Source organism: Ipomoea nil, unplaced genomic scaffold (genome assembly GCF_001879475.1).
Source record: "Ipomoea nil cultivar Tokyo-kokei standard unplaced genomic scaffold, Asagao_1.1 scaffold2845, whole genome shotgun sequence".
Taxonomy (NCBI): Eukaryota; Viridiplantae; Streptophyta; class Magnoliopsida; order Solanales; family Convolvulaceae; genus Ipomoea; species Ipomoea nil.
This window is the reverse complement of record NW_017619273.1, coordinates 281,983-354,071: the sequence shown is the minus strand read 5'-3', so window position 1 is coordinate 354,071 and position 72,089 is coordinate 281,983. Positions and strand designations below refer to the sequence as shown.

At 34.5% G+C, this 72,089-nt stretch overlaps 2 protein-coding genes and 1 long non-coding RNA gene across 3 annotated transcripts; 2 read left to right on the top strand and 1 right to left on the bottom strand.

Annotated features, from left to right (window-relative positions):
• The first annotated feature begins 35,439 nt into the window (after positions 1-35,439).
• Positions 35,440-36,699, top strand: LOC109159778 (protein FAR1-RELATED SEQUENCE 5-like). The gene has a single exon (XM_019307891.1). The coding sequence runs from the start codon at positions 35,440-35,442 to the stop codon at positions 36,697-36,699; it is 1,260 nt and encodes a 419-aa protein (XP_019163436.1).
• A 562-nt stretch (positions 36,700-37,261) lies between these two features.
• On the bottom strand, positions 37,262-38,802 carry LOC109160045. Its single transcript, XR_002050679.1, has 3 exons — positions 38,754-38,802; positions 38,642-38,674; positions 37,262-37,388 (listed from the first exon to the last, which is right to left on the bottom strand). It is a non-coding gene; the product is annotated as an uncharacterized LOC109160045 (long non-coding RNA).
• A 29,740-nt stretch (positions 38,803-68,542) lies between these two features.
• On the top strand, positions 68,543-71,661 carry LOC109159777. The gene is made up of 4 exons (XM_019307890.1): positions 68,543-68,976; positions 69,104-70,144; positions 70,343-70,541; positions 71,062-71,661. Exons 1-4 carry the CDS (start codon positions 68,543-68,545, stop codon positions 71,659-71,661), a joined length of 2,274 nt encoding a protein of 757 aa, XP_019163435.1.
• The last annotated feature ends 428 nt before the right edge of the window (positions 71,662-72,089 follow it).

Genomic DNA, 72,089 nt, shown 5'->3' with positions numbered 1-72,089 from the left:
ATGGAAGTTGAGTTTTAAATTACAGCAACTTCCATGTAACAATGTTTAATGATTGTAAGTTGGAAATAATTTCAATGTCATGCATGGAATTATTGATTATTTGAAGCACACGGATGATTTTTATCCTTGTGAAAGCTTTTGAAATATTATGTTATTAATATTTCTGATAAAGTCATAAATGCCTTTGAAATACTCTATTATATTTCTTATGAAGGGATGCATAAAGTTTTATGCATGAGATATGCATAATGAAATTCATAATATTTATGAATGCCTTTAACACAGTTTAATTTCTCATATTGAGAATGTGTTAAAATTCTGAAAGCCAAAAAGTTTACTAGTTTAATTATCTAGTATGGCTGGCAGTTAGCAGTGAAAAGAAAGTTCAAATTTAAATCATGGATTATGATTTAAGTTGGTATGATTCTTCATTTTAGAAGAAACATGAAAAGTTAAAAGCTTAAAATCAAAATGGTTTATTCTCCAAAGTTGAAGTTCTCCGAATGGAGGATGTTTATTCTCCAAAGTTGATGATGTCTCAAATGGAGGAGGTTAAATTTTTATTTTAAGAAGTCCTCACTGCTAATAAGTTCAACATGATGATTGAAATTCTTGGTTGTAGAATTTGCAGGATATAAATATTGATTGATTAGGACCTATTAAATGGGTTCCAGTTATAATCAATTAAATATTTTATTTCACCAGTTCATTAATAGGATATTAAAATTCTATCTATCATCATGTTGAGTTCGCTAAGTGGATGAGATTAAAAGGAATTTTGATATGCTTGAATATAACCATTAATTATGGTTTGGTATATTTAATAGATATTTTCATCCTGGAAAGATATTCTAATGCCAGTTGAATGTCTAATCATGAAGCTTGTTCCTCAATTAGTAGATGGATATTTCTGCTTGGGGGAGGTGTTGTTTTATGGGTTTCTAAAACCAAAGTTGTTTTTGTCGACCACGGCATATGAATTTCTTACGTTGGCTTTGACATGCAAGAAGTTTATTGGCTAAGGAATTTGATTATATATTTAGATTCCGGTTTGGCTAAAACCAATGTCACCAGTTTAGTACATTATGACAATGCTACTACACTAGCCATATCATATAAACAAGTGTTTATAATGGCAAGTGAAGGCACATGGGCTTGAGATTTAGCTATGTGGAAAATCCTAGGTAATAGTGTTGTAGCACTGGACTTGATACAGTCCCGATTTTAACGGATCCGTTTGCAAGAGTCCTTGCAAGGGACATGGTTCATTGGAAAGGATACGGAAAGCCTAAATTAAAATTGCAAGTGAAGGAAAGCTCAACTCACGTCTAAGTTATTACGTTAGACCTTGAGTTCAATGTAGATGAGTACTTCATTTTGTGATTTGCAAGCATCAAAAGTTTAATTAAAATTGTATCCAAAGAAAATGTGATGCTTGGTTCTGCATTGTTGTAGGGATGAGTTTTTACTCTTAACTGATCTTTTGAAAAAATGCAAGATGCAGTGCATGAGATAAAAGACTAGCCTCTGTGAGCATGAAGTGTGGCTGTTTCAAACAAGTTTGGCCTTTACTTGGTATGTGCTCATTAATGGATACGGACACATGGCCATAATAGTGTCAAGTTACAGTGAGTTGTAATGACTGTAAAACTTGTGTGTGTTATATCTACGTTTCTTCAAAGTGACTGCGTGATTCAAGGTTCGTCCATCACTGCAATCCGAATTAATGTAACGCATATAATACTATGTGAAAGTTCAATCTCTAAGACACTTTCATTTATGCATGAGTTTTGGATTTATCTTGGTAAAGTATTAATCTTTACTATATAAATGGAGGAGGAATGTTGGAAATTTATATAGTAATGGAGATTAATGTTTCAGATGAACTACCATGAAAGCTTAAATAATATTTGGAGTTGTAAATATCATTTTAGTTTGGTAGAAAGTTAATTAAAATACTGGGAGAAATTTGTATAGCTATATGCTTGTGATATATAGCTATATGCTTGAGAGTTATAGCTAATATGCTTGAGAGTATTAATATGCTTGTGAGTATATAGCTAATATGCTTGAGAGTTATAAATAATATGCTTGAGAGTATTCATGCATGTTTGGATATTTTCATGCGTAAGGTTTTATGCATTTTGAAGCTATATGCTTCAAAGTTACACTTAACATGCTTGTTATATGTAGCTGGATGCTTGAGATTATTGAACTACATATATGTATATTAGTTATATTTATCCTTTGCATGGTTTCATGCGTAAGAAATATATAAATATATATATATGTATATAATTTTGCATACAGTTACTGACTCAAAATAAATTTAATAATTTCTCCAGTAATAGATATATCATTCAGGATATATCTTGTCTTATGGAAGTTGAGTTTTAAATTACAGCAACTTCCATGTAACTTCTCCAAACATGTAGATTTTACATCTATAAATATTTTGGAGACATCGGAAAGAAACAGAGACATCGGAAAGAGGACATCGGAAAGAAACATGTAGATTTTACATCTATAAATATTTTGGAGAGACATCGATTACACGCCGCCTAAAGATATCAAATGAAATGTATTACCGATTACAAGCATTTTTTCCAACAACTATACTTTTTTTTCTTTGAGTTTTTTTTTGTATAATTTTACTTTTTTTCCTTTGATTTGTTTTATATAATTTTCTTAATTAATGGTTTTTTAGAGACTCGATCCCTGGTCATTTTTCCAAAATTTCACCTCTATGACCAATTGAGCTACTCATGCTTGTGAAATTTGTTTATCATGTACATATTGGATGGAGTGATGAATAATAAAGGATTGATGTTTTTCGATGTATCTTGTCATCTCTTTATTTTGTTGTACACTATTATTTGTATTACTTTCGACCATTGTGATACATATGATTTTAAAATAGTGAAGAATTAATTGAACTACTATATTGTTTTGATTTTTTGTTTTGAGGTCAATTGAACTACTATCTCTATCTCTATATATATTAAAGCAAAATGATTAGTCTCTAACTCTATCTCTATCTCTATCTCTATCTCTATCTCTATCTCTATATATATTAAAGCAAAATAATTAGGGAAAGCATGATGACTGTGACCTATGGTAAGTTCCGACGATTTTGGAATATGAAATAAGGGAAGATACAAGAAAGGAGGAGTAGTAGGAAAGCATGATGACTGCGACATATGGTATTTTTTGGTAAGTTCTGACTATTTTGGAATATGAAATAAGGGAAGATACAAGAAAGGGGGAGTAGTAGGAAAGCATGATGACTGCGACATATGGTATTTTTTTTTAGTATGGCTTGTCTACTACTCTATTATGCTACACTTTTTTTGTAATCTCTGACTATTATATATCTCTTCAGTTTATGGCTATCAGTTACTGGTTATTATTATCTAAATAGTGAACTTATTGTTATTGGATGATCAACTTTTATTTAGCTAATCTATCTATTGGTGATCAGTTATTCTATATTAATATTGAGGTTTCTTAGGGTTCAGAAACAGCACACATATTCTCTGAAAATTAATACTGTGAGTTCATGGATAGAACATGGTCTACAAGAGCTTTTGGTAATTTTATTTTTTTTTACCTTAGGTTATTGTATGCACTTATACTAAGGGCTTTTCTAATAAAATTATTCAATTTTTTGTTTGCCCCAAGTATTAAGATGCTACTATATTTGCCAAATAAATTGTCAAATGGGGAGATTGTAAGTGTACATATTTTGTACACATTAAAAAATCTATGTTGGCTAATTTATTTTTATAATAACTAGATTTAGGTTAGCCAAAGCTCTTGGACCATTTTATCTATCATATGGTAATTAATTGAGTGGCTTACATTTTTTAGCTATATGAAGAGGAAGTCAATTATCATATTATGGTTCAAGCTAAGTGTATGGGTTTGTTTTAACAACGAGTGGCAGAGAATGATTTGCTATGTTGGAAAGCTATTTATGTGCCTTGAGTAATTGGAAACTTTATCACTATAAAAGGAAAGGAAGATCATTGTGGAAAGCTGCCTATTTTGAGATTATATTATTTGAGAAGGGAAATTCTTATTACTGTCAACATATTGAATCCAATATATATTAATATATTATTATTATTCTGCTAAGCTACGGTCTGCGCCTGAGTCAGTTGAAGTACTGTTCGAAGTTTATCAAGGCATGCATGTCACGGTCCATGTTGGATGTTAGGAAGGTTGTTTGTAGTATGGTAGCTAAGACTGTGATAATCTAATGTATTGATCTATTGTAAAACTTCTCGATGAACATCTATAGTGGATTGGGCAGACATGGGTTGTCCCGCAGATGTAGGAGAAGCGCTCTGAACTGCGTAACAAATCACTGTGTACTTGATTTAATTACTATTTTTATTTATTGTTATTTACTATCACTAAATAACAAAAATTAATCAGTCAAAATTTAATACAAGTTTAAAAATCAAGAAGAAGTTTTTAGGTTCGGTTAGTTTAAGGTTCACGGCATTATTTCGGTAATCACTCATTTTCATACATCAATTCATTTTGAATTCATTATCTTTGTGTTTCAATTCTATCACGTAGACTTATATATATTTTTTCCTTTTTCTAATCTCCTGTAAGAGATTAATATATATATATATATATATATATATATATATATATATATTAATCTCTAAAATTAGCAATTGCCTTATTCTAACGTTGGTTTTAATAAATCGACCTCAAAACATTAAATAAATTTGTAATTTTGTAAATAAATGTTATAACGTCGGATTTTAAAATTAAAAAAAAAAAATTGACGTCATTAATAATTACATTTTTTAAGTTTAACCTTTCAAAAAAACATTTTTTAAGTTTAAAATTAATACAATAATGTGGGCATTTTACAAAATCGTTGTAATTATATGAGTTTTTTTATTTTTTTAATGAATATACGATATCGATTTTCTTAAAAACCGACATCGTTTCATCAAAGTTTTTAAATTTGTTTTAAATAAAGATACGACGTCGGTTTTTTAAAATAACCAACGTCGTATCTTTTAAAATAAACAAATAAAAAAAATTTTACGACATCGATTTTCTGAATATAATCACGTCATATATTTACATGTTTAATTTTTTTTATAAAAGGTACCGATGACAATTTTTATTTAAACTGAGATCGTTTCTTTTTCTAAACCAACTTTTTTAAAAAATTCATATGACTGAAAATCGATTTCATATGTGACCATAGATGATGATTAACTTGAACCACGGATGGTAACAATTTAAAAGTCGAAGGATCATGTATGGTCAATTTAAAAGTTTAAGTCGGACTGAATGTGGCAAAACTACTATACTTGGAAGATCTTAGATGATATTAACTCAAAAAATTATATAAAGAATAAAAGATGTTTGCGAAATATAAAAATAACGATATAACGTCAGTTCTTTGAAGAACCGATGTTATATATGATATTTTGAATGAAAAAATTGTATTCGCATGATATAACGCCAGTTTTGCAAAAACCCAACGTTATATCTATCTTATAATAAAAATTAAAAGAAAATCACATTGATATAAATCTTATATCAAATATTTTCTATATTCACATTGAGATTTCTATTAGACAGATTATTTTATTTAGTGACATTTAATTCTTTTTTTCATATAAAAAGAGTATATATGTCAGTTTTATGTATAAAATAATTAGGATACAACGTTGGTTATATGTTCTAACTGAGGTCGTATCTATTTTTAATTCAATTTTTTTAATTTAATCATGATACAATGTTGGTTCTCTCTCTTAACCGACATCGATATCGTATTTTTTTTTATTTTTTAATAAAGAGATACGACATTGATCTTATTATATTAGATAGAACGTGTAGGCTTTGAAGATTGTTATCTTACATTGTGACATTTACTTGAATCAATTTTGAATATTTAAGTCCTAAAGACCAACAACTATACTCCTTTTTCCTTTGATTGTGTTTTGATATAATTTTCTTAATTAAATACTTTTTAACGAGCCAGCTAATGCTACACATGAATACACATATATCATATATGTACTCTTTTCCTCACTGGGTTTTTTCCATTTAGTATGATATAGTAATGTCCAAGAGAGAGTGTTGTAAATAAATATATGTGGACATTACTAGAGGATTTATGTTATGATAATATGCCTCTTCATCCTTTATAAACTTGTAGTTATACTGAAACTTGAATATCATGTATAAATTGTATTGTATTAATAAAGGATGGGAAATAAAGGGTCAAATAGACCCTTAAACTTTAACTTAAAAGTCAATTAGACTCCTAAACTTTTTAAAGGTGTAATTACACCCATCAACAATTCATTTAGGTGCAATGAAGAACAAAATCAAGTTAATGACCTGCTATCACAGGTCATTAGGGTTCAGGTCACCTTCCGACGAATTTTTCGACAAAAAAATGACATTCTCCATGACCGGCAACTGTTTGTGATCCCAATTAGTTATATTGAAATTTGTTTATCATGTACATATTGGATGGAGTGATGAATAATAAAGGATTGATGTTTTTCGATGTATCTCATCATCTCTTTAATTTGTTGTACACTATTATTTGTATTACTTTCCAACAATTGGGATACATATGATTTTACAATAATGAAGAATTAATTGAACAACTATATTGTTTTTTTTAGGTCAATTGAACTACTTTATTGTTTTTTAAAAAAATTAACTACTATATTCAAAAGAAAATTAATTAGGAAATATTTTAATATACTATTGACTCCATTGCAACGTATTATCTGTTCTATACTTTCTCTATCTATTGCAGCCCCAAAAGTCAAGACCCCACCACCAGGGTTTGATCCTATGACCTTCCATCAAGGAGAGCCACAGAGGTGCCATCTGAACACAGGTGCTTATATATATTTTATATACGCTACTTGTGTTTTAAAAAATTACCAAATTCTTGTATATAATATTTTAAAATTTTAAAATCCTAAAAATTATAGCATTTCTTAATTAATTCTTCTACTAATATGGTGATCTAATTACTCCTTGTCCTGCCAAGCACCTTGTGCTCAGATGGCATGTAGTGACTTCTCCTATGTGAGTGGTCATGAGATCAAGCCCTTTGGAGGCGTTGTTGACTCTTTGTGCTTCATTAGGTTGAGAATCCTAATTAATTAGTAATCCCAGATAAAAAGATCATTTGAATAAATAAGTGACATAATATAGTGTACAAAATCGTTTCACTTATTGTTTAATTTATTTCCATTTAATGGATTCGAACAACATTAATTATTTAACTACATCTAATGATTTTTTTTTTTTGTTTTTACATTTTCATTCAAGGACATAAATTTTATATTTATCTATCATGAAAGTTAAATGCCAATTTAATTTTATGTAATGAATTTTTTCAATCTTCCATTTATATATACATTCATAAACATTTGATTATAACACGATATCCCCTAAAATTGTATTTTGAAATTTTGGTACCACATAAATTGTGTCTTTAAGAATGTTTAGCACATCTGTGGGAAGTGGTCCACTTGAACAATGGAATGTGACATATTTAGCACTTAATTAGTGAGACCCACTCAGACCACATTCTATCAGGGACCTACTCAAATTATTGTATTTTGTATTGGGTTTATTAAAATCGTGACATGTAGTGGGATTCTTGAAACCATGTTTTATAGTTGTGTGCCTCACTCAACCCGTATTTTGTCGTATTGAGATTCTTAATATCATGCTTGGTATTGGTGAGCCATACTCAAACAGCGATTTCCCAAAGGACGGACCACTCAAATTGTATTTTTTTTATTAGGATTCTTGAAGTCGTCACTTGTAGTAGGTTTTTCAAACTGTGTTTAGTCAATGTGGGACCCACTCAACCTATGTTTTGCCAAGAGATCCAATTAAATCATGTTTTGTATTGAGTTTCTTAAAATCTTGCTTTGCAGTGGTGGGCACCAATCAAACGGGATTTTGCTACGGGATGCACTCAAGTCATGTTTTGTATTAAGATTCTTAAAATCGTGACTTGTATCGGGGTCCTTCAAACCGTGTTTTGTAGTTGTGGGCCCCACTTAACCGGTGATTTGCCAAGAGATCCACTAAAATCATGTTTTGTATTGAGATTCTTGAAATTATGCTTTGTAGTGGTGGGCCCCACTCCAACGACATTTTGCCAAGGGACCCACTCAAATTATGTTTTATATTGGGCTTCTTAAAAATTAAAATCACGCTTTGGTGCTAGTGTGCCCCACTCAAACAACATTTTGCCATGGGACCCACTAAAAATTATGACTTGTAATGGGGTCCTTCAAACCGTGTTTTGCTGTTGTGGCCCCTACTCAACCCACGTTTTGTCTGGAGATCCACAAAAATCTTATTTCGTATTGAGATTCTTAAAATGGTGTTTCGTAGTGGTGGACCCACTCAAAAGGTGTTTTGCTAGGAGATCCACTCAAATTGTATCTTGTTTTGGGATTCTTAAAGTCGTGCTCCGTAGGAATAAGCCCTACTCAAACAGCGTTTTACCAAGGGACCTACTCAAATCGTGTTTTGTATTAGCATTTTAAAAATTGTGCTTCGTAGAGGTGGGCCCACTCAAACAGCGTTTTACATGGGACCCACTCAATTTTTATTTTTTTTGTATTGGAATTCTTAAAGTCATGCTCCATAGTGGTGGGGCCCACTCAAACCGCGTTTTGTCTAGGGACCCACTCAAATCATGTTTTATATTGGTATTCTTAGAAACGTGCTCGGTAGTGGTAGTCTCCACCATGCCATCAACGCACTATAAAATGTTGTTGCCTATGAGTTCCTTTTTCCATCATCAAGCTTCATCTGTATGAATTACGTAAGAGACACAACATGAGATTATTATACAAAATGTTCACTCTAGTGATAAGCATGAATATTGTACCATATATCTTATCTACACTTATTTTGAGACAAAGTTTAATTTTATTATATTAGAACGTGTAGGCTTTGAAGATTGTTATCTTCAGGGGAAGTGACATTTACTTGAATCATCCTGAAGATTGGGCTCTGAAGACCAGCAACTATACTCTTTTTCCTTTGATTTTTTTTATATAATTTACTTAATTAAATATTTTTTAACGAGGCACCTGCCAATGCAACACATGAATACACATACATCATGTCATCTTTCCCTCAGCAGGTTTTTTTTTTTTTTTTTCACAAGGTTTTTCTAGTGAGTTTCTTAACGAGATATGTGTATGATATAGTAATGTCCAAGAGAAAGTGTTGTAAATAAATATATGTAGACATTACTAGAGAAATTATATATGTATTGACTTATGGTAATGCCTCTTCATCCTTTATAGACTTGTAGTTATATTGAAATTTGAGCACTAATATAGCATTTCTTAATTATTCTTCTACTAATATTATGATCTAATTACTTCTTACCCTAATTAATTAGTAATCCCAGTTAAAAAGATCATTTGAATGCATAAGCGATATAATATAGTGTAAAAAATCGTTTCACTTATTGTTTAATTTAATTTCACTTATTGTTTAATTTATTTCCATTAAATGGTTTCCAACAACATTAATTATTTAACTACATCTAATGATTTTTTATTTATTTTTTACATTTTCATTCAAGGACATAAATTTATATTTATCTATCATGAAAGTTAAATGCCAATTTAATTTCATGTAATGAATTTTTCCAATCTTCCATTTATATATATATATATATATATATATATATATATATATATATATATATATATATATATACATTCATAAACAATTAAATATAACATGATATCCCCTAAAATCGTATTTCGAAATTTTGGTACCACATAAATTGTGTTTTTAAGAATGTTTAGCATGTCTGTGGGAAGTGGGTGCACTTGAACAATGGCATGTGACATATTTAGCACTTAATTAGTGAGACCCACTCAGGCCACATTCTATCTGGGACCTACTCAAATTATTGTGTTTTGTATTGGGATTATTAAAATCATGACATATAGTGGGGTTCTTGAAACAATGTTTTATAGTTGTGTGCCTCACTCAACACGTATTTTGCCAGGAGATCCACTCAAATCGTGTTTTGTATTGAGATTCTTAAAATCATGCTTTGTAGTGGTGAGCCATACTCAAACAGCGATTTGCCAATGGACCACTCAAATTGTATTTGTTTTATTGGGATTCTTGAAGTCGTGACTTGTAGTAGGTTTTTCAAACTGTGTTTTGTCGCTGTGGGCCCACTCAACCTATGTTTTGCCAAGAGATCCAATTAAATCATGTTTTGTATTGAGTTTCTTAAAATCATGATTTACAATGGTGGGCCCTTCTGAAAATCGTGACTTGTTGTGGGGTCCTTCAAACCGTGTTTTGTAGTTGTGGACCCCACTTAACCGATGGTTTGCCAAGAGATCCACTCTAATCGTGTTTTGTATTGTGATTCTTAAAATTATGCTTTATAGTGGTGGGCCCCACTCCAACGGTGTTTTGCCAAGTGACCTACTCAAATCATGTTTTTTATTGAGATTCTTAATTCCATGCTTTGTAGTTGTGGGCCCCACTAGAATGACATTTTTCCAGGGGACCCACTCAAATCGTGTTTTGTATTGGTATTTTTAAAATCGTGCTTTGTAGCGATGGGCCTCACTATAGCTCAAATAATGTTTCGCCAGGGGACCCACACAAAACATGTTTTGTATTGAGATTCTTAAAGTCGTACCCCGTAGTAGTGGGCCCCACTCCATACGCGTTTTGCCTCGGAACCCACTCAAATATATACCCTTATATCGCGTTTTGTGAAATGTATTTTTCTTTTTTCTAAATCTCTAAACGGCGACCTTCCGAAAAAAGAAAGACTGAGACATAGAAAGAGACGAGATGAGAAAGAGCTGATCATGGAGTGAGAGAAAAACCAGAGAAGAGAAGAATTGAAGTGTTTGTGGATTTATTTGAGAGAGAAAAAGTTGCTGGTGAAATGAAGGGTTGCACGAGAAATGAAGATTTAATCGCAATAAAAAAAAATCTAGAAAACCCTCCACGACCCTTCCTTAAAAGAAGAGTTTCAGAAAATTTTTATTTTTATATTTAAATTCACTCTCCATAACACTTTCTCCAAGTTCAATTTTTAATTTTATAAATTCAGTTTTTTTTTTTTTTATTTAAGAAACCGCATCACATTTTTTCAAAAAAAAAGGGTCGCGGTTTCTTGTTCATTTATTTACGATTATGTCACGGCACATTTTTTATAACAATACACCACCCTTCTTTAAATAAGGGAAACCTAAAGTCACATTTCTTTGCTCTTTTTGTACTAGTGTCAAATGGTGTTTTTCGTGGGACCGAATCAAGCCTTGTCATGGTGGGACCACTAAAACTATGTTCTGTCCACCCGTAAAAATATGTTCTGCCCACCAGTAAAACCACGATCTGCCCACCGCGTACTAAAACCATGTTTTATAGTGGTGGGACCACTAAAACCTTGTTTTGAACCATTATCCACTATAAATAGGGCTCCATTTACACCGGTTTTTATCATCTAATGTGTATATCTATCTCCTTCTCCCACATGAATTATGCACAGAGATCTGTGGCTATAAATCTTGAATGGTATGTGGTTTTTTTTTTTTTCTTGTGAGGCATACAATTGACAAAGCTTTCTCTTTTATTTGCTTTATGTTTCCTTTTTTTTTTTTAATTATTAAATGTAATTATATTGCTTTTCATGTTACACAGGTGGCTATACCATTTGCAATGAAACAATTAAGACCGTTGTTTGGATCATATTATATGCTGAAGAAACTTAGTGCAGGCGTGCGATGTTTGGGCATGAAAGAGATTAGTATATGTAAGAGCCTTCCTACGTACTCAAGAATAATGTCCTTTCAAATTTTCTTTGTGATTATTCACTCCAAACTTCAATTTTGTTATAAATAGTAATGATTGTGGACATTATTGTGTAACGGTTTCCTTTATATCTCCATTATTGTATTCCATTACACTTGTTATTATATATATGTCATTCTAATGTAATGATCATAGGTGTGGTATAAAGGAATAAGAAACCCTCTATTTTGTCTCTACTCTTCTTCTTGTTCTTACTGTTCTTCACGAGCTAAAGGCCTGCAAACAAACTTGCAATACAACACGTTATCAGCACGCTCAATCCAGGTGAACGGTAACTTTTATGAGTTTTTTATGCCTTATTATTTTCCGGATGCCTCAAAATCATGTGTTTATGCTTTATGCATTTTTGAATTTATGAAAACTTGATCATATGATTATATATTTTTGATAATATACTTCTGCATCCGTAAGTATATACTTACTGTGAATATGTATATCATGAATGAATAAGTTTACTGGGCAAATACATATATTTCGTAGCAATGAACCAAAAATATTGATGTTGATGAATATTTGATGAGGAACCAAAATTTTTTGGCCTATGCTTATATGTGACTTCATATCAAATATGCGTACAATTTTTCTTGCAATATCTAAAATTCTAGTTGCTAGATGTACTAAGTCTGGAATTTTGCATATGATATATATTTTTTTCCGGAAAAATTGTATTGCTTTCAATATATACACTATTTTTTACATACTGGCATGAAAAATATGATTGATTAATTATTTTTGGTATGATAATTCGTTTAGTACAATGAGAAATTGTTTAGAATGAGTTTTTTTTCATACCTTTCTTCCCCACTAATGTGTCTCCAACTATCAGCTTAGGCTTTTAGTTGAGATGGAGCACATGCTTCAATTCCCTCCATCGCCGTCGCGCCTGTCATCTGAGCCACGTCGGAGGTGTTGCAGCGGCGGCATGGGGCGGCTATTTTTTTGCGGCGGCTGTCCAGCAGTCCAGCCCCTGTTTTTAGAAGTGATCGGAGAGGGACAAAAATAGATCCCGTTTTTTTTTCGGCCGATCGTCCCCCATTTTTTTCTGATCTGCACCATCATCGCATGGTGGGCTGTGAGGATGGCCCTATGGGTGGCCGCGGTAGAGGCGAGCGGCGGCTATTACGAAGATCGTGGCCGCGTTACTGACGACCGGTGGTGGTCTGCGGCAAGGGCGGCGATCAATAATGGCGGTTGGCGGAGGTCTCTTCGTTTTATCGAAACCGTTTGCGTAAATACAAGCCCCATAACGCCAGAAGCGTTATTAATTTCGCGTTGTTTACGGATGATTTTTGCTTTTATTCCCCCAAAAAAAAAAAAAAAAAAAAAAAAAAACAACGCCAGAAGCGTTAATTCCTACTTAGGATTTGGATTGGACCACCTTTAAAATAAATGGACCATCTTTATTTTTGAACCATTCTTACATAAAAATCCTAAGTCCCATATTTTTTTTTATAAAATATGTTTTTTCCTTGGTCCTCATTAAAACTATTTCCGGTAGAAAATAGTTGCTCTTGAAAAAAGAGAATTCACTGAGCTCGCACTCAATGGAAGAAATTTCTTTATTTGGGTGTTTGATGTCGGAATATATCTTGCATCTATAAAACTGCCAAACACCATCAAAGAGGCATCTACGAGTATTGAGGCCCAGAAGGCAATACCGCTCATTTTTCTTCGTCACCACCTTAACCATGACCTCATACAATGAATATTCAATCTCTATTCCATGCCTTCGAGCATGCTTCTGCTTGAACGATTCTTTCATATCTGAATGCAAATATACCATATAGTGGATCGTTCTTAAGCATTATCTTGATACCCATTTTTTCTCTCAATTATATTGTGGACTGTTTTTGGAATAATAAAATATTCCTAATAATTCTTGTAGCTTATGCCATATGCTTTTGCATCCCGTCGATGCGCATGCATAGAATTAGAGAGATTAATTAAAATACATAATATTGTGACACTTTCTTGATGTGACCACCAAATACATTGTATGGTCGGTGCACTTGTTGTCAAGTGTCAAATTTTTGTTGTGTCACAAATTGCTATCTCATGCCTTACAGGGATGTGAGTCATCACAAAAGAGCATTTACTGATTTGCTCTTGATGGTAGCAATTGTTTGCTATACGCCATATATTTTAAGATTTATTATAAATCTTACTAGAAGCTTTGCCCGGATGGCAAATCAAAGCCACGGTTTATTATGGGACAATCCCTGAAGGATCGTTTTAATCAACAAGTGGTCATAGCTAGTCTGAATTCTAAATATAGTTTTGCCTAGAAGGTAAATCAAGAGCACTATTTTTATTTGTCACCTGTTATCTTGCCCCAACCCTCGATTATAGATATTTGATCTAAAAGGATTTATAGATCCTAAGTCAATCCCTGAAGGATATTTGGTGTATGCGGGTCTTATTGTCAATGGTCGTATTGTACTCCAGTAGTAGTACATGACAAAATTATGCTAAGTGTTTGGTCATTGGGCTATTTTTTTAATAAGGTCTGGAAGACCCTGAATGTGGATTGATCTTTAAGGTGACTAATGACTCATGAATGAAGTCTGCAACTTCTATTTCTAATGGTATGCTACTCTCCAAAAGTCAATATTGACTCACATCATGTTGGTTTGCCTGAAGCAAACAAGTTGTGATTTTTTTTACACATAGTAATCACTGCCTGAAAATTCTGACCGGCGCAGTTTGAAAATTAAATTCGCGAAAAATACTTGTTGAACTCCTTTTGGCATGAAATTTTTTTCTGGAGAACCTAGACTCGTGATATTTGATGTCTGTAAAAATATTTTGTTAAAAATATGCTTTGGTTATTCCAGAAAAATTTGTAAAGTTTTGGCAGTTTGCTGCCAATTATTTTTCTGCCTGGAGCAATGTTGTGAAAAATTTCAGAAAAAATACTTTCACACCTTGGATTGACATGAAAATTTTTATGTACGTTCTAGACTTACTGAACTGCATATCTGCCAAATTTTGTGTCAAAATGTGTTACCTTTTTCCCCCAGAAAATTCTGCAATCCAGGTCAAAATTCTGAAAATTTTCTGCCGTTTTCAGCTTGTATATCTTGCTATTTTGTGATGTTTTCATGCTGAGATATGAAACTATGAAATAAAATGAGAGTTTGCTTGGAAAAGTGCTGTTTTTGACGCCCCGAAATAGGAATGAATGGGCCCGGCAGCAAACATGTGCTCATTATTATTCGGCGAACGGTACTTCTCTCATTTTTCTAATTTATGAATTAATAAACAATATCTCTTGTCATGTCATGCCTTGTGTGTACCAAACATGATATTCTTTATTTAATGGATGTGCATGACTCAATTGAGTGTTTGGTGTCCAAGACATAAGGGACAATTATATCACATGTTGCATGTGCTTCTCTTTAATTGACAACATTTAGCATATAATCTCTTGATTATGTTCACATAAGAGATTTTGTTATTTATCTTGTTGGCAATTTATGATTTGCTATAGGCCATAGCTATTGAGATTTATCACCCAACTTATAAGTGGGAAAATAGCATGAATTCTCAATATGGTTAGGTTGCACCTGTCGTTCGTTGCTAAACCTTAGCTTGCATGTGATAATAGTTAAAGGCTATGACATTTTTACAGTGCTAGTTTCTGCTATAGAAACTTTTTGACATGAGATTTGGGCATATGATATTTAAATTTATAGCCCTCATTATTTTGTATATTTATTTGCCCAGAAGGTAGATTAAGGATTTTAATTCTCTAAGTCATCCTTTTAGGATGAATCTTGACAATGAATTCTTGACCAAAAATGGTCAACTTATCCCATCAATCCCGAAGGATTGTTTGACGTTACTATGAGTCAAATTCTTTTTATCCAAGTCTAACTCAATGCATATCACAAATCAATCCCTCAAGGATTGCTATACCCCCTTTTTCACCTAGTACGTGATTTCAGAAGTAACATTTTCCTATCTGCGTTATTTTATTTGCGCAGTCTATTTTATATCACCACCATAACGTACCTCTAAAAGGGCTATCAAAGAAACCTCCGTCTATTGATTAAATACAGAAAGCCCATGATAGGGGATCAATACATATAATTGGGTACGTTGACTGCATTCCTAATGAAGATTGTTTCTCGGCATTAGGGGGAGATAATATACTACTCCGTAACTTTTTGGAATGCCAAGAAATTTCATAAGGATAAAAACATCTTCATTATTTAAATCCATGTACTAGTTAGATTGAACTGGAAGTTCAAAAGATAATCTATTTGCGATTTTAGCAAATAATCTGCCGAATACATCTATTGATCATAATGATCATAAAAGAAGTGACTAGGTCCTATATCCTTGGACCAAACATATCTATCGATACTCCTTGACACCAGAAGTGTAGGAGACCTATCGGTGAAAGAGATATGAATCATAATACTAGATCTAGTAAAGAAATATTGTCACTCTTGAAATAGTTTGAATAATTATGTCCTGCAGACGTTCGTCCAGATGACGAAAAACCCTGGTAAGACTTATAGGTGCACCAAACAAACGTAATACTAGGGATGCGGAACGACCAGATCAAAATATCTTTGGGAAATGTTTAGAATCTGGTTGTTTTAGAAATTGCCATTACTTTTACAAATATGGGAGTTTTACAAAAAAGTTATAGTTGTCGACAACACAATTGCTATTACAAATTGCTCGTTATATAATCTGGATCCAGAGTTAAGCACCAGAAGTGCCATGACTATTTAATATATAAAGGAGCAATTAAGGCATAGCTCGACTCGCTAAAATGAATAAATTCTCTTTATAACAATACACCATTTGAGTGTTAACCCTGAAGGTTACAAATGAGTGTGTGCATGAAAGAGAAATAAGAATAATGAGGTGATAAAGCGAGTTTGTAGCCTATGGGTTCACGCAGAGACCCTTAATTGATTTTAATCAAATATAATCTCCCACGTTAAATGGCATTAAGTTCCGCTACATAATACAATTGGCAGAATAATAAATTTAGATATGCAGTTAAATTTATCTTGAGAAATCCCTGATGGATTCATAATTCTCATTTTTAAGTATTATTAAGTTCATTATCAACCCTTTATCGAGCACACAATGGTACATATTCCGCTACATAATACAATTGGCAGAATAATAAATTTAGATATGCAGTTAAATTTATCTTGAGAAATCCCTGATGGATTCATAATTCTCATTTTTAAGTATTATTATGTGTCATTATCTACTCTTTAAAGGGTTGCGAATGGAGTTAATATCCTCATTGAAGGAATAATATGTACCATTGTGTGCTCGATAAAGGGTTGATAATGAACTTATTTATTATTTATTATCTCAGTCAAGATTGATGGTGTAAACATCAATGAAAGATATAAAGAGCTTGATGATGTCAGTTCATGTTTAAAGACTGAGACTTTTGAAACAAAAAGCTTGTGAAAGCTATAAGTATCTCGACTTGAAGATCGAGTTTTTCTTTACAGTTTTTTTTATACACCAGTCAGCCTACATCTAAAAATGCTTTTTCATATGTCTATATGCATATAAGTGTCATGTTTTATCAAACTAAAGGTTGCCTAATAATCTCTTGAAGTAGATAAGGAACCTTTTTGGACTCGAAGTCCCTTACTTCATTATCATTGGAGCACCATTATAGAACCAGAAGTTCCATAACCGCAACATATTTGCGATAAAATTGCTAGCAAAATCTAGTGCTCCCCCTACAAATGAAGTACTTGAATAATGATTAACATATCCTCCGGTATCTTCGAGATACAAAGACATGACATTTATGTAAGAAACCATGATACGGTTTTAATAGGCTACTTGGGTACTGGCTGTTTTGTTTGATCCCCGCAATGCCAAGTCCAAACTGGTTATAAAATGAATTTCCCTAAATGTCCAAAATGAGGACAATAACACTTGTGTTGCACAAATGTTATATTAGCTCTAGAAGAGCCATAAGATTATTGTACACTACTCTAAGTGACAATCCAGAAGATTTGTCCAATCCATCTCTTCAAAATTTGAAATATTTGTAGAACTTGAAGATTGTTATCTTCAGGGGGAGACTGGAAGTACATTTACTCGAATCAATCCGGAAGATTGAACATTGAACGTAAAATCCTGAAATCCTGAAGATTAAGTCATAAAAGACTAACAATTGCGCACTATTTGCAACACATAAATACATAAATATCATGTACTCTTTTCCTCACTAGTTTTCTCCCATTGGGTTTTCTAGTGTGGTTTTTAACGAGGCATGAGTATGATATAGTAATGACAATGAGGAAAAGTTGCAAAATAATTGCTTAAATTGACAAACCCCAAAATCCTGAAGATTATGCGGTTTGCGCCCTGAAGGCTTATGGTTGTACTCTTTTTCCCTTAACTAAGTTTTTCCCACAGGGTTTTCTTAAGTTAAGGTTTTTAATGAGGCGACCAAATACAATATATGTTTTTATATATATCATGTACTCTTTTCTTCAACTAGGTTTTTCCCACGTGGTTTTCCTAGTGAAGTTTTTAATGAGGCATGAATATATTTTCTATTGTACTCTTTTCTTGTCTAGGTTTTTCCCATAGGGTTTTCCTAGAAAGTTTTTAACGAGGCTAGATCATCGACAAATAATGTCCAAGGGGGAGTGTTATAAATAGTAATGATTGTGGACATTATTGTGTAACGGTTTCCTTTATGTCTCCATTATTGTATTCCATTACACTTGTTATTATATATATGTCATTCTAATGTAATGATCATAGGTGTGGTATAAAGGAATAAGAAACCCTCTATTTTGTCTCTACTCTTCTTCTTGTTCTTACTGTTCTTCACGAGCTAAAGGCCTGCAAACAAACTTGCAATACAACAAATTTCCTAAAGTTTCTTTCGAATTAACCATTGTTGATAACTTATAAGGGTATAGAATTATAAATTGAACCAATTCAAACCATCAAATGATAAAGGTATAAATTGAACCAAATACATAAAATTGGATTCATTCATATATTCAATTGCACTATATAATGTATTTGATGTTCTAATTTAAATAATTACATATCAATCCAAATATTCTTAATATATTACAACAAATTCATTCCGTGCATGCACCACACGGGCGAAAATACTAATATTTTAAAATTTTAAAATCCTAACAGTTATGTCATTTCTTAATTAATTCTTCTATTAATATGGTGATCTAATTACTTCTTCCCCTAATTAATTAGAAATCCCAGTTAAAAAGATCATTTGAATGCATAAGCGATATAATATAGTGTACAAAGTCATTTCACTTATAATTATTGTTTAATTTATTTCCATTTAATGGATTCGAATAACATTAATTATTTAACTACATCTAATGATTTTATTTTTTTAACATTTTCATTCAAGGACATAAATATAATTTTTATCTATCATGAAAGTTAAATGCCAATTTAATTTCATGTAATGAATTTTTTCGATCTTCCATTTATATATACATTCATAAACATTTGATTATAACACAGTATTCCCTAAAATTGTATTTTGTAATTTTTATACCACATAAATTGTGTCTTTAAGAATGTTTAGCACGTTTGTGGAAAGTGGGTCCACTTGAACAATGACATGTGACATGTTTAGCACTTAATTAGTGAGACCACTCAGAGTCTCAGACCACATTCTATTAGGGACGCACTGAAACTATTGTATTTTGTATTAGGATTATTAAAATCGTGACTTGTAGTGGATGGGTTCTTGAAACCATGTTTTATAGTTATGTGCCTCACTCAACCTGTATTTTGCCCGGATATCCACTAAAATCGTGTTTTGTATTGAGATTCTTAAAATCATGCGTTGCAGTGGTGAGCCATACTAAAACAGCGATTTGCGAAGGAACCACTCAAATCGTATTTTTTTATTGGGATTCTTGAAGTTGTGACTTGTAGTGGGTTTTTCAAACCATATTTTGTTGGTTGTGGGCCCCACTCAACCTATGTTTTGCCAAGAGATCCGATTAAATCATGTTTTGTATTGAGTTTCTTTAAATCATGCTTTGCAGTGGTGAGCCCCACTCAAACAGAATTTTGCCAGGGGACTCACTCAGATCATATTTTGTATTAAGATTCTTAAAATTGTGACTTGTAGTGGGGTCCTTCAAACCGTGTTTTGAAGTTGTAGGCCCCACTTAACCGGTGGTTTGCCTAGAGATCCACTCAAATAGTGCTTTGTATTGAGATTCTTAAAATTATGCTTTGTAGTGGTGGGCCCCACTCCAACAGCGTTTTGCCAAGAACCCACTCAAATCGTGTTTTGTATTGAGATCCTTAAAATCATGCATTGTAGTGGTGGGTCCCACCAGAATGACATTTTTTCAGGGGACCCACTCAAATCGTGTTTTGTATTGACATTTTTTAAATCGAGCTTTGTAACGGTCGGCCCCACTAGCTCAAATGATGTTTTGCCAGGGAACCCACACAATCATGTTTTGTATATATTGAGATTCTTAAAGTAGTGCCAGTTAGTGGTGGTCCCACTCCATCCGCGTTTTGCCTCTGAACCCACTCAAATATATATCTTTATATCGCTTTTTGTGAAATGTGTTTTTCTTTTTTTTCTAAAGCTCTGATCGCCGACCTTCCGAAAAAGAGTGACTGAGAGATAGAAAGAGCGCGCATAGCATGGAGTGAGAGGAAAGCCAGATCAATGCTTATGGCTATAAATCTTGAATGGTATGTTTTTTTTTTTTTTTTTTTCTTTTTTTTTTTTTTTTTTTTTTTTTTTTTTTTTTTTGCTTGTGAGGCATACAATTGACAAAGATTTCTCTATTATTTGCTTTATGCTTTTTTTTTTAATTATTAAATGTAATTATATTGCTTTTCATGTTACACAGGTGGCTATACCATTTGCAATGAAACAATTAAGACCGTTGTTTGGATCATATTGTATGATGATCGAAGATGAGCTCCAACCCTTTAAGGTGAAATATAAAGAGGAGGTCAGTTTCGAGGAGTAAAGCCTAAGGGGACGGCCAGGTTATGAGCACCTAAATGATCCCCGGCCTTCATGTTTTGATTGAGGCTGATCAGAGCTACCAATCAATATTGTTGATTCACAGCTGAAACAAGCCAGGGAAATTATTGAAGAACTGCTTAACAGGACCTTCCATGCTTTTAGATGCATGATATCATGACAGTTCCAACAAGTAATCTACCATCCTGAGTGTCGGGCTTTGTCGTGGAAATATGTTCGTCCTCTATATACCAACTGGCCATCACCCCTGTAACTTATTTGATTTGTTTGTTCTTGACCTATAGTTGATAACGGCAAATTATTGTGTGAACCATGTTCCATATAGTGTTGTGTGGACCATAACAAAATTACATTTTTTATATACTAAAAGTACATTATTCGTGTACTGAATGTACATTATATAAAATAATGTATTTTCAGTGTTCAAATAATGTACTTTTTCTGAATATAATGTACATTTTTAATATACTAAATGTACATTACTCCCTCTGTCCCATTTTAACTGTCCTACTTACTATTTATTGGGTCAAACCAACTCTTTTTTTTTTCTTTAGTACTTTTTACTTATTTTTAAATTTAAATTTTTGTGTTTAATAGTACTTTTAGTGTAGTTTCTAAATATATAAATTTTGTATACAAATATTAAACTTACTATTATGAAAAATTAGATTAATAATAACTTCAGTCAAGCCTCGTTAACCGAACCAAGACACATAAAATGGGACGGAGGTAGTATTTGATAGTATGGTCCACACAGTTGCGTGGACCATAGTCCACACAATAATGATCCGTTGATAACTATGGTTGGTTTGCTATTTTTTTTTCTTTTCTTTTTAAGTGTAATTTATTCTGTCATATGTCAAAAATAAGTTGGATGTTATGAAGCTTATAGTGAAGGTTTTACTCATAAGGTTGGTGGTGGATGCTTTATGTCATAAACTCTTCTCTTGTACAATAATGATCCGTTGATAACTATGGTTGGTTTGCTATTCTTTCTTTTTTTTTCTTTTTTTTTTTTTTATAAGTGTAATTTATTCTGTCATGTCAAAAATAAGTTAGATGTTATGAAGTTTATGGTGAAGGTTTTACTCATAAGGTTGGTGGTGCTTTATGTCATTAACTCCTCTCTTGTACAAACTTTCATACAATTATACATAGTGCATCCACTCTTATGTAAATTATATATCACATAGGCTTTATATGTTATGTTATCCATCTCTACTAATTACAAGTCACTTTCACTAAGGTTGGTGGTGCTTTATGTCATAAACTCCTCTCTTGTATTCACATGATATAATGTCAGTTCTGCAAAAACCTAACGTTATATCGATCTTATATTATTAAAAAAAAAATCACATTGATATAAATCATATATCTCATATTTTCTATATTCACATTGAGATTTCTATTAGACAGATTATTTTATTTAGTGATATTTAATTCTTTTTTTTTCATATAAACAGAGTATATATGTCAGTTTTATGTATAAAATAATTAGGATTTAACGTGGGTTATATGTTCTAACTGAGGTCCTGTCTATTTTTAACCATTTTTTTAATTTAATTAAGATACAATGTTGGTTCCCTCTCTTAACCGGCATCGATATCGCATCTTTTTTTTATTTTTTTAACAAAGAGATACGACATTGGTCTTATTATATTAGCTAGAACGTGTAGGCTTTGAAGCTAAGATTGTTATCTTTAGACGTAGTAACATTTACTTAATCAATTTTGAATATTTAGGTCCTAAAGATCAACAACTATACTCCTTTTTCTTTTCATTGAGTTTTGATATAATTTTTTTATTTAAATATTTTTAACGAGACAGCTAGTGCAACACATGAATACACATATATTATATATGTACTCTTTTCCTCATTGGATTCTTTTCCATTTAGTATGATATAGTAATGTCTAAGAAGAGTGTTGTAAATAAATATATGTAGACATTACTAGAGGATTTATGTTATGATTATCTGCCTCTTCATCCTTTATAAAATTGTAATTATACTGAAACTTGGATATCATGTATAAATTGTATTGTATTAATAAAGGATTGATATTACTTTCTGTTTCTCATTTTCTCTATACTTTACTGTAAACTATTATATTATTCACATTACTTTCCTGCAATTAGAATACATATGATTTTACAATATTGAAGAATTAATTGAATTACTATATTTGAAAGAGAAATAATTAAGAAATATTTTAATATTTCGAAATACTATATATAGGCCTCCTGTATTTTAAAAAATTACCAGATGCCTGTATATAGTATTTTAAAATTTTAAAATCCTAACAGTTATAGAATTTCCTAATTTAAAAAAAAAAAAGAATTTCCTAATTAATTCTTCTACTAATATGGTGATCTAATCACTTCTCCCCTAATTAGTAATCCCGATTAAAAAAATAAATAAATAATTTATTTTCATTTAATAGATTCCAACAACATTAATTATTTAACTACATCTAGTGATTTTATTTTTTTTTAACATTTTCATTCAAGGACATATATTTTATATCTATCATGAATGTTAAATGTCAATTTAATTACATGCATGTAATTAATGAATTTTTTTAAATCTTCCATCATTTATATATACATTCATAAGCATTTGATTTTAACACAGTATCCCCTAAAATCATATTTTGAAATTGTGGTACCAATTAAATGGTGTCTTTAAGAATTTTTACAACGTTTATCAGAAGTGGGATCCACTTCAACAATGTTCCGTGACATGTTTATCGCTTAAAATCATGCTTTAATTTTGTGGTGTTGTGCCCCACTCAAAAAGCATTTTGCCATGGAACCCACAAAAAATCGTGAATTGTAGTGGGGTCCTTCAAACCGTGTTTTGCTGTTACGGGCCCTACTCAACACACGTTTTGCCCGGAGATACACAAAAATCTTATTTCGTATTGGGATTCTTAAAATCGTGATTCGTAGTGGTGGACCCCACTCAAAAGGCGTTTTGCTAGGGACCCCCAAAAATTGTATTTTGTTTTGGGATTCTTAAAGTCGTGCTCCGTAGGGATAAGCCCCACTCAAACAGCGTTTTACCACGGGACCTACTCAAATCGTGTTTTGTATTGACATTTTAAAATAAAATTGTGCTCCGTAGAGGTGGGCCCCACTCAAACAGCGTTTTACATGGGACCCACTCAATTTTTATTTTTTTTGTATTGGAATTCTTAAAGTCATGCTCCATAGTGGTGGGGCCCACTCAAATCGCGTTTTGCCTAGGGACCCACTCAAATCATGTTTTATATTGGTATTCTTAGAAACCAGATCGGTAGTGGTAGTCTCCAACATGCCATCAACGCACTATAAAATGTTGTTGCCTATGGGTTCCTTTTTCTATCATCAAGCTTCATCTGTAAGAATTACACACACACATAGAGAGAGATTTAAACATTTTTTTGAGATAAGAATTTACCGTGATAGTACTTATATTATATATGTTTATAATAGGTGGTGTGGTGATTGATGCTTAGAGAATGTAACCAATCATGTCTTAAAAGCATATAGAGATCAACACGAGCACAGACATACGATCAGGTATATACTAAGATAAATCCCTACACAATAACATGTCATATATTCCTACACACAAAAATTAAACTTGCAAACTAATTAACTTAATTGTGTGCTTTGAGTGCCTCCAGTTTGATTGGAGACCCTATGTAGACAACTTTGATGAATATTGGATGATGGAGTCGCCTCTAATAATGTACGAGGTTGTAGAGTGACACTTGCCGGACCAAGTTTTCGATCAGTCCTGATCTGATCCCATGCATCCTGCCAAGTGATGATGATCCGATCCCGGAGCTGATGATGACTAGTGTTACAACTTCAATTTTTGACATCTTGTTTTTGAGATCTTTCATCTTTCCTTCAATAATAACTTTTCTCTTTACTCTTTAATTTCAGTAGACAATAATCTCAGAAGACTCTCGAAATAGATATAATATTGTATAAATTGTACTAGTGCACAAAAATTACACAAAATTTTGTATTCAAACTTATGTATATGTAATTACATATCAATGATCAATCCTATATCTTGTATCTCCCAAGTATATGTATCTTTATTTTTTTTCTCAATATATATATATATATATATATATATATATATATATATATATATATATATATATATATATATAGATTTTGGATCCGGTGCACACCCCCTTGGCAGATGAGCTCGTGAGCACCTTTTATGACCCATAAATATTTTAGATGAATGGTCCAGATGATTTTGGTTTTTTTGCCACGTGCATCATTAATTAAGAGGACATTAGGGACTATTGAGTAATTTCCGCTATTGCTGTAATTATAACGGGTATTCAATTTTTGCCTCGGTAAAAAGCGTATCTTCTGACCCTTCTCACGCCCACTTCGTCTTCTGCGTGAGACTCCATCATCACTCTCCATCTCCATCACTTTCTCCATCAGAACTCTCACTCTCCCTCTCCATCACTTTCTCCATCTCCATCACAACCCTCGGTCTCCCTCTCCATCTGAACTCTCACTCTCCCTCTCCATCACAACTCCGACGTTCAACATGGATGGGTCTACTGTCCGCCGATCGAAGAGGCATCGGATGTCAAACGGTGTTCCCATTGAAGGTAATCTCAATCCCCCTATTTTTGCTACTGTTTTTCCCGGTTCGGTTGTTTTTGGTGTGTGCCTCCGGTTCGGGGGATATTGTGTTTGCTTTCTGTGGTAGTTTGCTGTCTCGACCGCCGGCTCTGGGTGGCGGGAAGGGGGTGGGGAACTGGGGATGCGGGCTGTTAGGGGGAACATACTAGTTACATTTTAGGGTTTGTGTTATTATTTAGTTTTTTTTTTCGGATAATCATATGTTAGTCTAACAAAGGGGGGGTTTTGGGGGTTTTTGGGGGTTTTGTGGTTCTGTAGCCAAGCAATTCTCATTGGAATGTTAGGGGTGTGTTGCATGTGTTAGATGATGGTGATTTTTCGGCGAAATCCTGTTATTGGGAGGCGGGGAATGGGAGAGGGTACTGGGTAGTTGCGTGTTAGGGTTGAGGATTGCATGTGAGTGATGGTGTTGATTTTTCCGGCGGAAAAGTGTTATCCGCCGGCCTTTCATTCTTTTTTTTTTTTTTTTTTGTGCTCTCTGGTAATTGTTATAAATTCTAGCTTTAGGTAGTTTATAATATGGATGTGATTTGAGTGAATGGTAAAACAGGAAAAATGAAACATAAAATTGCCAGTAAAATTTAGTGAATGGTGTTTTCTGCAATTCCATATGTTGTTGATGGTGGAAAAGCACGTAAAATTCTAGCTTTTATCATTTTAAATATGTTAAGTTCTTTTGCTTCTTTTCATTAAATGCATTTTAGGTATATAGTACGTGCGTTCTGGTTAGCATGTGCATATAATATCTATACTTAATCTAGCTTTTATCATTTTAAACATGTTAACTTCTTTTGCTTCTTTTCATTAAACTCTTCCTAGATTATCAGGTATAATGGTTGTCTTAAGTTGGATAGGTATAATGGTTGTAGGTATTAGTATGTGCGTTCTGATTAGTATGTTAGTATGTGCATATAGAGGATCGTGTAGTGCGTTATACATGTTCAAACATGATTGTGTAAATTTTAATTTTTGTGCATATTAATTCTTCAGTGCTCCGTTTAGCAGTTTAATGCAGTGTGTCATACCCCTTATTTTTAAAAGAAAGATAGATAGGGGATGTGACACAATGTGTATGTGCGTAGTAGTGAATATGCGAGTGCATTTCTAGTTAGCCTTAATTAATTTATCAATTAGGGTCATTGGTCGTTCGTTTTAAGGATTGTGCATTTTTGGGAATATATATTATATGCACCAGATATATTATATGTGCATGTCCATGTCTAGTCTGTATTATGTGATTTTAGTGTTCTTTTTGTTGTATTAAGTCTGTGCATATATACGGTTAGGGTATGTGCATTATTATGCTTTCGAGGGGTGCATGTGGTTTATGCTTTTATAGGGTATAGCATATGCGCAGTGCACCTTCAGAGTTGTATTTGTTTTAATTTGGATAGGTATAATGGTGTGTGCCTGGGATGTTAAATGCAGGTTTCAATATGTTTGTAGTGCCTTTATATTGTTTATTTATGGTTGGGTAAACGGTGTTGTTTTTTGATTTATGCAGGTCACGGTGTCCCCCCTCCCCCGTCGTTGGTGTAGCCGATCCGGTTGCACCTTTACAGCATGATCCCCCTGTCGAAGGACACAACCCCGCGCCGTCTTTGGCACCACATGAAGATAACGAAGCGGCCCAAGCCCCCGTCGACCCTGCGCCGGATAGTCAGGCTGACGAGGTTGATGTTAAAATGTTCCCGCAATTGAAGACTAGAGCTTCCATCAGGAATCTCGTTAAGCCTATGAAGCGTTTCAACGCTTGCCAGAAGAAAGCCGTAGTTGAGCTAGGATTGGGGGAGCTTCTGAACCTGGACTTGATGTCCATCCCTAAGTCGTTAGCCAGGTGGTTGCTCACGAACTTTGATCCTGAAACCAAGGTTTTGTGGGTTGAGAATGGTTCTACCATTCCTGTTACGGAGGCTGATGTTAATGCTGTGTTGGGGTTGCCGCATGGAGACGTTGTGATCACTAAACGGAAGAAGGACGACATTAGTGATACTTTAAAGATGTGGCGCTCGAAGTTTGAGAAGACAATCCACGATGTTACTTTGCATATGGTTTCTACCAAGGTACAGGAGAATCTCGAGGGTGACGTGGAGTTCAAGAGGAATTTTGCTGTGTTGGCGATTAGCTCATTGGCTTCACCCATGGCGAATGGTTATGCCAATCAGCGTGTGTTCCACCACTTCGAGGACGTGGATGGGATTAAGAATCTGAATTGGTGCAAATTCGTGATTGATTGTTTGGTTGATAGGCATGAAACGTGGATTAAGGATACAAAACAGCCATTTATTGGACCCTATGTATTCTTACTGGTAAGGATTTCATAATCAGTTTCATAAGCAGTTAGACGTTTTCCATGTGGTAACAAAGCTAATATGTGTCTTGTTATTAGCTTCTTTATGTGGATAGGTTGGTTCATGGTGAGAGGGTTGTGCCTAGGGCTTTTCCAGCTTTACGTGGATGGTCAACGAGATTGTTGAAGGCTAGGGAACTTGAGGAGTTCAGGAGCGGTGGATTTGGCCGTGGTGAGGTAGTTGGTCCATATATTATGGAGGTATGTATGTTCCCTATTTATCCTTTTGTAGGGTATGGGGTGAGGTATGTTGCTCATACTGTTTATGTTATGTTTGTAGGTGCCTAATGCAGTGGGGGATGATCCTGCCAAGGTAGTTTCGTTTTGGACCGCTCCCATTATTGTGTCTCGATTTATATTTTGTAGTTTCGTTTTATAGTAATACATAGGGGTTTTTGCTGCTGTTTTTTTTAGCTGTAACAAGCACGTTGGGTTTTATTCATGGCAATGTAGGTTTATGGTATGTGCATACATATATATTGTGTCTGCATTTTACTATATAGTATGTGCGTATACGAGCTATGTGCAGTAGCATATTAAATAGCATGTGCATTCTCATATTACGATGCGTATATAGTAAAATGCATAATTTTATGTTAGTGCATATTAATGGGTAGGTGCGTATCAGCTCCAATGTTAGTGCATTTGCTAGATAAATGGTTACTTTATCTTATGTTAGTGCATATCAGATATATGTTACTATATTTTTATTGCATCGTTTGTGCGTTTAAATGTTAGTGTCTGTGCGAGTTGCCTTTTACTATATTTTTATTGCATTCTTAGCAAGTGCATAGCATGTGCATTTTCATATTACGGTACCCGGCAGTCCAGATCAATTATGCTCTAGATTAATTCATAGTATATGCGTTTAGATGTAGCGTCTGTGCGCCTTGCCTGTTAGTTAATTTTATTGCATTTACTAGCAAGTGCATAGTCAATCTTATGTTAGTGCATATTACTGGGTAGGTGCGTATCAGATCCAATGTTAGTGCTTTTGTTAGATAAATGGTTACTATATCTTATGTTGGGGCGTATCAGATATATGTTACTATATTTTTATTGCATCGTTTGTGCGTTTAAATGTTAGTGTCTGTGCGAGTTTCCTTGCCTGTTAGTTAATTTGGTTTGCATTTAGATGTAGCATCTGCGCACCTTGCCTGTTAGTTAATTCGGTTTGCATTTATTTGCAAGTGCATAGACAATCTTATGTTAGTGCATAATAATGGGTACGTGCGTATCAGCTCCATTGCGTGTGCATTTGTTAGATAAATGGTTACTTTGGTTTGCATTTACTATATAGTTTGTGCAACTAGAATGTATGTGCAGTAGCATAACTCGCACAGAGTGTCCATGCACCAGATATATAATATGCACCAGATATATGTTAATATATTTTTATTCCATCGTTTGTGCGTTTAAATGTTAGTGTCTGTGCGAGTTGCCTTGTACTATATTTTTATTGCATTCTTAGCAAGTGCATAGACAATGTTATGTTAGTGCATTTTTAAGATAGTTTTTGTTTTGCTGAGTTGTTGCTTAACAAATTTGTAGACTGAGGCAGAGATATACGCTGAAAAGACGGACGCACTAGCTCTAGCTCTTGTGGACATGATGGAGTTCATGGATCAGCATATCGGTCTACCTCGGCCTCCTGAAGCTTTTGATAGGCTTGTATTAGGCGCTCGGAAATTTATGCAGGTGATTGACGGTGTGGGACCCTCCTGCGCAGCAGGTACGGATGATGCGACAGCTGCTGGTGCACTCAGCGGCGACGAGATTTGGGACAACCCGGCAAATTTAGATGCTGTTGACGCGGTTGTTACAGCTGCTCAGCAGGGGTAAGTTGGCGTTGAGGGACTGCAGCCCCCCCCCCCCCCCCCGTGACACAGCAGATTCCTTCGTCTCCCCGTACTGCATGTGCGGGTTCTGACACCGCTCCGTGCGTGGAGACAGGTGGTGATGCTCCCTCGGAGGTTGTGTCTGGAGTTGGTAGGCCCAAAGCCGTAAGTAAGGTAGTACGTCGGCGCAGAAAGGCTAGGCGTTTTTAGCCTGTTGTTTAATTCAGTTATGGTTCTAGAATGTCCTTTTTTTTGTGCCATTTTACCCGTAGGTATCCTGTTGCCCTTTTGAACTGTACCGGGGTATGCACGGTGATGCATGTATGTTTAACTATGTTGGCAGGATGGATGTATTTTTGTGTTAATATTCCTTGTGTGTTTATATTTTGTATGTTAATGATTGAGTATTTTAGTTTGTGACTGGTTTATTGCCGCCCCATAGGCTGACTCAGGATACGTCTCCGGTGGGATTTGGATTGTCTCAAGATCTGCCAACCCAATGTTGGGAGGTGGTGGATGCTATTGTCCGTGAATATGACGTACGTACGCCAAATGTCGTGCCTCGTGGTTGGTCATCCGCCCCATGTGGTTCAGTAAGTACAAACATCGATTTTATTCACACATCGAGTTTACATTGTGGGTATTGCATGGCGTGCGATATAACGTGATTGTGTCAGCGTTTGGGAGGGGGGTGCTGGCAGGTGCGTAATAACATTATACTGGCTGCAATGCATCACCCACATTGGGTATGTGCGTATTAGGGCATTAGCTGGGGGGTTTTTGCGGCACACATATGGAGTATGTGCGGCCCACTGATTTCATTGTGCGTGAGGGACTGGTTGTTTTAATTTCTAAAGCCTGATTTTCCTCTATGTATGTAGGTCCGTGATCACCAAGTATCAGCTATCCGTAAAAATTCACCACTTAGCTTGGGAGTACGTATTGCAGGGGGGTCACAAAAGGTCCCGGCACGATGGTGTTCCTGGGGGGGAGTGCAACGAATGTGACTCCGGTGGAGGTACGTTTTCATTTTAATGGGATGCGTCACCCATATTGGGTATGTGCGCATTAGGCTTTAACGCTGGGGTGGTGCGATACACAAACGTGGTATGTGCGGCGCACAGATTGTCACTGGTGCGTTAGGGACTGGTTGTTTTAATTTCTAAAGCCGTATTTTCCCCTATGTATGTAGGCCTGTGATCACCAAGTATCAGCTGTCCGTAAGCCTTCATCACTTAGCCTGGGAGTACGTATTGGCGGGGGTAACAAAAGGACCTTGCGCGATGGTGTTCCTGGGGAGAGTGCATCTAAGGTGACTCCGATGGAGGTACGTTTTCATTTTGCTGCAGTTTGTGTAAATGTTGTCCGTTCATTTGTAGGAACTGGTTTTATATACCCTGAGGCTTACCTGTATTCTTTTGGTTTCATAGCAACGTATACCAATACTGACCCCGCCTATGGTTGTATGTAACACACCGCGGTGTCTTGCGCCCGTGAAGCAGCCGCGACAAACAACTGGCAACGTACCGGCATTGAGAACGCTTGACTTGAATTCATACGATCACCGGACACGCGCACGTGCCGCGAACGCTCTAAGTGTCAACGCACCCGATGCGCAGGCAATCTATGAGTGGGTTGCTAGATCTAGACTTAGCGACATGTATTACATCCCTTTTTGCAGTCTACCTTCATTTCATCAATTCCCCCCTTTAGTGGGTTCTAACCGCCCGTGGCCTGTTCATGGACAGGGATGAGGAGCTGTTTCTATTTAGTGGCCGATCTGCACGGAGGGAAGAATTTCATTCACTGCTTGAAGGTCAGGAAGTGCTTGTGGGCATAATAAATGCCTGGGCATGTGTGTTGAATTTTAAGGAGATATTGAGGCCTCGTGGGTAACACTCGAGGCTATTGGTGTCGCTTACGACTACAGTGAGTTAACGGACTATTGTTTTTATTTCAGGTTTTGTTATGTTTTGGTTAGTGGTGTTGACTTAGGTTGTATTCGCATGAATCAGTTGTACACAGTTGTCAATGTTTCTGCACCACATAGTCGGCGTCTGCAGTGGTTTACGGATTGCATGGTCGAGGAGTTGAACACGTCTCCATTTAACTCCTGGGGCGACATTGATCTGGTTAGTGTTTATTTTTTGTCCTTGGTTTTAACCACATTCGGTTGTGATTAACTTTCTTGCGTTGCAGTTCATATTTCCAATACTTCAAGCTGGTCACTACTACGTTATTGTAGTGGATTTTAGACGCATGCGTTTCGATGTGTTAGATAACTCCTCTGTTGGTGGTCTCTCACTAGACAAATATCTTCACATACCTGACCTGCTGGTATGCTTGATTAACAATTTGGTTCTAATTGTACATTTAATATACACTTGTCTAGTTCAAACCACCATTGTGTAGACGCATGTATTATTTATTAACACAATGTCATTTGTGTACCATGAGTTTTTTACCGTTTTCCTGGAGGATGTGGAGGCCACAGATCAGTTTTTGAAGGTCACTACGTTCATACCTCGTAGGGTTCGCCTATCATGTCGCGATGCGAAGAACAAAGTAGATTGCAGTGTGTTCGCGATGCGACACATGGAGTCTTATGCTGGACAGCCCTATGCGTCATGGGATTGTGGTCTTTGCGGGGGTGACGCACGTGCATTGCTTGCTTTACGCAAACGCTATATGTCCGACATCCTGCTGTTTCAGAACAACACCCATCGTCGAACGAATTTCAACTCCGCCATGAGATCAATTGTTCCGTCTCGTTGAACACCTCTATTATATACATTGCGTTTATTATTACATCCTGCTTTACACAAACGCTATATGATTTGCGTGGGTTTTGTGCTTAATGTGCGTGAGGTTGTGCTTAATGTGTGTTGGTTTTGTACTTAAAGTGCGTGAGTTTGTGATTAAGATCTAACACTTAAGGTGCACCTTAGCTTATACTTCTTTGTTCCAGGCACGCGTTTTTTTTTTTTAATTTTCATTGATTTGAGCCGTTGATCTAAATTTGATCAACTGCTCAGATTTAACCGCACAACCGCACGGGAAACTATACCCGCACCTGAACCCTTCCCTATATATATATATATATATATATATATATATATATATATATATATATATATATATATATATATATATATATAGGCTTTGGATCTGGTGCACCCCCTCTAATAAATAAGCCCATGAGGCCTAATAATACCCATTGATTAGATTCCCATCTATGGTTGAAATTAAAAGAAATATTTTTAGTTATTATTTATGGTAAGGTTAGATTAGTAATTTGGTTAGCTGATTTAATTAACGAATTAATTTAAAAGGAATATGAATCATCTTTTGATGCTTTTGATGATGGAAATTAAAAGATTTAATCTTGAAAAAGATTAGAAGAATGAAATACCGTTAACAATGGTAGATGTGTGAAGGCAGGAACAACACTTTCGGATTTGCAGCAAATGGATAATAGCAGTACCGGTAAGTGCATATACACGCCTAAGTCTGTGCATTTCCATGATTTCTCGAAATGGTTTACGGCTGAACCAGGGTAGTCGATGGCCGACGATATTTGTGAGCGTTAAGGACGACCTGCCTGTGTGTACGCCGTTAGAACCTAGTAGGCAAGTTAGGCTGAGGTTGTGGGTTGTTCGATACCCGACTATCCAACGGCCTAAGCGCAAAGATACGTTGGCCAGTGCATGCGCCGTACTGCCTAATAGACAGAATAGCCTGTGTCCGAGGTGTTTTTTTTTTTATTTTTTTGGTTTCCACCAGTCCGTGCTTAATTAAACACTGTTATGTCTGTGCATATACACGCCTAAGTCTGTGCATTTCCATGATTTCTCGAAACGGTATACGACTGAACCAGGGTAGTCGATGGCCGACGATATTTGTGAGCGTTAAGGACGACCTGCCTGTGCGTACGCCGTTAGAACCTAGTAGGCAAGTTAGGCTGAAGTTGTGGGTTGTTCGATACCCGACTATCCAACGGCCTAAGCGTAAAGATACGTTGGCCAGTGCATGCGCCGTACTGCCTAATCGACAAAATAGCCTGTGTCCGAGGTGTTTTTTTTTTTTATTTTTTTGGTTTCCACCAGTCCGTGCTTAAACACTGTTATGTCTGTGCATACCTGCTATTGTCGAATGGTTATTACCAGAACGCCGGGGTGGGGTGTCCGATAGTTTAATTGAGGAACATGTGTGTGCATAATGCATTCGTATCTATGATGTGGGGATGGATTTGAGTGCGTCGGTTTTTTAATTACCTTACTTTTGAGTGGCAGGTGCGCCAACTATGGGGGGCGATGTCGACGAAGAACATTGTTATATGAATATATCCCCGAGTGGAACGAAGATTTGGTTGACGGCTTGCGACACATCCATAAAACCATTTGTTGGGCAATTGTTTGCAACATTAGACGAAGGTGTTGAGTTCTATAACAATTACGCCTCTGTCGCAGGCTTTGATGTGCGCCGCAGTTCAGACAAAAAGAACAATTACAACATTATCTTAAGGAAGAAACTGGTTTGTTCACGTGAAGGTTTCAAAGCGGGGAAAAAATCGGATCCACCAGAAACGGTAATTGGAAAAAAGACCAAACGTCGTAGGCCATCTAACCGAGTCGGGTGCATGGCAAAGATTGTGTTCAAAATAGACGGTGCGGGGAGGTATTTAGTCACGACATTCGAAGAGGGGCACGCGCACTGTTTGTGCGATGATAGCTATAAACCGTTCTTGAAAGTAAATAGGAAATTGGATGTTGGTCGCCAACAGTTCATAACAAATTGCGCAAAAGTGAATGTGGGCTCGAGCAAAAGCTTTGAAATATACGCATAGGTTGTGGGTGGAACAGAAAACGTTGGAGCAACACAACAAGATTTCAAAAATTCCCGACGGGAAGTTTTGGCATACATGCACGGAGGAGACTGCCAAATGGTAATATCCAAATACCTGGATATCAAGGCTGACTACCCTGACATGTACTTCGAGTACGATGCAAACCATAACGACCAATTGATACGGATTTTTTGGTCGGATGGTGTGGCGCGGAAACATTACAGTGCGTTTGGAGATGTTGTGTCCTTCGATGCGACGTACAAGACTAACCGGTAAGAAATTCTGAACCTTGTATAACTTTTTCTATATGTGGACACCATAAATATGCGAATTAATGTTACTATGTGTGTGTATATATTTGACCCGCGTATGAAGAAATATTTAGATATTTAATAGCACAGATGATAGCGTACTAAGCACAGAGTGTGTGCGTTTTCGCTGATACCCATTGATATCAGAAATTAATCCAGAAAGCTATATTTTCTTCATGTGCGCCACTGTAAAAATGTGTGTATGTGTGTAGTGTCCGATAGTATAATTATCCGATAGTATAATTAAATGTTCATCAGTGGTGGGTGCATAATGTTGTACAAGTTTGTGCATTCTCCCTAACATGTTTTACAAATACCATGATACTGAGTCACACTAAATTTATTATTGAAATAAACTAACACCGTGATGTCCCAGGTACGGCCTCGTGTTTGTCCCATTTACCGGGATCGACAACCATAAGAAATGCGTGACATTTGGAGCAGCCCTGATTGACCGGGAGGACGTGGACTCGTACATTTGGGTGTTAAAGAACTTCAAAAACGCAATGGGCAGCCCCCCCGCAATCACTGTAACTGATCAAGATCCGGCGATGAAAGTTGCAATTGCACAGGAATTCCCTGAAACGCGTCATCGGTACTGCATGTGGCATATAATGACAAAGGTGGGTGATAAAGTGGGCACTGACTTAGCGAGGAACGAAGAGTTTAGACCGGAGCTAAATACTGTAGTATGGAACGACGCCTCAACGACTGCAAATTTCGAGCATGCATGGAAAGCTGTAATGGAAAAATATGCCATAACTGAAAATTCGTGGCTGAAACATATGTATGATGAGCGTGCGTCATGGGTTCCTGCATGTTTTGAAGGATTTTTTATGGGCGGATTACTACGTACTACATCCCGGTCCGAGGCTGAGAATAGGATTTTCAGAAGCAATACTAACAAGCACCTTTGCCTTACAGAATTCTTCATCCGATTTGAGAGTACAGTGCGAAAGCAACGGATCACGCACGCACATCTTAGTGGTGCCAGCAACGCACAGACCCCCCCTTTCAAAACACCACTGGGAATTGAGCGACATGCATCCGAACTGTACACACTAACAGTTTTTTATGATGTCCAGGAGGAAATTATTGCAAGTTGTTTTGAATGCCGGGTAAGAGCAGTGACAATCGGTGACGGCATCAAGACTTATGAGGTGGATGATAAGCGCGGGACACAGTACGGTTTGACCGTTGAGAATGTGACAATGATTATGCACTGCCCCTGCCGAATGTACACAAGGATTGGTCTATTGTGTCGACACGCTTTTGCAGTGCTAATATACGAGAGGGTTGATAGCATACCGCCGCAACAGATCACCTCGCGATGGACACGCAACGCAATAACAGAATATGAAGATGAACTGAAGAAGTATGGATATGGAGGGGCCATAACGGGTAATGAAGCAGGAGATGTAATAAACACGTTCTACAGGTGTTTGGGGATTGCCAAGGGGGACAGTTTAAAATTGCAACAAATGTGTTATGTTCTATCGGATATGGAGACAACTTGGTGCGGGCACGAAGAAGTCCAAGTGGATGCAGCTAGTGGGAAACAAGCGATCATGGAGTCTTACTGTGGCGTACCCGCACCTGAGACGATTACTGTGCACCAACCACCGGTGACAAGCAACAAAGGGTCGGGTAAACGGATGAGGTCTGCTAAAGAGCTGGCAATGAAGGAGCAAAACAGGAAGAAGCACACGTGCAAAACTTGTGGCATGGCAGCTGGGCATAACAGTAGAAGCTGCCCGCAGAAGTAGAAATGTTATTAGCTATAGCATGCAATTCTGGAAGTTGTTTGTGAGATCGTTTATTCTGAAACTCGTGCACATTTTTTGTATGTTTTTTTCCAGCATTCCCATTTTTTTGAGGAAACTGTTACCAGGGAAGCTTTTATAATATGCATATCTTGTTTGAACAATTCTGTAGGCATTAAGCTTTTTTCCCAGCGTTCCCATTTTATAGTTGGCAGTTCCTTATTTCCCATCTGGATGTACCTGATTAGGACTTAGAAGTTGTGATGTGGTGACTTTTTTTAATGCCTGATTTTTTATGATGTAGTAAAACAAATGTATAACACAAATGTCTGGACTGCCCCGGTACCATATATGCGTTAGTACGCATAGATTGCATGTATAGAATGCGTTGTAGTCGATAGGTACGTGCTTATATGCGTAACGAAAATGTCATGTGCGAAGGAAGTATAAATTGGCTGCGTAATACGGTTATGATTGTTGAGAGCACCGGCAGCCGGCACATCATCCGTACCTGCTGCGCAGGAGGGTCCCACACCGTCAATCACCTGCATGAATTTCCGAGCGCCTAATACAAGCCTATCAAAAGCTTCAGGAGGCCGAGGTAGACCGATATGCTGATCCATGAACTCCATCATGTCCACAAGAGCTAGAGCTAGTGCGTCCGTCTTTTCAGCGTATATCTCTGCCTCAGTCTACAAATTTGTTAAGCAACAACTCAGCAAAACAAAAACTATCTTAAAAATGCACTAACATAACATTGTCTATGCACTTGCTAAGAATGCAATAAAAATATAGTACAAGGCAACTCGCACAGACACTAACATTTAAACGCACAAACGATGGAATAAAAATATAGTAACATATATCTGGTGCATATTATATATCTGGTGCATGGACACTCTGTGCGAATTATGCTACTGCACATACATTCTAGTTGCACAAACTATATAGTAAATGCAAACCAAAGTAACCATTTATCTAACAAATGCACACGCATTGGAGCTGATACGCACGTACCCATTAATATGCACTAACATAAGATTGTCTATGCACTTGCAAATAAATGCAAACCGAATTAACTAACAGGCAAGGCGCATAGATGCTACATCTAAATGCAAACCAAATAAATGCAAACCAAATTAACTAACAGGCAAGGAAACTCGCATAGACACTACCATTTAAACGCACAAACGATGCAATAAAAATATAGTAACATATATCTAATACGCCCCAACATAAGATATAGTAACCATTTATCTAGCAAAAGCACTAACATTGGATCTGAGACGCACCTACCCAATAATATGCACTAACATAAGATTGACTATGCACTTGCTAGTAAATGCAATAAAATTAACTAACAGGCAAGGCGCACAGACGCTACATCTAAACGCATATACTATGAATTAATCTAGAGCATAATTGATCTGGACTGCCGGGTACCGTAATATGAAAATGCACATGCTATGCACTTGCTAAGAATCCAATAAAAATATAGTAAAAGGCAACTCGCACAGACACTAACATTTAAACGCACAAACGATGCAATAAAAATATAGTAACATATATCTGATACGCACTAACATAAGATAAAGTAACCATTTATCTAGCAAATGCACTAACATTGGAGCTGATACGCACCTACCCATTAATATTCACTAACATAAAATTATGCATTTTACTATATACGCATCGTAATATGAAAATGCACATGCTATTTAATATGCTACTGCACATAGCTCGTATACGCACATACTATATAGTAAAATGCAGACACAATATATATGTATGCACATACCATAACCGTACATTGCCAAGAATAAAACCCAACGTGCTTGTTACAGCTAAAAAAAATAGCAACGAAAACCCCTATGTAGTACTATAAAACGAAACTACAAAATATAAATCGAGACACAATAATAGGAGCGGTCCAAAACGAAACTACCTTGGCAGGATCATCCCCCACTGCATTAGGCACCTACAAACATAACATAAACAGTATGAGAAACATACCTCACCCCATACCCTACAAAAAGATAAATAGGGAACATACATACCTCCATAATATATGGACCAACTACCTCACCACGGCCAAATCCACCGCTCCTGAACTCCTCAAGTTCCCTAGCCTTCAACTGTCTCGTTGACCATCCACGTAAAGCTGGAAAAGCCCTAGGCACAACCCTCTCACCATGAACCAACCTATCCACATAAAGAAACTAATAACAAGACACATATTAGCATTGTTACCACATGGAAAATGTCTAACTGCTTATGAAACTGATTATGAAATCCTTACCAGTAAGAATACATAGGGTCCAATAAATGGCTGTTTTGTATCCTTAATCCACGTTTCATGCCTATCAACCAAACAATCAATCACGAATTTGCACCAATTCAGATTCTTAATCCCATCCACGTCCTCGAAGTGGTGGAACACACGCTGATTGGCATAACCATTCGCCATGGGTGAAGCCAATGTGCTAATCGCCAACACAGCAAAATTCCTCTTGAACTCCACGTCGCCCTCGAGATTCTCCTGTACCTTGGTAGAAACCATATGCAAAGTAACATCGTGGATTGTCTTCTCAAACTTCGAGCGCCACATCTTTAAAGTATCACTAATTTCGTCCTTCTTCCGTTTAGTGATCACAACGCCTCCATGCGGCAACCCCAACACAGCATTAACATCAGCCTCCGTAACAGGAATGGTAGAACCATTCTCAACCCGCAAAACCTTGGCTTCAGGATCAAAGTTCGTGAGCAACCACCTGGCTAACGACTTAGGGATGGACATCAAGTCCAGGTTCAGAAGCTCCCCCAATCCTATATCAACTACGGCTTTCTTCTGGCAAGCGTTGAAACGCTTCATAGGCTTAACGAGATTCCTGATGGAAGCTCTAGTCTTCAATTGCCGGAACATTTTAACATCAACCTCGTCAGCCTGACTATCCGGCGCAGGGTCGATGGGGGCTTGGGCCGCTTCGTTATCTTCATGTGGTGCCAAAGACGGCGCGGGGTTGTGTCCTTCGACAGGGGGATCATGCTGTAAAGGTGCAACCGGATCGGCTACACCAACGGGGGGGGGGGGGGGGGGGACACCGTGACCTGCATAAATCAAAAAACAACACCGTTTACCCAACCTTAAATAAACAATATAAAGGCACTAAAAATTATACATCCCAGGCACACACCATTATACCTATCCAAATTAAAACAAATACAACTCTTAAGGTGCACTGCGCATATGGTATACCCTATAAAAGCACAAACCACATGCACCCCTCGAAAGCATAATAATGCACATACCATAACCGTATATATGCACAGACTTAATACAACAAAAAGAACACTAAAATCACATAATACAGACTAGACATGGACATGCACATATAATATATCTGGTGCATATAATATATATTCCCAAAAATGCACAATCCTTAAAACGAACGACCAATGACCCTAATTGATAAATTAATTAAGGCTAACTAGAAATGCACTCGCATATTCACTACTACGCACATACACATTGTGTCACATCCCATATCTATCTTTCTTTTAAAAATAAGGGGTATGACACACTGCATTAAACTGCTAAACAGAGCACTGAAGAATTAATATGCACCAAAATTAAAATTTACACAATCATGTTTGAACATATATAACGCACTACACGATCCTCTATATGCACATACTAATCAGAACGCACATACTAATACCTACAACCATTATACCTATCCAACTTAAGACAACCATTATACCTAATAATCCAGGAAGAGTTTAATGAAAAGAAGCAAAAGAAGTTAACATGTTTAAAATGATAAAAGCCAGATTAAGTATAGATATTATATGCACATGCTAACCAGAACGCACGTACTATATACCTAAAATGCATTTAATGAAAAGAAGCAAAAGAACTTAACAGATTTAAAATGATAAAAGCCAGAATTATATGTGCTTTTCCACCATCAACAACATATGGGATTGCAGAAAACACCATTCACTAAATTTTACTAGCAATCCCCAACCCTAACACGCAACTACCCAGTACCCTCTCCCATACCCCGCCTCCCAATAACAGGATTTCGCTGGAAAATCACCATCATCAAACACATGCAACACACCCCTAACATCCCAATGAGAATTGCTTGGCTACAGAACCACAAAACCCCCAAAAACCCCCCAAAACCCCCCTTTGTTAGACTAACATATGATTATCCGAAAAAAAAAAACTAAATAATAACACAAACCCTAAAATGTAACTAGTATGTTCCCCCTAACAGCACGCATCCCCAGTTCCCCACCCCCTTCCCGCCACCCAGAGTCGGCGGTCGAGACAGCAAACTACCACAGAAAGCAAACACAATATCCCCCGAACCGGAGGCACACACCAAAAACAACCGACCCGGGAAAAAAAAGTAGCAAAAATAGGGGGATTGAGATTACCTTCAATGGGAACACCGTTTGACATCCGATGCCTCTTCGATCGGCGGACAGTAGACCCATCCATGTTGAACGCCTGAGTTGTGATGGAGAGGGAGAGTGAGAGTTCCGATGGAGAGGGAGACCGAGGGTTGTGATGGAGATGGAGAAAGTGATGGAGAGGGAGAGTGAGAGTTCTGATGGAGATGGAGAGTGATGATGGAGTCTCACGCGGAAGACTAAGTGGCGTGAGAAGGGTCAGAAGATACGCTTTTTACCGAGGCAAAAATTGAATACCCGTTATAATTACAGCAATAGCGGAAATTACTCAATAGTCCCTAATGTCCTCTTGATTAATTATGCACGTGGCAAAAAAGCCAAAATCATCTGGACCATTCATCTAAAATATTTAAGGGTCATAAAAGGTGCTCACGAGCTCATCTGCCAAGGGGGTGTGCACCGGATCCAAAATCTATATATATATATATATATATATATATATATATATATATATATATATATATATATATATATATATATATATATATATATATATATATATATATATATATATATATATATATGCCCTTTAGATTTTCTTTGAGATTACTTTTTAACGTGAAACTTGAATTTCCTAACGTTGCTTTAATTTGCGCTTGACCACCAATTTACTCAAACAACGTTTTGGTTGGAGACACTGCACGTTCAAATTGTGTTTTGCATTGAGATTACTAAAATCGTGACATGTAGTGGTGTTTTTGAAGCCTTGTTTTGTAGTTGTGGGCCACAGTCAACCCGTGTTTTGCCGGGAGATCTATTCAAATCGTGTTTTGTATTGAGATTCTTAAAATCATTCTTTGTAGTGATGGACCCCACACAAATGGCGTTTTGCCATGGGACTCACAAACCGTATTTTATACTGGGATTCTTAAAATTGACCGTTATAGTGGGGTTATGGTCCATAGGATGTGTGCGTTGAGTTGTAGGTGTTGGTCCTCATCGTTCGGGCCTAGAAGGAACATCTGGAAGGAGCTCGGAAGCAAAATCCAATGGAGAGGTCACTGGTGATAGAAGAAGCATACATCGGGTTCGAGTGCATAGGTTCGGTTTGCTTCGGGTTTGGGCCATACCAATGGTTGTTTAATCTCTTGAAGTAGATAAGGAACCATATAGACACCAAAAAAAAAAAAAAAAAAAAAAAAGATAATAAGGATACCTTAAAACCAAAAGTCTAGTATTTCATTGTTGTCGGAGTACCACTTTAAGACCAAAAGTTCTATAATCTAGAAATCCCGATATTAGCGATGAAATATCTATAAACATTTATTGTTCCTCTTACATTGAAATATTGGAATAGTGTCTAACACATCCTCTAGTATCTTCGAGTTACAAAAGATTTTGGCATTTATGCGAGAAACCAAAATATGGTTTTGACGGGTTACTTGGGCACTTACTATTTTATTTGTTCCCCATGATACCAAGTCCCAAACTTGTTATGTTATGCTATGTTTTACCCTCAATATCCTATATAAAGAAAACAAAGTTGCACAGGGGATAAATGTGTATGTTTAAAAATATTTGACAAAGAATATATGACATCAAAATTAAACCCATGTGAGCTCTAGAAGCACTACAAGAAAAATGCACATAGATAACGGTTTTTAACCGTTGTCTTAGGGGTAAAATTTCTGATGTTGGAACCAGTGTTGTTGTAAGTCCCGCGCATAGGCAATGGTTAAAAACTGTTGTCTATTGAGTGTTGTTGAAATCGGTGTTGTTAAATTAAAAGTCACGCACATAGACTACGATTTTTAACCGTTGCCTTTTCTAGAAAATAATGGTTAAAAATCATTGTCTATTGAGTGTTGTTAAAACGGATGTTGTTGAAAGTCACACACATAGACAACAGTTTTTAACCGTTGTCTTTTCTATATAAGACAACAATTTTTAACCGTTGTCTATTGTGTGTTGTTAAAAAATGCGCCGTTGAAAGTCAAGCCGATAGACAGCGGTATTTAACCGTTGTCTTATGTATCAAAGACAACAGTTAAAAAAACATATTGTTCTTACATTTGTAGACAACGATTTTAAACGGTTGTTTTTAACATGTTTTGATTTTAAGCATAATAATATAATTTAATAAAAACAATTTATCCAAACACCATCACCAAGTCTAGTTACACAATGTTCAAAAGACACAATGTTCAAAATACACAACTAACCACCAAGTCTAAATACTTCAATGACAATTCCAATCACCAAGTCTAAATATTCACAAAGTTCTAATTAAAAGCATACCTACACTATATAACTTGTAGAGACTTGTAATACTTGCAGCCAAGAAGTATCAAAGCTCAAGATCTTTGTTGGAAATTTATATAGTAATGGAGATTAATGTTTCAGATGAACTACCATGAAAGCTTAAATAATATTTGGAGTTGTGGAGTTGTAAATATTATTTTAGTTTGGTAGAAAGTTAATTAAAATACTGGGAGAAATTTGTATAGCTATATGCTTGTGATATATAGCTATATGCTTGTGATATATAGCTATATGCTTGAGAGTTATAGCTAATATGCTTGAGAGTATTAATATGCTTGTGAGTATATAGCTATATGCTTGTGATATATAGCTAATATGCTTGAGAGTTATAACTAATATGCTTGAGAGTATTAATGCATGTTTGGATATTTTCATGCGTAAGGTTTTATGCATTTTGAAGCTATATGCTTCAAAGTTACACTTAACATGCTTGTTATATGTAGCTGTATGCTTGAGATTATTGAACTACATATATGTATATTATTTATATTTATCCTTTGCATGGTTTCATGCGTAAGAAATATATAAATATATATATGTATATAATTTTGCATACAGTTACTGACTCAAAATAAATTTAATAATTTTTCCAGTAATAGATATATCATTCAGGATATATCTTGTCTTATGGAAGTTGAGTTTTAAATTACAGCAACTTCCATGTAACTTCTCCAAACAGGTAGATTTTACATCTATAAATATTTTGGAGAGACATCTGAAAGGCATATGAAAGAAACATGCAATAAACTTGCATAAGACTGAGATATTTCACATCTCTACAATTCAACAGGAAATTCTCAAACAAAGCAACTTGAGAATTTCATTCATTTTCTTGTATCCCATAAGATTAAATCTTGAACCTTGTTGCTTTTATAGAGGGAGATTTAAAGCTTATAGAAAAGTGATTACACGCCTGAAGATATCAAATGATCAGTTTTTGTTCCCTGTTGTATTCTGTATTATTGTTGTATCTCAAATGTATTACAGATTACAAGCATTTTTTCCAACAATCTATAAGCTTTAAGATTTTAAACTTGTGATCATTGGTCTTGTCTTGAAAGTTTTGAAGGCAAGATGTTAGGCGTGAAAGGATAGTTTCCCATTACGGTAATATTTTCGGAATGAGATTTCGAATATAGTGATGGGAGGATGTCATAAATCACTTTTGGGTTTGTCTTTGTTTATGTACAAGAAGATTTCTGTGTAGATGTTTGCATGGTGTTCATGGCAGGTCGTGTGCATGCAGTGCATATGGATTTGATCCATGTGATGCAGTCTATTTTCATCTTCACAAACATCATGGGGTATCAAGTTATGCCAAGATGATTAGTGAGATGTGAAAATGGTTTTATATAAATAAATCATTTATTAGCAACGATTTAATTGGCATGAGAAGATGTGTACTTCCCTAGAGTGGGTGTGCAGTTTCAGCGTATCAAAGGCCGGAAGTGATGATTATCAAGGCAGATATAATTTACAGGATGAGATTGGTAAAGTACCTTTTATATCTTTGTCTCGGCCTTGGCAGGTACGCAAGTTTTATTTTACTTACTGGTTAAGTTCTGGATTATGTCTAGAAGATATGCATGAGATTCTTTTGAATTTTGCATAGCCTGTTAAATACAAGGATATGTTTATGCATGTATATAAATATTTTTATATTGTGACTTTGTCTCGGTTGCATGCATAGTATACAAGATACATGTATAATATGTTAGATCTTGAGGTGCTATAAATCTGCCAAATTTGAATTAATTTGGTGTTATCAATTTTTATTTCTTATGCATGGTTACAATGTTTAATGATTGTAAGTTGGAAATAATTTCAATGTCATGCATGGAATTATTGATTATTTAAAGCACACGGATGATTTTTATCGTTGTGAAAGCTTTTGAAATATTATGTTATTAATATTTCTGATAAAGCCATAAATGCCTTTGAAATACTCTATTATATTTCTTATGAAGGGATGCATAAAGTTTTATGCATGAGATATGCATAATGAAATTCATAATATTTATGAATGCCTTTAACACAGTTTAATTTCTCATATTGAGAATGTGTTAAAATTCTGAAAGCCAAAAAGTTTACTAGTTTAATTATCTAGTATGGCTGGCAGTTAGCAGTGAAAAGAAAGTTCAAATTTAAATCATGGATTATGATTTAAGTTGGTATGATTCTTCATTTTAGAAGAAACATGAAAAGTTAAAAGTTTAAAATCAAAATGGTTTATTCTCCAAAGTTGAAGCTCTCTGAATGGAGGATGTTCATTCTCCAAAATTGATGATGTCTCAAATGGAGGAGGTTAAATTTTTATTTTAAGAAGTCGTCACTGCTAATAAGTTCAGCATGATGATTGAAATTCTTGGTTGTAGAATTTGCAGGATATAAATATTGATTGATTAGGACCTATTAAATGGGTTCCAGTTATAATCAATTAAATATTTTATTTCACCAGTTCATTAATAGGATATTAAAATTCTATCTATCATCATGTTGAGTTGGCTAAGTGGATGAGATTAAAAGGAATTTTGATATACTTGAATATAACCATTAATTATGGTTTGGTATATTTAATAGATATTTTCATCCTGGAAAGATATTCTAATGCCAGTTGAATGTCTAATCATGAAACTTGTTCCTCAATTAGTAGATGGATATTTCTGCTTGGGGGAGGTGTTGTTTTATGGGTTTCTAAAAGCAAAGTTGTTTTTGTCGACCACGGCATATGAATTTCTTACGTTGGCTTTGACATGCAAGAAGTTTATTGGCTAAGGAATTTGATTATTTAGATTCCGGTTTGGCTAAAACCAATGTCACCAGTTTAGTACATTATGACAATGCTACTACACTAGCCATATCATATAAACAAGTGTTTATAATGGCAAGTGAAGGCACATGGGCTTGAGATTTAGCTATGTGGAAAATCCTAGGTAATAGTGTTGTAGCACTGGACTTGATACAGTCCCGATTTTAACGGATCCGTTTGCAAGAGTCCTTGCAAGGGACATGGTTCATTGGAAAGGATACGGAAAGCCTAAATTAAAATTGCAAGTGAAGGAAAGCTCAACTCACGTCTAAGTTATTACGTTAGACCTTGAGTTCAATGTAGATGAGTACTTCATTTTGTGATTTGCAAGCATCAAAAGTTTAATTAAAATTGTATCCAAAGAAAATGTGATGCTTGGTTCTGCATTGTTGTGGGGATGAGTTTTTACTCTTAACTGATCTTTTGAAAAAATGCAAGTTGCAGTGCATGAGATAAAAGACTAGCCTCTGTGAGCATGAAGTGTGGCTGTTTCAAACAAGTTTGGCCTTTACTTGGTATGTGCTCATTAATGGATACGGACACATGGCCATAATAGTGTCAAGTTACAGTGAGTTGTAATGACTGTAAAACTTGTGTGTGTTATATCTACGTTTCTTCAAAGTGACTGCGTGATTCAAGGTTCGTCCATCACTGCAATCCGAATTAATGTAACGCATATAATACTATGTGAAAGTTCAATCTCTAAGACACTTTCATTTATGCATGAGTTTTGGATTTATCTTGGTAAAGTATTAATCTTTACTATATAAATGGAGGAGGAATGTTGGAAATTTATATAGTAATGGAGATTAATGTTTCAGATGAACTACCATGAAAGCTTAAATAATATTTGGAGTTGTAAATATTATTTTAGTTTGGTAGAAAGTTAATTAAAATACTGGGAGAAATTTGTATAGCTATATGCTTGTGATATATAGCTATATGCTTGAGAGTTATAGCTAATATGCTTGAGAGTATTAATATGCTTGTGAGTATATAGCTAATATGCTTGAGAGTTATAACTAATATGCTTGAGAGTATTCATGCATGTTTGGATATTTTCATGCGTAAGGTTTTATGCATTTTGAAGCTATATGCTTCAAAGTTACACTTAACATGCTTGTTATATGTAGCTGGATGCTTGAGATTATTGAACTACATATATGTATATTAGTTATATTTATCCTTTGCATGGTTTCATGCGTAAGAAATATATAAATATATATATGTATATAATTTTGCATACAGTTACTGACTCAAAATAAATTTAATAATTTCTCCAGTAATATATCTTGTCTTATGGAAGTTGAGTTTTAAATTACAGTAACTAACTTCTCCAAATATGTAGATTTTACATGGAGAGACATCGGAAAGGAACATGCAAAGCTTATAAGAAAGTGATTACACGCCTGAAGATATCAAATGAAATGTATTACAGATTACAAGCATTTTTTCCAACAACTATACTTTTTTTTCTTTGAGTTTTTTTATATAATATATAATTTTACTTTTTTTCCTTTGATTTTTTTATATAATTTCCTTAATTAAAGGTTTTTTAGAGACTCGATCCCTGGTCATTCTTCCAAAGTTTCACCTCTATGACCAATTGAGCTGCTCATGCTTGTGAAATTTGTTTATCATGTACATATTGGATGGAGTGATGAATAATAAAGGATTGATGTTTTTCGATGTATCTTGTCATCTCTTTATTTTGTTGTACACTATTATTTGTATTACTTTCGACCATTGTGATACATATGATTTTAAAATAGTGAAGAATTAATTGAACTACTATATTGTTTTGATTTTTTGTTTTGAGGTCAATTGAACTACTATCTCTATCTCTATATATATTAAAGCAAAATGATTAGTCTCTAACTCTATCTCTATCTCTATCTCTATCTCTATCTCTATCTCTATCTCTATATATATTAAAGCAAAATAATTAGGGAAAGCATGATGACTGCGACCTATGGTAAGTTCCGACTATTTTGGAATATGAAATAAGGGAAGATACAAGAAAGGAGGAGTAGTAGGAAAGCATGATGACTGCGACATATGGTATTTTTTGGTAAGTTCTGACTATTTTGGAATATGAAATAAGGGAAGATACAAGAAAGGGGGAGTAGTAGGAAAGCATGATGACTGCGACATATGGTATTTTTTTTTAGTATGGCTTGTCTACTACTCTATTATGCTACACTTTTTTTGTAATCTCTGACTATTATATATCTCTTCAGTTTATGGCTATCAGTTACTGGTTATTATTATCTAAATAGTGAACTTATTGTTATTGGATGATCAACTTTTATTTAGCTAATCTATCTATTGTTGATCAGTTATTCTATATTAATATTGAGGTTTCTTAGGGTTCAGAAACAGCACACATATTCTCTGAAAATTAATACTGTGAGTTCATGGATAGAACATGGTCTACAAGAGCTTTTGGTAATTTTTTTTTTTTTACCTTAGGTTATTGTATGGCACTTATACTAAGGGCTTTTCTAATAAAATTATTCAATTTTTTGTTTGCCCCAAGTATTAAGATGCTACTATATTTGCCAAATAAATTATCAAATGGGGAGATTGTAAGTGTACATATTTTGTACACATTAAAAAATCTATGTTGGCTAATTTATTTTTATAATAACTAGATTTAGGTTAGCCAAAGCTCTTGGACCATTTTATCTATCATATGGTAATTAATTGAGTGGCTTACATTTTTTAGCTATATGAAGAGGAAGTCAATTATCATATTATAGTTCAAGCTAAGTGTATGGGTTTGTTTTAACAACGAGTGGCAGAGAATGATTTGCTATGTTGGAAAGCTATTTATGTGCCTTGAGTAATTGGAAGCTTTATCACTATAAAAGGAAAGGAAGATCATTGTGGAAAGCTGCCTATTTTGAGATTATATTATTTGAGAAGGGAAATTCTTATTACTGTCAACATATTGAATCTAATATATATTAATATATTATTATTATTCTGCTAAGCTACGGTCTGCGCCTGAGTCAGTTGAAGTACTGTTCGAAGTTTATCAAGGCATGCATGTCACGGTCCATGTTGGATGTTAGGAAGGTTGTTTGTAGTATGGTAGCTAAGACTGTGATAGTCTAATGTATTGATCTATTGTAAAACTTCTCTATGAACATCTATAGTGGATTGGGCAGACATGGGTTGCCCCGCAGACGTAGGAGAAGCGCTCTGAACTGCGTAACAAATCACTGTGAACTTGATTTAATTACTGTTTTTATTTACTGTTATTTACTATCACTAAATAACAAAAATTAATCAGTCAAAATTTAATATAAGTTTAAAAATCAAGTAGAAGTTTTTAGGTTCGGTTAGTTTAAGGTTCACGGCATTATTTCGGTAATCACTCATTTTCATACATCAATTCATTTTGAATTCATTATCTTTGTGTTTCAATTCTATCACGTAGACTTATATATATATTTTCCTTTTTCTAATCTCCTGTAAGAGATTAATATATATATATATATATATATATATATATATATATATATATATATATATATATATTAATCTCCCAAATTAGCAATTGCCTTATTCTAACGTTGGTTTTAATAAATCGACCTCAAAACATTAAATAAATTTGTAATTTTGTAAATAAATGTTATAACGTCGGATTTTAAAATTAAAAAAAAAATTGACGTCATTAATAATTACATTTTTTAAGTTTAAAATTAATACAATAATGTTGGCTTTTTACAAAATCGTTGTAATTATATGATTTTTTTATTTTTTTAATGAATATACTATATCGATTTTCTTAAAAACCGACATCGTTTCATCAAAGTTTTTAAATTTGTTTTAAATAAAGATACGATGTCGATTTTTTAAAATAACCAACGTCGTATCTTTTAAAATAAACAAATAAAAAAATTTTACGACATCGATTTTCTGAATATAATCACGTCATATATTTACATGTTTAATTTTTTTTATAAAAGGTATCGATGACAATTTTTATTTAAACTGAGATCGTTTCTTTTTCTAAACAACTTTTTTTAAAAAATCATATGACTGAAAATCGACTTCATATGTGACCATAGATGATGATTAACTTGAACCACGGATGGTAACAATTTAAAAGTCGAAGGATCATGTATGGTCAATTTAAAAGTTTAAGTCGGACTGAATGTGGCAAAACTACTATACTTGGAAGATCTTAGATGGTATTAACTCAAAAAATTATATAAAGAATAAAAGATGTTTGCGAAATATAAAAATAACGATATAACGTCAGTTCTTTGAAGAACCGGTGTTATATATGATATTTTGAATGAAAAATTGTATTCGCATGCATGATATAACGCCAGTTTTGCAAAATCCCAACGTTATATCTATCTTATAATAAAAATTAAAAAAAAATCACATTGATATAAATCTTATATCAAATATTTTCTATATTCACATTGAGATTTCTATTAGACAGATTATTTTATTTAGTGACATTTAATTCTTTTTTTCATATAAAAAGAGTATATATGTCAGTTTTATGTATAAAATAATTAGGATACAACGTTGGTTATATGTTCTAACTGAGGTCGTATCTATTTTTAATTCAATTTTTTTAATTTAATCATGATACAATCTTGGTTCTCTCTCTTAACCGACATCGATATCGTATTTTTTTTTTATTTTTTAACAAAGAGATACGACATTGATCTTATTATATTAGATAGAACGTGTAGGCTTTGAAGATTGTTATCTTACATTGTGACATTTACTTGAATCAATTTTGAATATTTAAGTCCTAAAGACCAACAACTATACTCCTTTTTCCTTTGATTGTGTTTTGATATAATTTTCTTAATTAAATACTTTTTAACGAGCCAGCTAATGCTACACATGAATACACATATATCATATATGTACTCTTTTCCTCACTGGGTTTTTTCCATTTAGTATGATATAGTAATGTCCAAGAGAGAGTGTTGTAAATAAATATATGTGGACATTACTAGAGGATTTATGTTATGATAATATGCCTCATCATCCTTTATAAACTTGTAGTTATACTGGAACTTGAATATCATGTATAAATTGTATTGTATTAATAAAGGATGGGAAATAAAGGATCAAATAGACCCTTAAACTTTAGCTTAAAAGTCAATTAGACTCCTAAACTTTTTAAAGGTGTAATTACACCCATCAACAATTCATTTAGGTGCAATGAAGCCCAAAATCAGGTTAATGACCTGCTATCACAGGTCATTAGGGTTCAGGTCACCTTCCGATGAATTTTTCGACAAAAAAATGACATTCTCCATGACCGGCAACTGTTTGTGATCCCAATTAGTTATATTGAAATTTGTTTATCATGTACATATTGGATGGAGTGATGAATAATAAAGGATTGATGTTTTTCGATGTATCTCATCATCTCTTTAATTTGTTGTACACTATTATTTGTATTACTTTCCAACAATTGGGATACATATGATTTTACAATAATGAAGAATTATTGAACAACTATATTGTTTTTTTAGGTCAATTGAACTACTTTATTGTTTTTAAAAAAAAATTAACTACTATATTCAAAAGAAAATTAATTAGGAAATATTTTAATATACTATTGACTCCATTGCAACGTACTATCTGTTCTATACTTTCTCTATCTATTGTAGCCCCAAAAGTCAAGACCCCACCACCAGGGTTTGATCCTATGACCTTCCATCAAGGAGAGCCAGAGAGGTGTCATCTGAACACAGGTGCTTATATATATTTTATATATGCTACTTGTGTTTTAAAAAATTACCAAATTCTTGTATATAATATTTTAAAATTTTAAAATCCTAACAATTATAGCATTTCTTAATTAATTCTTCTACTAATATGGTGATCTAATTACTTCTTGCCCTGCCAAGCACCTTGTGCTCAGATGGCATGTAGTGACTTCTCCTATGTGAGAGGTCATGAGATCAAGCCCTTCAGAGGCGTTGTTGACTCTTTGTGCTTCATTAGGTTGAGAATCCTAATTAATTAGTAATCCCAGTTAAAAAGATCATTTGAATAAATAAGCGACATAATATAGTGTAAAAAACCGTTTCACTTATTGTTTAATTTATTTCCATTTAATGGATTCCAACAACATTAATTATTTAACTACATCTAATGATTTTTTTTTTTTGTTTTTACATTTTCATTCAAGGACATAAATTTTATATTTATCTATCATGAAAGTTAAATGCCAATTTAATTTTATGTAATGAATTTTTTCAATCTTCCATTTATATATACATTCATAAACATTTGATTATAACACGATATCCCCTAAAATTGTATTTTGAAATTTTGGTACCACATAAATTGTGTCTTTAAGAATGTTTAGCACATCTGTGGGAAGTGGTCCGCTTGAACAATGGAAATGTAACATATTTAGCACTTAATTAGTGAGACCCACTCAGACCACATTCTATCAGGGACCTACTCAAATTATTGTATTTTGTATTGGGTTACTCAAATTATTGTATTTTGTATTGGGTTTATTAAAATCGTGACATGTAGTGGGATTCTTGAAACCATGTTTTATAGTTGTGTGCCTCACTCAACCCGTATTTTGTCGTATTGAGATTCTTAATATCATGCTTGGTAGTGGTGAGTCATACTCAAACAGCGATTTCCCAAAGGACGGACCACTCAAATTGTATTTTTTTTTATTAGGATTCTTGAAGTCGTCACTTGTAGTAGGTTTTTCAAACTGTGTTTTGTCAATGTGGGACCCACTCAACCTATGTTTTGCCAAGAGATCCAATTAAATCATGTTTTGTATTTAGTTTCTTAAAATCTTGCTTTGCAGTGGTGGGCACCAATCAAACGGGATTTTGCTATGGGATGCACTCAAGTCATGTTTTGTATTAAGATTCTTAAAATCGTGACTTGTATCGGGGTCCTTCAAACCGTGTTTTGTAGTTGTGGGCCCCACTTAACCGGTGATTTTCCAAGAGATCCACTAAAATCATGTTTTGTATTGAGATTCTTGAAATTATGCTTTGTAGTGGTGGGCCCCACTCCAACGGCATTTTGCCAAGGGACCCACTCAAATCATGTTTTGTATTGAGATTCTTAAATTCATGCTTTGTAGTTGTGGGCCCCACTACATTGACATTTTTCCAGGGGACCCACTCAAATCGTGTTTTGTATTGGTATTTTTAAAATTGTGCTTTTTAGCGGTGGGCCTCACTAGCCCAAATGATGTTTTGCCAGGGGACCCACACAAAACATGTTTGTATCGAGATTCTTAAAGTCGTGGCCCCTAGTGGTGGCCCCACTCCATACGCGTTTTGCCTCTGAACCCACTCAAATATATACCCTTATATTGTGTTTTGTGAAATGTAATTTTCTTTTTTTCAAGAAAGACTAAGAGATAGAAAGAGACGAGATGAGAAAGAGCAGAGCATGGAGTGAGAGAAAAACCAGAGAAGAGAAAAAGTGAAGAGTTTGTGGATTTATTTGACTGAGAAAAAGTTGGTGGTGGAATGAAGGGTTGCATGAGAAACAATTAAGACCGTTGTTTGGATCATATTGTATGATGATCGAAGATGAGCTCCAACCCTTTGAGGTTAAATATAAAGAGGAGGTCAGTTTCGAGGATGAAAGCCTAAGGGGACGGCCAGGTTATGAGCACCTAAATCCCCGGCCTTCATGGTCGTCGGAGGCTGCGGAGGAGAAGAAGGTGACGGTGAGAAGTTCCGATGGAGAGGAGAACTCCAGAAGAGATTCGCGAGGCATTTAACCCCCGAGGAGGATAGCCTAAGGGGACGGCCAGGTTATGAGCACCTAAATGATCCCCAACCTTCATGTTTTGATTGAGGCAGATCAGAGATACCAATCAATATTGTTGATATCATGGCAGTTCCAACAAGTAATCTACCATCCTGGGTGTCGGGCTTTGTCGTGGAAATATGTTCGTCCTCCAGATACCAACTGGCCATCACCTCTGTAACTGATTTGATTTGTTTGTTCTTGACCTATAGTTGATAACTCCAATTATTGTGTGGACCATAACAAAATTACATTTTTTTATATACTAAAAGTACATTATTCGCGTACAGAATGTACATTATACAAAATAACGTATTTTCAATATTCAAATAATGTATTTTGCTGAATATAATGTACATTTTTAATATACTAAAAGTACATTATTTGTGTACTAAATGTACATTATTTGATATTATTTGATAGTAATATATGATTTTACAATATTGAAGAATTAATTAAATTACTATATTTGAAAGAGAATTAATTAAGAAATATTTTAATATTTTGAAATACTATATATCGGCCTCTTGTATTTTAAAAAGTTACCAGATGCCTGTATATAGTATTTTAAAATTTTAAAATCCTAAAAGTTATTGAATTTCCTAATTTCTAAAAAAAAAAAAAATTGAATTTCCTAATTAATTCTTCTACTAATATGGTGATCTAATCTAATCACTTCTCCCCTAATTAGTAATCCCAATTTAAAAAAAAAAAAAAATCATTTCAATGCATAAGCGACGTACTGTACAAAATCTTTTCACTTTTTGTTTAATTTATTTTCATTTAATGGATTCCAATAATTAAACATCTAGTGATTTTATTTTTTTAACATTTTCATTCAAGGACATATATTTTATATCTATCATGAATGTTAAATGTCAATTTAATTACATGCATGTAATTAATGAATTTTTCTTAATCTTCCATCATTTATATATACATTCATAAGCATTTGATTTTAACACATGTAGTATCCCCTAAAATTATATTTTGAAATTGTGATACCAATTAAATTGTGTCCTTTAAGAATTTTAACCACGTCTATCAGAAGTGGGATCGATCCACTTCAACAATTTTCCGTGACATGTTTATCACTTAACTAGTGAGACCCACATAAACCTCATTCTATCATGGACCCACTCAAATGATGTTTTATATTGGGATTCTTAAAAATTAAAATCACGCTTTGGTGCTGGTGTGCCCACCTCAAACAACATTTTGCCATGGGACCCACTAAAAAGCGTGACTTGTAGTGGGGTCCTTCAAACCGTGTTTTGCTGTTGTGGGCCCTACTCAACCCACGTTTTGTCCGGAGATCCACAAAAATCTTATTTCGTATTGAGATTCTTAAAATGGTGCTTCGTAGTGGTGGACCCACTCAAAAGGTGTTTTGCTAGGGGATCCACTCAAAATGTATCTTGTTTTGGGATTCTTAAAGTCGTGCTCCGTAGGGATAAACCCCACTCAAACAGTGTTTTACCAAGAGGCCTACTCAAATCGTGTTTTGTATTGCCATTTTAAAAATTGTGCTTCGTAGAGGTGGGCCCACTCAAACAGCGTTTTACATGGGACCCACTCAATTTTTTTTTTATTAGAATTCTTAAAGTCATGCTCCATAGTGGTGGGGCCCACTCAAACCGCGTTTTGCCTAGGGACCCACTCAAATCATGTTTTATATTGGTATTCTTAGAAACGTGCTCGGTAGTGGTAATCTCCACCATGCCATCAACGCACTATAAAATGTTGTTGCCTATCGGTTCCTTTTTCCATCATTAAGTTTCATCTGTATGAATTACATAAGAGACACAGCATGAAATTATTATACAAAATGTTCACTCTAGTGATAAGCATGAATATTGCACCATATCTCTTTTCTACATTTATTTTGAAACAAAGTTTAATTTTATTATATTATAACGTGTAGGCTTTGAAGATTGTTATTTTCAAGGGAAGTGACATTTACTTGAATCATCCTGAAGATTGGGCTCTGAAAACCAACAACTATATTCTTTTCCCTTTGATTTTTTTTATATAATTTTCTTAATTAAATGTTTTTTAACGAGGCACCTGCTAATGCAACACATGAATACACATACATCATGTCATCTTTTCCTCACCATGTTTTTTTTTTCACTAGGTTTTTCTAGTGAGGTTCTTAAAAAGATATGTATATGATATACAGATATAGTAATGTCCAAGAGAAAGTGTTGTAAATAAATATATGTAGACATTACTAGAGGAATTATATATGTTATGACTTATGGTAATGCCTCTTCATCCTTTATAGACTTGTAGTTATATTGAAATTTGTTTATCATGACAGAGGTGTCATCTGAGCACAAGGTGCTTGTATATACTATATATACACTACTTGTAGTTTAAAAAATTACCAGATTCGTGTATATAGTATTTTAAAATTTTAAAATCCTACCAATTATAGCATTTCTTAATTAATTCTTCTACTAATATGATTATCTAATTACTTCTTACCCTAATTAATTAGTATTCCCGGTTAAAAAGATCATTTGAATGCATAAGCGATATAATATAGTGTACAAAATCGTTTCACTTATTATTTAAATTATTTTCACTTATTGTTTAATTTATTTCCATTTAACGGATTCCAACAACATTAATTATTTAACTACATCTAATGATTACTTATTTATTTTTTACATTTTCATTCAAGGACATAAATTTTATATTTATCTATCATGAAAGTTAAATGCCAATTTAATTTCATGTAATGAATTTTTCCAATCTTCCATTTTGTTGTAACCCATTAGCTCAAACGATCAAAGGAATTGCAGAAAGAAGAAGTAGGAGACAAGTCAAGAGAGAAAGTAAGAGGCAATGTCATCTCATTATTCATCTGTACATGTATTACATACAACCATAACACATCTATATATAATATACAAATATAACGGAAGACATAATGGAGACATAAATACAGAACCGTTACAACTGTTATATAATCTATAATAATGTCCACACATAATGATATATTTATAACACTCCCCCTTGGACATTATTTGTCCATGACCTTGCCTCGTTAAAAACTTGCTAGGAAAATCCTGTGGGAAAAACCTAGACAAGAAAAGAGTATAACAGAAAATATATTCACGCCTCATTAAAAACTTCACTAGGAAAATCACGTGGGAAAAACCTAGTTGAAGAAAATAGTACATGACATATGTACAATTATCAATGGAACAAATATACTTTATAATAATCTCGTGACTATCCTGGAGCTCACGTGGGTATAAGATTGATACCATAATATCTTAGTCAATATATTTCATATTATTTTATCATATGAGCGACACAATCTTTATTGTCATTTTATAGGACAATGGGGATAAATATAGTACAACCAGTTTTGGGACTTGGCATTATGGGGATACAAAAACAGTACCCAAGTAGCCCATTATATATTGATTTGTATAAGTATCTAATCAAAATCAAGTATTAGCTAACTGGTGTATATATAAAAAAAAAAATTCTTCAAGGAAAAACTCGATCTTCAAGTCTAGATAATACTTATAGCTTTCACAAGCTTTTTATTTTAGAAATCTCAGTCTTTAAACATGAACTGACATCCTCAAGCTCTTTATATATTTCATTGATGTTTAACCATAAATATTGACTGAGGTAATAAATAAGTCCATTATCAACTCTTTATTGAGCACATAATGGTACATATTATTCCTTCTATATGAGGATAATAACCACATTCGCAACTCTTTAAAAAGTAAATAATGGCACTTAAATAAATCCTCATTTCGGGAATTATAAATCCATTAGGGATTTTTCAAGATAAACTAGAGGATATATTTAGGTTATTTTCAAGAGGAAACAATATTTAAGTTTTCCAATCACATATAACATTACTTTGTTCTTGGGGAGAAAATACCTTTAGTCAATTTATTGACTATAAGAAAGATCATAGTTAGTAACTTACTAACTTTTATACTTCTTATTTTTGTGATTTTCATTCATCACATTTTGAAAAAAATTCATCACGGATTTTAAATATAATAACAAGTTACCCATATAAATATATGATAACTATAACTATTAGCTACATATCTAATTTATTTACTGCTAGTTTTATTAAATAGCCGAATATAAAGTCATGACTAATATTGGGTCTCTGCGAAAACCCTCAACTCGCCTTTTATTAGCGAGTTTTGATTTGTATGCCTTAATTATTAATTGCTATATTTTTTTATCAAAACAATTAGCACGCTTCAGGCGTTATACTACTGTTTTAATTTCTGGATCCAGATTTATGAGCAATAGAGGCAAAATATGTTGTCGACAACTGTAACAGCTTTGTAAATATCTTTTATACACGTGGCAATTTTGTATCAACCGAATATATGGCATTTCCCAAGAGTCACTGGTGGAAATTTTGAAATTTCCGTCCACCTGAAAGTGATCTTAAATCAAGTTGAAAGTCTTGTTCCGACCACTTTTGGTGTCCGGGAAAAACCTTTGTTGCTATTTTTGACCACTTTTTGCTTTCAACTTGATTTAAGATCACTTTCAGGTGGTCGGAAATTCCATAATTTCCAGCAGTGAGTATTTGAATTTGGTTGTTCCGCTTCCCCAGTATTTTAGTTATTTGGTGCACCTACAATTTTACTGGGGTTTTCGCCTTCTAGACGAATATCTTCAGGATAAAATTTCTGTATTTCTGGAGTGACGAAATTTCTATACTAGATCTAGTTTTGTAAATTCTTAAACCAATATATGCTTCTAGCATAATGGTAGGATGTTTAGTCCTAGTTGGGGATTTCAACTCTTAAGATATTTTCTATGGACTTAGTCACTCCTTGGGATTTCTAGTAGATTATTTGTTCAATGTCTGAACTTCTGATTCTATAAGACTAGTACATGGGTTTGAAGATTTTTCATCGCATGAACTTTTCTCGACATTTAATTCATTAGGAACTTCAAATCTCCCCCCTAATGTCGAGAAAAGATCTTATAATGCAACCAACATCACTGTTGATTCCTCATGATGGGATATAGCTAGAAGGGTCGCATACTAAAAAAATTTGAACGCAGATAGGGAAATGCATCATGTACTAGCGTATGTGATATGTAGTGGATCAAGATATTGGTTATTCAATTTTTGAAGGTCCCCAAAAAACATATTTCCTCCAAAATTGCATAATTTGCTTTCCAAACAAAGCTATATTAAGATTTAGAGCTTTAGTTAAAAAATATGATATTGGGTATCTTAATTAAGTGTTTCATGACAATTAGAGAAACAAGTAGAGTACTCAACGTAACATACAATGAAGTGAACTCATCAAGATAACATATCATAATTTTCATCTATTTATCATGCTTTCTAAAAAAAAAAATCATAATTTCATCTAGCAAGCATGATCTCTAAAAACTAAGCATCAATTAGATGCATGGCATATATTTTCTTTAAACAATGGTCATAGTAAAAAAACACCACATAGTGATATATGCATGCACATAATAGCCCATATAAATATGAGATAGCACTTATTATTTTGTCACCTCCAGGATGTTTAGTTTGTCAATTCTATGACCATCGCAGGATCATTGGGTTTATCTTTTTCTGATGATGTTTCAAATCGATAGGGATAGCCAAAATATCGTAGGCTATTATTACAATAAAAGGTATAATCAAACAAAATGTATTGATTATTAAACTAGTGTCCCCAATAAAGGGAATATACATGACTCCAAGTCTGCAATATGTATGAACATGCTAATAGGGGCCGTCATACCAAATAATATTCGTAATAAAAATGAATACAGACAGATGCTTTTCTCAATCATATTTGATATGACCGGAGATACATATGATACGGACAGACATTATGCATGGAAATTCAAGCATAATCTTTGAGCAAATTTAGGCAATTAGTATCAATCCCCTTGAATGCACAACCAATCTTCCAAAAAAATCAGTAAATCACATAATTTACGGTCGTGGGTTGTGTATAAATGCATGATGATCAATGACCATAAGCTTAACGCTAAAAAACTATGTCTTTTGGAAACAAAATTATGTAGTTTTCGAGAGAGAGAAAAAAAATATCCACGAAAACTTACATATTTTCAGAATAGTATTTCGAAAAAAAGGTTATGCTGTGTGAACATTAGTTTTTTTTTTTTCTAAGAACAAAAGTCTACAGATCTTTTTATGTACAAAAAAAAAAAAAAAATCTATTTTCTTTTACAGATCTTAATAGACAACATGGATTACATTTCTTTTCCCCAAAAAAATTCACATATGTATATGTGTGTATATTGTACGGAGTATATTTATTTTTAGGATGTATAAAATTTTTCATGGCTTGCAAATATGTATACACATACATTCAGTGAACTGCAGACATTCATATTTTTATATCAATGTATATACACAAACATTCATAAGATAGAAAGACAAATTGCATATATATGTTAAAGCATATAATACAAATCAACATGATTTTACAATGTAAATATGCAATTCGTTGGCAATTTGAATAGTTATGCAATTCGTTGGCAATTTGAATAGTTATGAATGTTAATTAGAAAATAAACATACCGTTCTCCGAAAGAAGAGCTTGCTGATAACGTGTTGTAACCCATTAGCTCAAACGATCAAAGGAATTGCAGAAAGAAGAAGTAGGAGACAAGTCAAGAGAGAAAGTAAGAGGCAATGTCATCTCATTATTCATCTGTGTATTACATACAACCATAACACATCTATATATAATATACAAATATAACGAAAGACATAATGGAGACATAAATACAGAACCGTTACAACTGTTATATAATCTATAATAATGTCCACATAATGATATATTTATAACACATTTATATATAAACATTCATAAACAATTGACTATAACACGATATCCCCTAAAATCATATTTTGAAATTTTGGTACCACATAAATTGTGTTTTTAAGAATGTTTAGCAGGTCTGTGGGAAGTGGGTGCACTTGAACAATGACATGTGACATATTTAACACTTAATTAGTGAGACCCACTCAGACCACATTCTATCTGGGACCTACTCAAATTATTGTGTTTTGTATTGGGATTATTAAAATCATGACATGTACTGGGGTTCTTGAAACAATGTTTTATAGTTGTGTGCCTCACTCAACCCGTATTTTGCCAGGAGATCCACTCAAATCATGTTTTGTATTGAGATTCTTAAAATCATGCTTTGTAGTGGTAAGCCATACTTAAACAGCGATTTGCCAATGGACCACTCAAATTGTATTTGTTTTATTGGGATTCTTGAAGTCGTGATGACTTGTAGTAGGTTTTTCAAACTGTGTTTTGTCGCTGTGGGCCCCACTCAACCTATGTTTTGCCAAGAGATCTAATTAAATCATGTTTTGTATTGGGTTTCTTAAAATCATGATTTGCAGTGGTGGGCCCTTCTTAAAATCGTGACTTGTAGTGGGGTCCTTCAAACCGTGTTTTGTAGTTGTGGGCCCCACTTAACCGATGATTTGCCAAGAGATTCACTCAAATCGTGTTTTGTATTGAGATTCTTAAAATTATGCTTTATAGTGTTGGGCCCCACTCCAACGGCGTTTTGACAAGGGACCCACTCGAATCATGTTTTGTATTGAGATTTTTAAATCCATGCTTTGTAGTTGTGGGGCCCCACTAGAATCACATTTTTCCATGGGACCCACTCAAATCGTGTTTTGTATTGGTATTTTTAAAATCGTGCTTTGTAACGGTGGGCCTCACTAGCTCAAATAATGTGAGAGAGAAAAAGTTAGTGGTGAAATGAAGGGTTGCACGAGAAACGAAGATTTATTCGCAATAAAAAAAAATCTAGACAACCCTCCGCGACCCTTCTTTATAGAAGAGTTTCAGAAAGTTTTTATTTTTATATTTAAATTCACTCTCCATAACACTTTCTCCAAGTTCAATTTTCAATTTTTTAAATTCTGTTTTTTTTTTTATTTAAGAAATCGCATCTCATTTTTTCAAAAAAAAAAAAGAGTTGCGGTTTCTTGTTCATTTATTTACGATTATGTCACAGCACTTTTTTTTTTTTTTTTTTTTAACAATACACCATCCTTCTTTAAATAAAGGAAACCTAAAGTCACAATTCTTTGCTCTTTTGTACTAGTGTCAAATCGTGTTTTTCGTGGGACCGAATCAAGCCTTGTCATGGTGGGACCACTAAAACCATGTTCTGCCCACCCGTAAAAATATGTTCTGCCCACTGGTAAAACCATGTTCTGCCCACCGTGTACTAAAACCATGTTCTATAGTGGTGGGACCACTAAAACCTTGTTTTGAACCATGCCACCCACTATAAATAGGGCTCCATTTACACATGTTTTCGTTATCCTAATATGTATATCTATCTCCTTCTCCCACATGAATTATGCACAGAGATCAAAGCTTGTGGCTATAAATCTCTGTGGTTTTTTTTTTTTTCTTGTGAGGCATACAATTGACAAAGCTTTCTCTTTTATTTGCTTTATGCTCTTTTTTTTTAATTATTAAATGTAATTATATTGCTTTTCATGTTACACAGGTGGCTATACCATTTGCAATGAAACAATTAAGACCGTTGTTTGGATCATATTATATGCTGAAGAAACTTAGTGCAGGCGTGCGATGTTTGGGCATGAAAGAGATTAGTATGTAAGAGTCTTCCTACTCAAAAACTGACAATTTTTGGCTCAAGATTAATGTCCTTTCAAATTTTCTTTGTGATTATTCACTCCAAACTTGAATTTCCTAAAGTTGCTTTCGAATTAACCATTGTTGATAAGGGTATAGAATTATAAATTGAACCAATTCAAACCATCAAATGATAAAGGTATAAATTCAACCAAACACATAAAATTGGAGAGTATATCTATGTATTGTGAGATATAAATATGATCTAACTATATACAAAATAATCTACGAGAAACTTAACTCATAATAGCGGAAGCGGAATCACGATAGATCTCCAGCCATGGTTGATATCATGTTTGTATTGCCTCTTGAACAGTAGATCAATAGGGTTAGATGTTTTGTAGAACCGTAGATGGTGTACTGGTATTTTTTGAGTAGTATGAGTACCATTTAGGCAAAATTGTAATTAAGGGGATACCGAATGTCAATCTCATATTACCACATAATAATTAACCAAGACTATAATGTCTTTTAGGGAGACTAAAATAAGGTAATAATCAAATTACCATGTAAAGGCAATATACCAACTATATTGCTTACTATATTATTAAAGGAATTAATATTATTATTAAGGCCCTGAAAACTATTGATAGATTAAAAAAATATAATCAACTTAAACAATAGTTGTAATTTTTAATGGCCAAAATAACAATTATAATCCTTAAATTCTTAATGGTTCATAAATAGACCCAAGATAATAATTATAACACTTAATCACTCAAATTAAACTCATAAACTCAATGGTCCAAGTGAGTTATGACATGGATATAAAATAATCTAGTACTGAAATATATCCAACCATAATATTATTACCAACAATAAATACCATTAACAAAATATGGTAGTCGGTAATAATTAAGACTTAGTAAACATGTTATGCATAATAATCAATATTATTACCATAATAAACATGTTATAAGTCAAACTAAAATAGTTATAATTAACATTAAAATATCACTCAATAATGGTGGGATCCAAACTTTAATGACCTAATATAGGTTCTAAATAACTTGTTCAAAATAGGGTTTAAAGTCCCAAGTAAAATATAGGACTAAAATATGCCCAAAATTAAATAGGAAACCAAACAAGCTATCTTAATAGGCTATAATATCCAAAATTAGCCTAAGGATCCAAAATTGAATAATATTTAATATAGAGACTATGAGTTAAATAATATATTAATCCAACTTTTTTTTTTTATTACAAGGGAAGGGGACACCCATACAATCTAGACCTCCCACATAAGGGAGCAATCTAATACCAGTGGACCACAAGCCACTTGGTATATTAATCCAACTTTAATGCATGCTTTTATGAATGTACAATTATAATAAAATAATTTATGAATATACATAGCATGCTTGGATTTTTACATATTAATATATACTAACCCATAAATCCTAAATAAATTACAATACTTCAGGCAATTTAATATGCACTTTAATATTAAATTAAAATTCAAATTAAAAATTTAAAATTTAATATTTGTCCAAAATTAAATAATAATTTGATTATGAATTAATGCCAAAATTAAGACCAAATTAAACGGCATCATCCAAAAATCAAGCAATTATCATACATTTATCATTTGTCAAAATAATATAATATACAATATTAAATTAGGTAATATAAATATGGTAATAATAAACTAAATAATTACCATTCACCAAATTAATATGTAAATATTATATAAGGCAACTAGAATATATGGTAAAGGTAAATAGCTTTTTAATACGAAATGTACCACAGTACTCCTTCCTCTCTCTTCTTCCAACGCAGTGCCACCGCCGACCCTCTGATTTGCTGACGCCGTCCACTGGAGGAGGAAGACAGAGATCAACGATAACCAGCGTCTGCCGGAGGGCCGTATAAAGAAGGAGAGCAGCAACGTTTGTCGCCACATCGCCTCGCTGTCGAGACACCGCCCGCCGTCATCTCCAGATCGCGATGCCACCGCCGCCTGATCTCGACAGTAGCCGACCGCTACGCCCATGGCGGTGTCCTCCCAGTGACAAGGCTCACGGCGGAGAACCAAAGCCGCAACACCCCTCGTCGGAGTCGTCACCCATGAAACTAGAAACCACAGTGACGATGAATCGGAAGTGAAGAACGCCAAAGCCAGGAATTAATGGCTGTTGCCGGAAAAACGAATGAGACAATTCCGCATCTAAAGACTGATTTCCAGCTAATTCCTCTGCCACCGGACGGCTTCGTAGTTTGTTTTTTTGAGTACGGCATTTGTCCGGCCAAAATCCGATGGCAGTGGCCGGTGGGTTCCCAAAATCAAGTAATAATTTTCAAAATTCAAAATAGCCAAAATCATGTTTAACGCTAAAAAAAAAATAATAATAATTTTTAGCAGTCCAAAAAATCATATACGAAATCTTGATGTATATGAAAAAATTAATATTGTTTTTAGGTAAAACAATCAACCAGATAGAGATTGATAAAGGCTCTGATACCAAATGTGAGATCTAAATATGATCTAACTATATACAGAATAATCTACGGGAAATTTAACTCATAGTAGCGGAAGCAGAATCACGGTAGATCTCCAGCCATGGTTGATATCCTGTTTGTATTACCTCTTGAACAGTAGATCAATAGGGTTAGACGTTTTGTCTCATACTTGACTCAGAACCGTAGATGGTGTACTGGTATTTTTTGAGCAGTATGAGTACCATATAATAACCATAATCTTGTATCCCATCAATACAAGTTTTATATAGGCACATTGGTGGAATAAGACTTAAACTTAAATGTCCAGTCCAACCAATTACTTAATGGGCCTAGTCCACTTGCACCATATAAGTAAGACTCATAATATATATATATATATATATATATATATATATATATATATATATATATATATATATATATATATATATAATATAATATAATATAATATAATGTATGGGAAAGTCTTACATGTATAATATAAAGACTCAATTAATTTTTGCATAAAATTGGACGAGGTCAGTTTCCACTTGGCTTTCAATTCCAGGAGGAGAGCCTAAGGCGACGGCCAGGTTATGAGCACCTAAATGATCCTTCATGTTTTGATTGAGGCAGATCAGAGATACCAATCAATATTATTGATTCACAGCTGAAACAAGCCAGGGAAATTATTGAAGAACTGCTCAACATGACCTTCTATCATTGCTGGGAATTGCTAATAAACAACTTCCATGCTTTTAGATACATGCTTGATATCATGACAGTGCCAACAAGTAATCTACCATCCTGGGTGTCGGGCTTTGTCGTGGAAATATGTTCGTCCTCTGATCCATATACCAACTGGCCATCACCTCTGTTATTAATTCGATTTGTTTGTTCTTGACCTAGAGTTGATAACCACAAATTATTGTTTAGACCATGGTCCATACAGTGTTGTGTGGACCATAACAAAAAGTACTTTTTTATATATACTAAAAATATATTATTTGTGTACTGAGTGTACATTATACAAAATAATGTATTTTCAATACATAAACAATGTACTTTTGCTGAATATAATAATGTACATTTTTAATATACTAAAAGTTCATTATTTGTGTACTTGAATGTACATTATTTGATAATATGGTACATAGTTGCTCAGACCATGGTTCACACAATAATAATCCGTTGATAACTATGGTTGGTTTGTTATTCTTTTTCTTTTTTCTTTTTAAGTGTATGTAATTTATTCTGTCATGTCAAAAATAAGTTGGATGTTATGAACCTTATGTCAAAAAAATAAAAATTAAAGTACTATATTCAAAAGAAAATTAATTAGGAAATATTTTAATATCTTAAAATACTATCGATATTCGATACGCCACTTGTATTTAAAAAAATTACCAGATTCCAGTATATAGTATTTTAAAATGTTAAAATCCTAACAATTATAGCATTTTTTAATTAATTCTTCTACTAATATGGTGATCTAATTACTTCTTCCCCTAATTAATTAGAAATCCCAGTTAAAACGATCATTTGAATGCACAAGCGTTATAATATAGTGTACAAAATCGTTTCACTTATTGTTTAACTTATTTTCACTTATTGTTTAATTTATTTCCATTTAATGGATTCCAACAACATTAATTATTTAACCACATCTAATGATTTTATTTTTTTAACACTAGTATTTGCGCACGTGCGTTGCACGGAATGAATTTGTTATAATATTTTAAAAATATCTAGATCGATATACAATTGTATAAATTATAACATCGAATATTATGTAATATAATTGAAGAATTGAGTTGCACCGATTATGTTTTCTGATGTTATCAATGCTTGAATTAGTAAATAATTGCCCAAGTAATAGCTAACGTGTAAATATATGCATTCGGTGTTGAAACTTTAGAGATTTTATATATCAGTGTTTAGAATTTGTATTAATTGGGCTAATTAGCTCGTTGTCTAGCAACTCATTTATAAAAATTATTTATACGGAAGATATATTTTCTATGTAAGATATATAGCAATTTTGTCATCTTTGTATATATATATAAAAAAAAAAAACATAATATCAATGGCTTGAATTATACAATATTGAAAATCACTTTGTAGACGACATTGGTAGTAGTAAATGAATTTTATCCTGACTTTTATTGATAGTCATGGCATATGCGAACATCAACGTGAATTGTTTTCGTTAGAACTTGATGAAGGGCGATCTCGTATCAGAAGGGTGAAAGACATTTTCATTGAAGATTTTACTTTTATTAATAGTATAGATATAGATTTGTGTAAATAATAATTAATAAATTATTATTTCCTTATAAAGTTACACAGAATTTCAAATGGATTTTCTCATTTATTAAGCATAATTTGTTTCTTTTATTTTCACAATTATATTGGTTTAATTATTCTCAGAATTTAATAACCATTTTCCATTTGTAAGTACATATTAAATTTAATTTGTGATAAAAATTTATTAGATATTAGATAATTTTCATATAAAATTTTGTTACCAATTAAGCTTTATTACTGCATTCAAAAAAAAAAAAAAAAGCTTTATTACTTTTTTTTACAAATTAATTAATATTTATATTAATTTGGCGGGAATGTTGAAGATGAGGATTTTACTTACATTAAAAGTATAAATTGGTGTAAATAATAATTAATAAATTATTATTTCTTTATAAAATTACGCAAAATTTCAAACGAATTTTCTCATTTGTTACGCAGAATTTGTATCCATTATTTTCACAATTATAATAATTTAATTATTCTCAGAATTTGGTAACCATTTTCCATTTTTATGTACATATTGACTTTAATATGTGGTAACAATCCATTAGATATTAGTTACTTTTCATATAAAATTTTGTTACCAATTAAGCTTTATTAATTGTTTACTAATTAATTAATATTCATATTAATTTGGGCTGAAATATTGTAAAGGAGGATTTTACTTTTATTAAAGTCATTTCACTAAGGAAATTAAAACTAATTAAAGTAAATCTAATCATGCTATATTTATTTAAAACTGTATATTAATTTCATTTTGAAATCATTGGTTCACATATTTGAATTATTTATTTTTTATTTAATTATTCTTGTTGTAAACATAAATGATATTGCACTAATCATCATGAGTACTTTGAGCTGGAACTATCGTGGCTTGGGCAATCCACGCACAGTTCGACAGATTGTGAGCCTAGCGTCCAGTAAGAAACCTGATTTTGTGTTTTTAATGGAGACCAAAGTGCCACGGGTACATGCAGAACGGATCCGTGTTACGCTTGGGTATGAGGGTTTGTTTTATGTTGATAACGATGGATTGAGTAGAGGAATGGCGCTTTTATGGAAAAAGAATAATACGGTAAGACTATTAAGCTACTCGCAGAGTCATATTGATGTGGAAGTAAGCTTGTTTAATAAGTTATGGCGCATGACATGTATCTATGGGATCCCCGAACGAAATAGGCGGGAGGAGACATGGGATTTACTTGGCACTCTGAAGAATAGATCCTTGTTGCCCTGGGTGGTGATAGGGGACTTTAATAATCTCCTATATCACCATGAGAAGAAGGGGAGAAATCCGTATCCTAATAGCCTGTTACGGGGTTTCGGAGATGCTGTGGATGACTGTGGTTTGTTGCAAATGCCAATGAGAGGCCACCAGTTTACGTGGCAAAAGGGAAAGGGGACGCCGAATTGGATAGAGGAAAGGTTGGACAAGGCTCTAATAACGAATGATTGGGGTCTGATGAATGAGAATGCATGGTTGGAGAACATTCAGACCCGGGCCCGGATCACTTGATTCTTTTCCTCAGTATTAATGCGATATGCATGCCAAGGGGAAGGGGGGCGCGGAGATTCAGGTTTGAGATGGCTTGGCTGTTAGATGAAGGGTGCAAAGAAGTAGTAGAAACGGCCTGGCAGGAGGGGAGAACAGAGGGATTGCTGCATTGTCAGCAGTTGTGTGGGGAGAAGTTAATGCGGTGGGGGGAGACCAGTTTCATAAATTCGGAAAACGAATTAAGCAGCTACAACAGAGGCAAGATGCCATACGGAATAGGCGAGATTTTGTGGCACTAGTTGAGTACCAACAGATTGAGAATTCCCTGAAACGAATTGAGACCCAGGAGGATGTGTTCTGGAGACAGCGAGCCAAGCAACACTGGCTACGTGGGGCAGACGCAAACACAAAATTCAATCACAGGTATGCCTCTGCTCGTAGGAAAAAGAATTTTATTTCTAGTACTAAATGTGATGCTGGTAACTGGGTGGAGGGGGATGATATGCATTCCACTATACTAAATTACTTTGAGAATATTTTTGCCTCTAATGGATTGAGCTGTGATGATCCAATATTTGGGGTCCTAACCCCACGAGTCACCTTAGAACAAAATATGATGCTAGACCGCCCTTTTGAAATTGATGAGGTTAAAGAGGCTCTTTTTTCAATGTATCCGGATAAGGCACCGGGCCCGGATGGGTTAAACCCGGGTTTCTACCCGCAGTTTTGGGAGATAGTGGGAGGAGAAGTATCTGGCTTTATAACGAATGCTTTGAATTCCTGTGTATTCCCCGAGGGATTGAATGATACTAACATTGTTTTGATCCCTAAGAAAGAGATGCTTGAGACAGTTGCAGATTTAAGGCCGATTGCATTGAGTAATGTCATTTACAGAGTTATGGCCAAGATGATAGCAAATAGGATGAAAACACTTATGGGAGGATTAATATCAGAATCCCAGAGTGCTTTTATCCCGGGAAGGCTAATCACTGACAACATCTTGGTGGCGGCAGAGGTGGGGCATTATCTGAATAGGAAGCAATGTGGTGTAGTGGGTTGGAGTGCATTGAAGCCAGATATGTCAAAAGCCTATGACAGAATGGAGTGGATCTTTCTAGAAAGGATGCTGACTGTTATGGGTTTTAGTGAGAAGTGGATAAACTCATTATGCTGTGTGTAACGACTGTTAATTATACTATAATGGTCAACAGTATAGCAGGGGTGCGTAAAACCAACCAGGGGTCTCAGGCAAGGAGACCCTCTCTCTCCGTATCTATTTATTATTTGTGCAGAGGCTCTCTCGATGATATTACAGTATGAACAGTTGACAGGCTCTATACATGGATGCAGAGTTGCAAGGGGAGCACCGCCTGTATCACATCTATTTTTTGCGGATGATAGTCTCCTATTTTTTAAAGCAAATGTCCAGGAGGCGGGAGTTATAAGGCAGTGCCTTGCAAGGTATGAGAAATTGTCAGGACAGATGGTGAACTATAATAAATCTAATATATGTTTTAGCAGAAATACCCAGGAGGATGACAGGGCACAGGTAGCGGATTCTCTGGGGGTGGTGCAAGCACCCAATTTTGGGAAATATTTGGGCCTACCTTCCTTTGTGGGGAGAAATAAGAGAGTTGTTTTTTTAATATGTGGAGGAGAAGATCAGGCAACGAATTGGTTCGTGGAGTAAAAAGTTACTTTCTCAGGCTGGTAAGGAAGTATTGTTGAAAAGTGTAGCGCAATCTATGTCTACCTTTTCAATGAGTGTTTTTTTGTTACCTGAGACAGTTTGTCAGTTAATTGAGCGAACTATGAATAAGTATTGGTGGGGGAATGGAAGAGAAAGGGGAATACATTGAAAGGCTTGGGACAGGTTGTGCATACCGAAAAAGTATGGTGGTATGGGTTTTAAAGAGCTAAGGGCTTTTAATCTAGCTATGCTGGGAAAACAGGCATGGCGTTTTCTAACAGACCCAGGAACACTCGCAGCAAAAATCTATAAGGCTGCCAACCAGTTCAGTATGTTCCCCGACTTCTAGTTCGAATGTTAATGGCTCTTGACGCCATAGCTCTCAGATTTGCTCGGGCCACTGCAAGGGAGGAGGTCCTCCTGCGTTGTTCTTCTTCAGAATCCCGGTAATTTGATAAGGTATTATCCTACAACCAGTTTTACTGATGCAACTATTGGTAATTGCCCAAGTTACTGTTGGAGAAGTATAATGGCAGCCCATGCAATGGTGATCTCAGGAGTGCGAAGGAGAATTGGGAATGGACAGACAACTTTAATATGGGGGCATCCGTGGTTACGAGATAATCCTAGCCCATTGATTCAAACAGAAATGCCAGAGCAATTGAGAGAGACACGGGTTGCAGGATTAATTGATTTACAGACTCATACCTGGGATCCATATATTTTATCTGACTTGTTTATTCCTGAGGATGTGGAGCGAATAAATATGATCCCTATTAGTCCTGATTACCGAGGACTATGGTATTGGATGAGTGACCCAAAGGGGACATATACAGTGAAGAATGCCTATAGGCATATTGTGGGTGACTATGAAAATAATCCCGCGTTTTTTGATAAATGGGTTACAATGTGGAAAGTAAAAGTCCCCCCAAATGGAAAACTTTCTTGTGGAGAGCCTTGCCAACAACCATTAACTTGATATTTAAAAGGGTGGAGGTGGACCCAATATGCCCAATGTGTGGTTTAGATCATGAAGATGTGTTACATGCTTTAGTGCTCTGTGAATATTCTAGACTTGTTTGGAATATAACACAATTGCCTATCACTAATATTGTTGCAAAGTCTTTTACAACATGGCTAAAAGGGGCTATGGCGATCTTGACGGAGGAGCAGACCCGGTTGATGGTAGCAATATTATATTATATTTGGAGAGCCCAGAATTCAGCTGTCTGGAAGGGATCAATGACGCGGCCTGCCCAATTAGCCAGAGCAGCAACCGTAACACTTCAGGCGTACGGCGCTGCCCAGGCCCCCCGTACCGAGCCGGCAGCGGCATCGGAGCCATTAACCGAACCAGGGGAGGGCGGTCTACGGTGTTATGTGGACGCGGGTTTCCGACACGACACA

What these genes read in the sequence shown, in the direction of transcription:
- LOC109159778 (XM_019307891.1), top strand. Translation starts at nt 35,440, where the DNA reads ATGGGCAGCCCCCCCGCAATCACTGTAACTGATCAAGATCCGGCGATG.
- LOC109159777 (XM_019307890.1), top strand. Translation starts at nt 68,543, where the DNA reads ATGGCGCTTTTATGGAAAAAGAATAATACGGTAAGACTATTAAGCTAC. An exon ending in GTTATGGGTTTTAGTGAGAA is followed by an intron (nt 70,145 to 70,342) that starts GTGGATAAACTC and finishes ACATGGATGCAG; the next exon opens with AGTTGCAAGGGGAGCACCGC. An exon ending in AGGAGGATGACAGGGCACAG is followed by an intron (nt 70,542 to 71,061) that starts GTAGCGGATTCT and finishes TTGACGCCATAG; the next exon opens with CTCTCAGATTTGCTCGGGCC.